Below are 59,424 nucleotides of genomic sequence, written 5' to 3'. Positions count from 1 at the left end.
TGCCATCATTGAACTATGTAGTAGTTCTCTAACAGATAATAAGTCTTCTTTTCTCAAGTGTATTACGAGAAATTTGGGCCCACCAGCAAGCCTCATAGGTCTATGGTTGACTTGGGGACCTCTATTAGCGCATGGGGAAGGTCACACTCTAGATGAAGATGCCTTCTAAGGATCTCGATAAAAGTAATCGAGAGCCTGACTAACTCCAGACATGTGCCCCTAGAGACCCACCCTAATGGACCTCATCTTGAGCCCCTGAACCCGTGAGGTTGTCCTAGCCACTCCCGTCCATCATAATTGGCATGACCAGGGCCCCTAAGGCCTCAGGATCTTTCTATACTTTGAGGCATTCCCAAGCTTCTAGAGTTCTCTCGCTCACCTAGGCCCCATAGAGGCCTCCCTAAATATTTCATGACCTCGACCTTAGAGTTATGACTAATAGCCAGGTCCTAGGGTCCTTCATATGAAAAATAATGCTCCGACTCAGTTGTATGGGAGCACCTACAGAACAAAGAATATGGCAGCCTATCCTTAGAGTAGGGAAGTCCTCAAAGGTATAACACTCGTACTATGTTAAAGTCTACTCCAAACGACTTGTGTTACTAATGGTTTGGAAAGGTATCTCGTTCACCACATTAAATGTGTTGGTTGATATTGTAGTAAAGTATGCGCACTATTCCCACGAGATAGACACTAGACATACTCAAGACCACTATTCGGTACATGACGTAGACATCGGGCATACTTAAGACCACTATTTGATATATGCCATCATTCTTGTAGACATGTCTCCATATGTTAGTGTACCAGCAAGCATTAAAAAATATAGACTGCTACATCTGTTACCAACTACATCATACCCAACAACATGGACTCTGATACCCATCGCTATGACAAGTCATAACTACCTCTATGATACGACTTATCTATAACCGCAATATGACATCCTCAGCATCGTGGCACGATCAAGGCATGCAACCATTTAGTACTCCATGACTACGATGAGATAATTGTTGTTGACCTGTATTGAACTAGGTCATAACCCAGTAGGCATATAAATGGAGGAGTATAGAAACATGGAAGGGAGATGGAATGATCCGGTTGATTCATTCGGGTTCAATTCAGTTAGAACAGCTATGACTCATTCAAAGGTGCTAGAGGGCACGCATAGAGACATAGAGGTAAACTAGAGACCATTAGCCTAGAATTCTCACCAAAACCAATGAGAAGAGTTAAGAGGTTATGAGACTTATTTGATATCTAATTTTGTAATCTTATTCACCTCTATGTTCATTGAGCTACTAAAGTTAAAGAGAGCGTTCACATTACGTATCTTGCGACCTGAACCTTTATACAATGTCAATGTGCTACTAATCAGGATGCACCTAAAATCGGTGTGGCTCTACCCTACGCCCCTCGCTCTGCCCATAATTTTTATCTGTGGTGTCGTACGACGTCTACAACTCACTAGGTACATAGTTGTTGTTATATACCTAGATATACGATATACTGAGCTACAAAATAGAAATATATGTATCGTAAAAAGCCAAACGACCAATAAAATAAGCAAAGAAAAGCCAAAGGGACCTATAAATTTGGACAAAGCGAGTAGTGCACTAGTGTTCCCTCTCTATATCGAATCAACTAATGTATTGCGAAAAATACTTTTATTATTCCACTTATCTTTATATATCCATGTGTCCTACCATTAGCGAGTTAAACAGAGAGTATTAGTCAAGAACATCAATGGCACATCTAGATATTGTATCCTAAAACACTAAGGGGCTGGTTTGGTGACCAGAGAAACAAAAAGAATCTATAGGGGCTCATGGATCCCCTTAATTTCACTGATCACTAAATCAGTTCTAAATTAATTAACAATTACCTATCAATTATTAGTTAGCTAGTTTTTTAGCATATGTATTTTATTTTAGTATGATTTTCTTTCTTTACGCATGTATCTCTCTCTCTCTTCTTCTTGTTTTCTCATTTTCCGTACACTATATACTTTTATTGTTTGTTAATTCTCATGTCCGAACGACCAAACCTAAGTAAGGACCTGTTTGGAACCACCTTTTAAGAAATTGGTTTATGGAAACCGAGATAGTTTTAAACATATCAGTTTATGTCCCAGTTTATAAAAATTGGATTCATGGTTTTTGAAAACAAAAAAACTAGTCTTTTCTAGCTAAAAAAATGATTTCGTAAAAAATGAGTTGATTTTAAACAGGACCTAGATAATGAAAAAAAACAAAAACTTAAACTTTGCGGTTTGAATGACATGACAAATATCGGGCCTGTTTGGTTCAGCTTTTTTCTGACCAGCTTTTCTGAAAATCTGGTTGTGGGGAGAATCTGGCTGTGAGGAAAATCTGAGTATCATTACGATTACGTGTGGAGGAAGATAAAATTGTTTATAGGACTCAGGATCTAGAAAGTGACGGATTCCTACTATTACAACGACTCAACCGATTATGTGTTTATATTGATTTTGAATGGTTTTTGCCCTAACGAATTTTATAGAAGCTGGCTGAAAAGCTGAGCGTTTGGTAGTCCGCAGCAGCTTTTGGTGGCCAGAAGCTGAAACAAACAGGCACATCATCAGCAGCATGACCGATCCGTGTGGAACAAAATCATGCTGCTCTAGGCACACAGCCCTGGCCCATCACGCCAGGCCATGATTGAACCCGGCCCAGGCTCTCATGAAGCCATCATCACGCACGCTCGCTCTCTCTCTTTTTCTCTGCACCCTGCATAGTAACCACTCCTCCGTCCATGAAAAAAAATACAATTATAGTATGATGTTATATTTATTATTTGAAAGTATATGGATACAAATATTAATAATAGTAAAAATACTATTGGATAAATTACGTAATTAATTTTATAATATGTTGATTTGGAGTCATAAACATTAATATTATTTATTAGAAACTTGGTTTACCCATCTTAGACTATCTTGAGCAGCTTATTCATCCTTGATTGCCATTGCAAACTCTACTCCTACCTCTGTTCTAGAAAAAATGTCGTTTGACTTTTTTGAGATCGAATTCGTTTTATTTAAAAAAATTAATATTTATTGTTTATTTTTATTATTATTTAGTTTAGCATACCATTTACTTTAACTATAAACTAAAACTTTCTATATTTTCTTAAATATTTTTAATAAGATAAATCGGTCAAACTTGGTCTAAAAAAAAGTCAAACAACAACCTTTGTGGGAAGGAGGGAGTAGTGTTTTGTATGAGGACTACAGTCATATACACGATCTGCTGGTCATTCTCTTGGTGTGCAGCAGCAGCAGTATTAAAACAAAAACCAAAGCGATGCCACTTTACCAGTGGATTGGCGCAATCATGACGCCATCGTGGCCGCGCTAATCGGCTAATCGCACTGCCGTTGATGGGTTTGCCCATGATTAGCTGGAGGTGACAGAAAACGAACTCGGCAATCATGACCACCACCGGGCGCCGGGCGGGGCGGATCACCTGCGCGTCTTTGCTAGTCACGGCTACGGCGGGCCTACAGGTCGCCGACTCGCTGCCAGTCCGCCCATCACGCTCGAGCTCGGCTTTTTCCTATCGTGACGTGACGTGCCTCGGTCGCGGCACGCGTCCCGAGCAAGCAGGGGCTGGGTGAGGTGAGGGTTAGGTTTACGTTGGCCGAGGACGGAAGCAACCGTGTGTTCCGCTTCGCCCATTTCTGGCGTGCAAGCGTTGGCTTCGTCGGCGGCACTCAGAGGCAGGCGCCCGGCCCGGTGCTCCGTGCGTCGTCCTCCTCCTGTTCCTGGCCACAGGATCGTAGCCTTCTTCCTGCGCGTACGTCTTTGTCATCTGACCAGTGATGATCGGTGCCGTGTATCCAGCTCCTGCATGAGGCCGCAAACAAAACCTGACGTGTCTCGACGGATCTTGCATGTGGTGTTTCCTCTTTCATACAGTACACTGATGCTGTGTGTGTGTGTGACGTGCCATCCCTCCCAAGTCGCAAAGTTCCTGGAACTTCTGCGTACGTGCAGTGTGCAGCCGCTTGGGGTTTTTTCTTCTTCTTTTTCACCACAACTTTTTGACAGCCTTGGTGGCGGCCTGGCCGGCTTCCGAGTTCCCAACGGAAGCGGTCGCAGCACCATGCAGCAAGGCAGCGTGCACTGCTCTGCGGTGCAGACGGGCCGTGTTGTTTGGTCAAGCACGTACGGTACGGGTCGGACTGGTGTTGGCGAGCAAACAGACGAACAGTGCACGCGTCAAGTCGGCGGCGGTCAGTCGCGAAATGATGGCGTAGATCATCTGTGGCTGTTGCGCAGGCCGTGCAGTTGCACAGGTCGTGATCCTGCCCACTCGGTTAGACCCTCCCCGGCCGGGATCACGGCCTGATCCCCGTGGAATACCACCTCCTCGAAACAATCCCGGCCCAAAAAAGAAAGGTGTTCGGTTAAGCCCCTTTTATCCCCGTTCTGAAACTGTGCCCGGTCAAGTTCATGATTTTTTCATTGCCCCTGGTCTGGAACGACGCCCGGTCTCTTAGGGGTGGAACGGCGCCCGCGAAACATCAGATGTGAAGAGTAGGCGACGACGACGGTGTATATGACACGAGATTCCTCTCTCCGGCGTCGATCTCCTCCGACGGCTGCCTTCTCATCGGTATTCTCTTTCCTCTGTTTCTCCTATCACATCTAGGGTCCGATAATTTGTAGTCGACAGGCAGATCTAAGATCCCCAATGCCGCACAAGAACTTTGCCTGGCGCAGCCAACAGCTGCGGAGCTGGAGCCCCATCGCCGGCGAGCGCTGCATGAGAGAGCAGGAGCCCCATCGCTAAGCCGATGTCATCTGCATCTCGGTGGAATCACTAGGCAGCCTAGGAGATATTCGCTTGGAACTTATCTGCAGCGTTTTGGATCAGGCAATTTTTGCGATCAATTCCCTCCCTCCCTCCTATTCTGCAACCTACAGGCATGCATGGCTCCAAAATCTACATTCATATTGCAGGCTGGAGCTTCCCAGCCGGAGGACAAGTAGCAAACACTTGAGCTTTGTCAGCTTTAGACAACAAAAACAAATGCTAGTGATTGCAAGGTGGCCGCTTCTTGGAGTAGTTGAGACTTGATGTGCATGCTTGTTTAGTAACTTATGTTTCTTGTTTTTAGTAACTTATCATGGTAGATTGGATGTCCTCATTGCCTTCATACTAATTTTAAAGAGAGAAGAGGGAATGGTCGGTTGAAGGTGTGAGCTAATTTTGTTCGATATTTGCACAAATAGAGAATATTCTGAATGTTTTAGTCAGCCCTAATTGATATATGCTTGTACATGACCTTTTGCTTATGATATATTCGAAGTCTGTAAATTAATACTTCTTATTTAATGAGCGGCACACTTTGCTGCTTATTTATCATTTCAAAGTTCTATTATGTCATTGGGTTTCTTTAGACGGAGTAGTCGCGGTGTCTTGTGCAGCAACCTGGAGCAAAATAGTCTATTCACCAACACTCATCTATATTTCTTGCCTTCATTTTGTTTAAGTCTTTCACAGAAGCTGCAACTGTTGATTGGAAATTAATTAATATAATGTTGTTCCCTATGGCAATTGTGCAGGTCATGTCTGACCTGTTAGGTGTGGTTGCCACCTTGCCAGAGACTCTCTTCAATTGGTGACATTTTCTTTTGTTGCCAAAGTTCCTCGTCCAAGGCATGACTGGGCATGGCATTTTGACGATGTGAGAAGAACACATGCTGCTAGTCTTGATGTAGATTTTTATAGGCCATATTTGATATTAGAGACACTTAGATGTTCCCCTGCTCGCATGTTTCAGAACACATGTTGATACTTGTTTCAGTTTCAGAAAACTAGGGACACCTTTCAGTTTCAGAATTTAAAGAAGTGTATTTCAGTTTTAGGATTCAAAATGCTGGGGACACTTCACTCAGCATTGAATTCAAGTGGTCGAACTTGCATCTTCTTATTCGTTTGTGATTGAATTCAAGTTTTGCACTTTATTGCATATGGCATGGAGTTGCATCTTGGCTCTTCGTTTGTGCAGTCATATCCGGACTAGCATGTTTCAGAACACATGTTGTGACTTGTTGTTTGTGAATTCTATTGCAAATGGCAGGGATTAACCGAATAAACTTTTTGGGGGCAGGGATTAAACCATAAAGGGATTAAACCCCCAAGGGGATTAAGTGAAAGGGAGGGATCCACTTAATCCCTCCATGGATTGGATCCACTTGGGGATTCAATCCCTTGTAGACGAACATGCCCTAAGGCCCTGTTTGGCACAGCTGCTGCTTGTTGAAAAAACAGCTTATCTGATAAGCTGGTAAAAAGCAGCTTCTGCTTGTTGGCTGCTTTTAGTTCATTTTGAGAAGCTGCTGAACTGATAAGCTGCTGCAGAAGCTGTCTGTTTGGCAGAACTTCTGCTTAAATTTGTGAAGAAGCTGAAAATAAGCTGTGCCAAACAGGGCCTAAATATCAGCTTTATATCATCTGTGGCTGTTGCGCAGGCCGTGCAGTTGCAATAATAGATATTCCCTCCGTTTCATTTTAGTTGTCGCTGGATAGTGCAAAATTGAAATATCCAGCGACAACTAAAAAAACAGAGAGTACTATGACTGACACTCTGGGTCCACCGCCGTTTACCACACGAGCCTTATTGTTAAGAATTAAGCAACAATTATTTAACAACCGTAGCAGAACACAGATAACTGACTAATTTAGATACTAATTAATTAGAGATTAGAAAGATCAAAGACGAATGGCGTTTCTATTTGAGCCACCAGCAACGCAGCAAGCAGCATGCACTCGTTTGTAAAAGGACCTCGGCCATTCGACACGTGAGGGCTACAGAAAACGCACAAACCCACGCGGACGCACATTCCGCTGTCCTGTTCGTTTCTGCTTGTCCTCCTCCCCGGCTCACGTATCCTTCCTAGCCCTAGGCGGCATGAGTACTTGCCGGAAAACGGCCGCTTCTCCGCGGCACGGCTCGCACGGACCAGCCGTGTCTCACTGTCCCCAACCATCTCTGTCGGACGGACCAGGCGTGAGGTAGAAGCCGATGGATCATTCGCTTTTAGATTTAAAGACGCCGTACCTCGTCTTCGTCTTCCCCTTCCGTTGTCACACAAAACTAATGAACCTAGGCCAGGCGTTTCAACCATAGACTAAAGTCTAGTCTGTTGAGTAATGTTGAGTAACTAGATATTTTCATATTAAATTTCGAATATAAATTATGACAACAATAACTAATCTCGTCAAGATGGTATGGTTGCATGACGACCTCCATGACACTGCACATCTACCAATAGTAAAGGCATAACCACTTGTGGCATAAAGCTAATCAACATCAGATATCTAGTTCTCAAATGATCAGTCCCGAGGTTTGAGATGAATCTACTCAATTTGTTCATAGCAAACGAGATGTCGGACCTTGTTGCAGAAGCAAGATACATGATTGTACCAATGATCTGATAATATCTTAACTGGTCTAAACCAATTCTCTTGTTCCTTCGCAGTACACTAGTGTCGTAAGGTGTTGGAAAAGGTTTACAATCAGAAAAGTCAAACCGCCTGCTAAGAGCACGGTATTGTAATTACAGTGTTACGCGGAATATTCATCAGATAGTCGATGAACAGGATAGGACCGTAGTTTGGATTACCTACTTCGGACAGCCCTATAAGTACTTCTATCCTGCGCATAACGAGACCATACAGTTATCACCTAACACCTTACTACAATCTCACATAAGGCTTGTGTAAAGTGTAAACTTATATTTGCGGAATGCGACGAAATCTATCGTGTCAGCTAACGTTGCCGTGGACCTGCACCGAGGATCGTGCAAGTATGCATATAGATATGTTAAAGCCTGTATGCCCGCGACCAAAGACAGCAAGCGAAGCATATGAATATGAATGAGCCTACATCACCGTCTCATACTACACTTTAGGGCTTGATAGTGGCAAGTAAGTACTAATAAAAATAGGGACACTATAGCCTTCGCTTGCAGTGGTAGTCCTTTTTTTTTTTGTCCAGGTCTTGACATCGGGACTCGGCGATTTATCGGTTAATGTATGTACGTACGTAGGCATTGCGGACTCATGAAACAGCGCAGCGCCTTTCGCCGGAGCCCAACGCGGCGAGCATGGCAGCCGTTTTCAGCGCCGCACTGAACCGTCTCCAGTTCCCAAGCCTGGAGCCACCCACCTTCCAGACAGCAAAACACCAACGCGGCGTCATTGCGTGACAGCCCCCATGCAATGTCCGCACGGACACGCATACGGTGCAGGTACGCAGGGAAGCACCCGTACAATCCTCTACTCGGCGTAACACAGCGTACGTGCTTCCTATGCCCATGTTCGTGAGAGTTTTACTTAAAAAATTCGTTCTAAATTTTTCCACCCAAACAGATCTAGCTTCACGAGCACTAGCTTTTAAAAAATTAATTAGAGGTCAAATTAATAAAATTCATCGAGCTCCATAGAAGCTGCTTCAAAAACAATGTTTTTTATCTTCACGTGAAGCTGTACGAAAATTACCTATAATACCACTAGTTAGGCAACATACAACTTCCGTTCTCTATGCGACAACCCACTAATCATCAAAGATAATAAAAAAAAACTCACACAAATTAATTATACAATAGAAGATAGAGTTCATATGTAAGTCAAACGTTCTTGGAATCTATCTTAACTATTTGCTGGAGCTATTTTATGATGAAACTGGAAAACCAAAACTAACCGACCCTATATATTCATACATATCATACATATACATACAAGTAATGTACGGAGCAGCAGGAGACCGCACCTGCCACTGTTTGGTAGTAATTGAATACGAGCATTTGATCTGGGCACATGCGAGCCTGAGCGACCCGGTCAGGGCATGCCGAGCCAAGGCCATGCAGCAGGCAGGACTCTGCACGAGTCACTGTCTGGGTGTGCCAGGGAGGGAGCTCGTTTCGAGTACAAGGCCGCATTCATAAATCATAATCACCGTGATCAGGGCTGGAGGGCCCACGCTAACTTAAAGAGGGACGCATTCGTAATAATATATAAATCTGACACGCGACCAATGGGCCTTTACTCGGACGCCATCATTCGTTCGTCCCCGAGAGATCGCCGGCGGGGCCCGCGAACCAGTCAGTGGTGGGCGGCCACCGTCCGCGGCGAGGCCCGCGCGAGACGTGGTGGAGCTGGAGCGCGGCGTCCGCGTCCCGCCACGCTCCACGCACGCAGAGCGCGGCGGGGTCGAGGCGGTTGGGTTGGGAAGCTGAGCAAGCAAGCGGCCCACCGCCATGGCGATGATGATCCCCTCCTCCCGTCCTAGGGCGACGGAGCGCGCCCGCGCGCGGATGGAACGAAACGGCTGAGGGCACGCGGGCGGCCGCTTCTCCGTTTCCTCCGTCGCCTTGCGCTTGGAGCTTTGCTTCTGGCCATGGGGACCTGGAAACGGCCCGGCCGCCCATCGACAACCGTGGCGTGGAACCGAGGCCAGCCGACCAACCAAACGCATTTTGCTGCTGCCTGCCGTTGTTGATGCGCATGCTCCGAGCGGCCACCGGGGCTCACACACCGCGGGGGGAGCACAGCGGCAGGCCAGCAGCAAAATGCACACGATCCCAATTCTCCACCAAGCGTTCTAAACCGGGCAAACCACCAAGAACAGAACGAATTTGACGGGAGTGAGAGTAGTCTTGTATTGTAACGTCGAATTGGATACAGAAAAACGGGTATACAGTATACTAAGATCGTAACAAAATAGTAGCATGTCCTCGACATGTTCGTCTGTGTTTCAGTCAATGCTACAGCGGCGTCTTACCCGTGTTCATCACATTTCTTGGCCGACCAACACCACATCAGCAAACAGCAGCGTCCCACCCGTGTTCCTTGCCGAATCAACAAGGCGTGTTCGATAAAACGCCACGAGGTTAAGCCTCTCAAACCTAGCGCGTATATAAATCTATGTTAACGAGCCTTTATACCTTATATTGTCCATCTTAGAGGCCCCTTAGCGTTCTTACCAATCAACTCTTCATCATATAATCAACATTGGTCTCATCAATCAGAAACAAAAAAAGGCAACAAAAAAAAAAACAAGCACGCCACATCAAACAAGGAAGAAAAGGGAAAAAGAGAAAGAGAGAAGCAAAAAAAAAAATGATTGAGCCTATTGCGCCAATATCTTACTCCTACACCGCCGCAAGCGGACAGCACGCCTCGGGACAAGCAGATATCAGCTCCCCCACACCGTATCCCGTCATCCGCTCATCCTCGCCTTCGTCGTCTTCCTCCCCGCCCTCGTCGCCGTCCGCCTCCTGCTCCTGCAATGCCATTGCCACCGTCTCCGACACAGCACCAGGCGAGCTACAGGACCTCCAGGCCTAGTACAAGTGTGCAACGGAGTAGAGCAGGAGGAAAGCAAGCGCACGGTGGTTGCGAGAGCACCAGAGACGCGCTCTCCCTCAGCCTGGACCTGGAGCCGCTATTTATCGCACGCTCACACGCAGGATGCCTCGCTCTCCCTCCCAAGGCGGAAGCTTTCTTCTTTCTGAAGCCTTTTCGCTTTGTGCGGCGGGGAAGCTCTGCGCCTTCGCCCTCTCCTCCTCCTCCCGCCTTTATGCTTTCCACACAGCGCTTGACGTGAGAGGGGATCCTCCACCACCACCACCACCACCACCGCTAGCACCACCAGTCCACCACCCTTCCTCGCCGATAGCTGCCTTTCCTCCTCAGCTGGAGGACGGCGGGCCCACGGCGCCGAATCTACTTTTGGCTGGCCTCGCTGCGCAGCCCTGCTCCTCCACCTCCGACGGCTCGCCCGCTCTCTCCTCCATCATCCTCCTCCTCCTCCTCCACCTGCAGCAAGGAGAAGAAGAAAAAAGGCAGGCGTAAGTGCTGCGGTAAGCGACTCCATCGAGCAGCAGCCGGGTAAAGCAAAAGCGAGCAGGCAGGCGAGCTTTTGAACAGTGCAGAGAGCACATGCACAGACAGACAGGCGGGCAGAGGGAGGATCAGAGAAAACGACAGGCGGCTTGTGGCGCGGCGCAGTAAACAAATCCACGCGGGCAACGTTTAGATTGCAGGATGCTGCCGAACTTTTTAGAGCCTGCCTGCCTGATGCAATGCGATGCAATGCAAGGACTGGACGGCCGGCATGCACGCACCGCTTTAGACCGAGAGGAGATGGTACGCGTGCCGGAGCCAGGAGGCGGGAGACGAGGCGAGGTGCGTGAGGGAGGACGACGCAGCGAGGAAGTGGGAGCAGCTAGCTGCAGCAGTGGGTAAGTTTCACTCACCAACTTTTCCACTCCCGCTCGTTCCTTCCTTCCTTCTTTCTTTCCTGTGCAACTGCAACAATGGCTTCCCTTCCTCACTCTCTCTCTCTCTCTATACCTCACTCACTCACTCACACGGAGCTAGCTGAGCCTGCTGCCTTTGCTTTCTCTCTCTAGCTACTTGAGTTTTTGTTCGCTTCTCCCACCCACCCACCCTTCTCTTTTCTCCAGCAGCAGCGGGGGCTGGGGGGGCTTTCTTTGAAGTGTCCAATCCACACGAACTGAAATAGGGCGCCTAGATATGCGCGGCAAGGCAGCGAGCCTGCGCGAATGACTGTCCTGCCCCCGCGCCCCACGCCGCGGCCAGGGCGAGTCGCCAGGGGCAGAACCGGCCGCCGCATCGAAGGGCGCACTCTCCCCCGGGCAGGCAGGCAGGCAGCCGTCCCCTCATCGCCCTCGCCGTCGCGCTGGGGAAATATACTACGTACGTGGGGTGGGGGCCCAGTGTCAGTCCCCCAGCGCGTGCAGCGCAGGTGCAGCCTGCTTGCTGGTACAGTACCAGCAGCAGCAGTGGGGGCGGCAAGCAAGGCAGCTGACCGACCGGCCCGCCAGTAGGCAGCAATACTGACTGCCATTGCCATCCATAGTAGTATTTTTTACCTCGCCGCTGTGGCCGACGGTAACGGTAAAATCTTTGGGTACGACGAGTATTTATATTTACTTACCGCTGTAGTAGCAGACTAGCAGCGCTGGTTAACAGCAGTTCTTGTTGTTTTCACTGCTGTTATCGAATTGAATACAGTGTGTGATGGTAGGTATCACTAGCAACCATTCTCTCCCTTCTTTTTTTTACCTGTCATACTAACTAGTTCTGCGTGCGTGTCTTAGCTGATTTTTGTTTTAATTTGACAATCAAATTTAAATTATGTATGCATATAAGATTTGTACTTTTAGATGAACGACTGACTATAGCCGTAGACAGGGAGACAGTGGATGGGGGCTTGGATCGTCGGCGTATAGGCGTAGTAGATGAACGAGTGGTAGCAGTAGTTGGGACTTGGGAGTCGGCACGGCAGGGGCAGCGCATGCAGTAGAGCAGGCCGCGGTGGTGCGCCCATGTGCCCGCCTGCCCCAGGCGACCGCATCCCAACACCAGGCGCGACCACCAGGAGGATGAGGAGGGAGGGACTACCGACTACGGGGACCAGTGCTCTCGCCCGCCCGCTCTTTCTACTCATCAATCCACTCCCTGCACGGCAGCTCCCACACCCAACGGCCAAAGGGGAATGAAGACTACCGCCGCGGCTACACATACGTCTCGTCTACCACCGCGGCTACACACCTACACGCGTACAGTACGTAGTACATGTGCGGTAGGTACCGCAGGTAGCAGACCGGTCCCCGCCCGGTTGCGGTCCGGGCCAGGCTCCAACTCCGATCCACCCACACCAGCCATGCTACCCAGCCCGCGATCACCCCCAATCTCCGATAAGTATGCGCAGTTAAATACAGACAAGCTAGCCCTGGCGCAGTGCAGTGCTGCAGCCTGGCGGCTTGCACCGGTAAACTGGGCTTACGCAAGCCAGCCATATGGGCATGTCAATGCCATGCTAAACATGATGACATCCCGGCCGGCGCGTGCGACGGAGGCGCAGCAGGCGAGTTGGTAGGAGTAGGACGCGTCGGCGTCGGCGTCCGCTCCGCCGAGCCTCCCCGCCGAAGCCCGAACAGACCTCCATCCATCGTCCCGGGGCCAGCCAGCAGCGTGCGTGTGTGTTACGTACGTACGTACCTCTGGGCCTCGTCGGTCGGACGGAGACTCCACATGGAAGATGCAGCAAACGAGAGCAGCAATAACTCGCGGCCGTGTTCTCCTCCCGGAACACCGATGCAGCAAGCCTCGTGCGTGGTCCTTCTCTCGCCTGCAGCGGCAAGAGAGCCCTAGCTACTACCAGCTGCTACTGTGCTAGATCGAGCTCGGGATGGATGGAGCGACCCAGGATATGATGCATGGATCGGAGCAGTGGAAGTGGTAATGCATGGCAAGCAGCCACCGATCGGTCCATGTCGCTGTGACCACTGACCTCACCGCCCCCCACCTCCGCCTCCGCTGCTCTGCAGTTTGCAACCCCTATGTATATATGGGACGACTGTGGGAGGCAGGCAAGGGGGCATGGAGGTGGCGCCTGGCGAGAACGAGATGCATGGCTCTACCGCCTCTACCCAAAGCCATGGTAAGTAAAAACCTCTCTCTCCCGGTCCCGGGCCCCGTCGCCGTCGCCGTCGCCCATCCGGGGGCCGGCTAATCTAACCATGGCCAGCCACGGCAGCAGCTAGCTGCCGTTGAAAAGGTAAGCTGGCCATGCATGCCCGCCCTCTCACTCACTGCGCGTCCAGAGCGTGCTCCTGCGTGCGCCACCACGGCACGGCACCTCTGAAGCCGCTGCCAACGCGGCACGCTGCGACGGGCCTCGGAGGCCGCAGCGCGGCGGGAAGGGATGGGACGCCTGCCGGCCGGCCGGCCAGTACGGTCCGCTTAAGAAAATACTCACTCCTACTACGGAGTAGGAGTACTGTGCTCCGCTGCAGTGCAGGGGCAGGCCGCAAATGTACTGCGTACGTACTCCGCGCTGGCTATAGGACTTGTTTGGCAGTTTATTTTCAGCTTCTTCACAAATTTAAGCAGAAATTCACCCAAACAGCTAGCTTCTACAGCAGCTTATCAGTTCAGCTGCTTCTCAGAATACACTAAAAGCAGCCAACAAGCAGAAGCTGCTTTTCACCAGCTTATCAGATAAGCTGCTTTTGCAACAAGCAGCAGCTGTGCCAAACAGGACCATAGTTGGGGGCCGAGGCCGACGGGTCACTTTCCTCAGTTATGGCGCTGCTTAGCTTACGTGCTCCGGCCGGCCGGTCGCCTGACAGGTTCACTCTGGGCTTTGGCCGGGCACGCGCGGGCGACGGCGATCGGTCCGGTTGCGGTGGGCGGTGGCGGACGGAGGACGACCGACCGACCGGTCCACGGCTGCATGGGCTGGCCCTGGCCTGGCCCTGGCCTTTGCTGCAGCCTGCCTGCAGCTGCTACTGCATGCGCTGTGCGAGCGCTAGTAGTAGTCCTAGCAGCGGTGGCACACAGTGGCTACTACTGGCTCAGCAGCGCGCACCTGCACTGCTTCTGCATGCTCCGTGCTCTCTTCTCCTCCCCTACTACTAGCGCAGTTTAGCGTCGCTTGGACGACCGGCCCTATATATGCGAGCACTGTACATGGCCACGGCTCCTGATGTTCACTTGCATTGTGCCTTGCCTGACATCCACCCACCAACCTGGACCTCTGCAGTAGTGACTCACTCCCTTGACGGGTCTCTCTCTCGTGGTCCGCGTTTCCTTCCGGTTGAGGCACCCCGGGCCGTTCTTCTCTCTACCCCTTTTCTGCACCCTGCAAGAGCTATGGTATGATTTCCTCTCTCAGTTGTAGCTGCTGCAGCAGCAGTAGCACAGGAGCAATGCTACAGCAAACACGCCACCGCTATATATGTTTTCAGAAAATAAAATAAACCTGCCCGTATTATTGTAGATCGAAACCTCTGCGGTACGTGTGCATGTAACTGTAGCCAGGCTTAGACGTTGGGAGCCCGAAACATGCAGCGAGGCAGCGAGCTCAGCTCTCACGTGGCACACCGAAGCAAAGCGTACGTCGGGGGGCCTGGCCGGCTGGCCTGGCTGGTTGGTTCATGACCCGGGCCGGGCAGCAGAACTAGGCGCGGCGCCCTGCGACTGCGAGCGTACCCGCCGCGGCTACTGGAGCCCTGCACCTGCTGCAACTGTGCGTGCCCTTAATTGGACCGCTCTCGCTCTACTACTACGTAAGATAAAACTTGGGAAGATTAAACTTGACAACTATGCCCCTTTTTTTTTTGTCCTCGGGAGCATCTACCTGACTAGCTTCGTTTTCCTTTACGTTCCGTTTGTTCCTCTACTTTATGTTCTATCACTTATATATATTGTCAGATTGTAATAACTTATTATATGTACATAAAAAATAAATACATTTATATAATAAATGATCGTTTAATAAGGTAATTATTTATTTTTATTATTAACTACTAGATGTATGTCCGTGCTTTGTCACTGAGTCAATAAGTATTGATAACATACATTAATGTAGAAGCACTATTTATCGTTATATGCTCTCGTTATTAAAATGTTCGTATGTTTAGAGTTGTACTCGGATGCTTCGTCTAGCTGACGAAGATGACAGACGGGTCGCAGCAGCACTCGTCGATCAAGCAGTAGCAGCACAGCGCGACCAGGCTATAGATTAATCAATTAGATGACGCATGTATGTGGATGTGAGGCCTTGGACTGTAGGTCACGCCGCCTCCTTCGCCCACGCCGCAGCCTCGTCGTGCGGGGGCAACCATTGTCGTGGCCTCGTCGTGCAGGGGAAGCCTAGTCCACGAGGGGTTAGGGAAGCGTGCGGGCAGGACGGGGGGGGGGGGGGCACAGTATCGGCTCCTATATGGGGCGGAAGGGTGGTTTGTGCGTGCGCAGAGAGCGAGACAAGGGAGGGTGAAGTTATGGTAGTGTCACAGTCTACACTATTGACTTAATATGTAGTAGAGAACTAGAGATAGAGATTACAGGTACGGTGCGGTCAGCGCCGGCCCTGGCGGGGGTCGAGCAGTGCCCCCGACCAGGGCCCCCAGATCAGTGGGGCCTCACCTATGTAATAGATATCGGTATATATTATATATTAATATATAGCATACATTATATAGGTATACATGCTACTTCTATAAAAATTTTAAAGGTCTAATTATAAGTCAAGAACACGACAACAACAAGCAAGTAAAGTTATGCATAACCTATCAATCTTGATTTCGAGACAACTATGTTTGACGTTTCATCTCTATCTCTCGCACAGTTGTAGATAGACAAGCGATCGGTTGATCTGACAATACATTGCATCCATTTAATTGTTGTTCGAAGTAACCTTCTTTTGAGTCATCAGAAAACATATATGTCACATTTTTCTGTGAGATATTAGGCTATATTTTAATACTTTTATTTAATATAAATAACTTTTTCAGATATATATATATAAATATTTTATCGACAATATATATATGTGTATATATACATATTATATTTATGTGTAATAATAATTATTATAAAAGGCCTCTTTTATAAATCTTGTCCTGGGCCTCTAAAATGTCAGGACCGGCACTGGGTGCGGTACCAAGGTACTGGGCCGGATTACCGGGAACAGGAGCGAGCATGCGCGCGGCCTCTTGCCCGTGGCTGGAGGAGGAGGAGGAGCCTGGTCGCGGTCGCTGCTGGTGTTGGGCCGGCCTGGAGTCATCAGATGCAGGTTGCAGGGACAGTAAGTAGCAGTAGACCGAGCGATTAGAGAAAGTCGTACCGTCGGGACGGGGTAATCGGCAAACTACGCTTGGTTCATGGCCATTAGTGGCCAGGCCAAATTTCGGCCACGGTTTGACCAAGCTTGATTTCAAATTAAAATCACAATATACAACAAAAAACTTTATCTTCAACGTGAGAGAATACCAAATTTCCAGCAAAGACAGCCGTCTAACGCTTTGAAAATTTATCTACATACTCCCTCCAATCCATTTTCCTTCAACGTGAGAGAATACCAAATTTCCAGCGATGATCGTCGTCTAACGCAAACGAAAACGCAGTCACGCTCGCGCTGACCGCCAGGCGCACAGCAAAAGCGTGCGTCGTTTCGCACCGTTCCGCCTGCGGCGTGACAGGTGGGAGGCCCGCCCGTCCAGCACACATCTCCACGTAGGTCCCTGTTTCCTAAACCCAATAACTTGAGCTGACAGGTGGATGGTAGATCATCTTTTTTAGGCCCACCTTCCAGGTTGAGAGAGGATGCATGGATTTTAGTTTGCATCTGGGCAGCACAAAAAAAACTTTCCAACTACTGTTGCGCCTAAGAGGAAGTTTAATAATAGAGTCAACTGCTAGTTGTAATCACCTTTGCAGCCTACCATTTAGCTTATTCATGTAGTAGTTAGCTCTTCGATATTAATGCAGAACTTCACTTGTCTCTTCACAAATCTTCTTTGTTCTTGTGTCAAAGATGACTAAAAGTTTACGACCAACATCTCCTCTCTCTCTCCTCTGCCTCAGCATTTAGTCTTATTATACTTTCTCCAAGGAAATGCATGTAACCTTTTAGCTGCATGGAAATGCATGTAAACATTTTTTTTCTTGTTCTTATCCGATCACATGCATGGAAATGCATGTAACCTTTTATCTGCGATACGATACACGAGGGAGAGGAACAGAGCGCATGACAGACGATAGATGAAAAGAGCATAAATTGGTGCTTTATAGGAATAGAGTACCTGAATTTGGATATTGGATACGGTGACAATTTAAGGAGGTAAAATTTACTATCTTTGTTTCCTTATTCATAACCACTGGTTCCGTGGGCCTGCAACTGTGCTTTTTAAAATTTTGGGCCTCACTATGTCGGGCCGCGCTGGCCCAAAAGCCAGGCCGGGTTGGACCCACGCACATGTCATGTCAAGTCCAACAATCCATTGCCGTCTTTTTTGCCCCGGCCCCCGGGAAATAAACGAACACGATTCCATACAGGACCTCACCTCCCTACTCGCGTAGTCATCGTCGTCGTCGTCCTCGTCCTCCCGACGTCTGGTGGTATCGGACTTGCGTGGCGTGGAGGTCCTTCCGAACTTGGGATCGATTTGCTTGTCAGCGCCGAACCCTAGCTTTGCTTCGACGGCACCCACCTACGGTACGCCCGCGGCCCCAAGCAGTCAGGCGACACCGAATAATTTGGTTACAGAGACGAGCGGGTGCGCCGGCGAGAGGGCCCGATTCTCACCGCGCCGGCGATGGCGAGCAGCTCGTCTCCGTCACAGGTCATCTGCGCCTCCTTCAATCAGGACAACAGGTGCGTGCGCTGAGAGTATCTGTCCCGTGGTGACTGGTTGTTACGGTGGCGGGGATGGTGAATTAGGAGCGGGAGGAGCGTTGATTCTAGTTTCTCGGTGTTTGATTATTGCAGCATGTTTTCTGTCGGGACCAAGGATGGGTTCAAGATCTTTGACGCTCGTAATGGGAGGCTCTGCTACGAAAAGAGTGAGATTTTTCTTCAGAGGTTCTTTTTAGATCTTGTGGAAATATCCAATTAGGGTGTATGCAACAATAAAATCAGCACTACGTTGTTACGAGAGTATATGGGATATAAATAGCGTTTTGGAATTCTGAAACGATAATACATTAGGGTCTAGCAGGATCAAGTGAAACAACGCTTACAATTTGTTTCTGAAAGGGCGACAATTGTCATTCTACTGTTCTCGAAAACAAAGAAAGTGGTCATCCTACTGTGGAGAAAGCTATTCTGTAATAGTACTTCTACTATAAGATGCATAGGCTTTATGAACCTCTGCATGTTTGCAGGTCTTGGGGGATTCAACATTGTGGAAATGCTATTTGGCACAAACCTACTTGCCATTGTCGGAACCGGTGAACAGGTACCTCATTATGTAGATTGATTGCCCCTGACTTGTTGAACTTGCATAGGTTAGTCGAGTTAATTTGTTGATTGTCGTGAGCTCAAATTCTTCCCTTTGTTGCAGCCTGCAATGTCTCCTCGTCGTTTGTGCCTGTTCAATACCAAAACAGGAGCATCAAAGAGAGATCTGAACTTTAAGACTTCAATTTTGGCTGTTCGGTTAAGTAGGAAGAGGTTAGCTACTACTTCAATATATTTAGGGAACATATCAGGTGCATATGAGCCTTTGGTGCACATATTATCCACGACTATCAATCTTAGATCTAACGTTTTTCCACACCTCCTTTGTTGTCCTATATATTTTGCAAAGAACATCCTCCATCACTTCCCCTCTACTCCGTGCACGAAGGGGTATGTGTGGGAGGACGTTGGATCTAAAATGGATGGTCACGATTTAATATGTGCATCAGGTGCATCAAAATCACATGTGCACTTGATATGTCAGTTTCTGTTGTGGCTTATACTTATGTTTTGTTAATTGATGCATGCAATCTAGTCCCAGTCAGGATCCACAAATATTGTGCTGTAGTGCTCACTTTAGTTGATGTGTTGATGTGTTCTTTTGAATAGAGTAGTAACCACATTATGTGCAGGCTTGTTGTTGTATTGCAGGATAGGACTTTTGTTTATGATCTAAATAGCACTACTATATTGGACGAAATTGAAACGGTACCCAATACAAAAGGTAAGGATCCTCCTGCTAATATCAAAAGCACTATTGTGTTGTTTTTGCTTGCCATACTTGCTGATAATATTGTAACAATTTAAATTAGGTCTATGCGCATTTGCTCCTAATTCTGAAGAGTGTTATTTGGCTCTCCCAGCAAGCACATCCAAAGGATCTGCTTTAGTATACAAAGCATCAAAACCGGAATTAATATGCCAGGTAATTTGTTGTTCCCTGTGTAATACTTGTATTGACTCCAACAGGTTTAGATCCTTCCCTATTGGCCTATTGTGATTTTCCCACATGCAGCTTGGTAAAGACAACTACTTTATTCTCTAGACTTGTATCTTGGTTGACATGGCTTTGGAAAGCTATTAGAGAGTTCAATGATTATTTAAGATTCCTTGCTCTACTTTCAAACAATAGAAAAAAGCCAATGACTGTGCAAATGATGTCGAGCAATGAGCTTATCTATTTGTGAAGCTAGTAAAATGGTCTGAAGCTTTATTTGACTCTTTTTCATGGTTATTATGGTATGCAATACTTGCAATACACATCTCAGTCACCTTTCAATGTTTAATCTTGCCAATAGTTGGTCATTTTCTTTTTCCTTTTGTCCTCAAAGTAGCAGGAGAGGTGCATACTTTCTTCTAAACAAAAACTCTTTGATTTGGATGGTTGAGAGTTGAGACATCCAGATATAAGCTTACATTCTCAGCATCCCAATTATATGCTCATATCCAATTCCTTCATTAAGAAGTCCTCCAGTGTGAAGTTAATTGTTGATTTCTGGAGTTTGGGTTGCGGCGTAGATTGTATGAGAAGGAGGTGGGTCTGTGGTGAGTTGGAGGCGCCGTCCTGAAGCTGACACCGAGAGTTAGGAAATCGGGGAGCATGAGTGGTTAACTCAATCTCTAGCTTATTATTAATAATAGAGTCTTAATAATAACTGAATGTTAGGATTTTATATCCACAATCCTGACAAACTCAACTCAATCCAATCTAATCCAAACTAGATTCTCCAAAAAGGGCCGGAACCCTCTAATAGACTGGGTGCCTAGCGTGTTCCAGTCCTGAGCCTAGCCACGGGTTCTCTTCCCCCTCCGTTCATATACATTCCCCACCATAACATTCTTCATTCGAAGTTTTCTCACTGTTTTGTGTAATTGACTGACAGATAGATGCTCATCTGGCTCCGTTAGCTGCAATGGTTTTTTCTTTGAACGGCATGTACCTGGCAACGGCTTCTGAAAAGGGTACCATGATTAGGGTGCATCTTGTTGCACAAGCAACCAAGGTGAAACTATACCTTTCTCCTTCAGAACCAATTTGGCTTTGAGCTCTCTACAATTCATCTTATGTCTTTTTGTGTTTTTCCCTTCAACAGTCACATAGCTTTCGGCGAGGAACATACCCATCGACAATCTATTCACTGGCATTTAGTCCCTCTGTTGATCTGCCTGACGTTCTTGTTGCCACAAGTTCATCAGGATCTTTGCACATGTTTTTCCTTGATGCTTCCAGGAACGCAAGGTTCATATCCAGCAAATGCTAGCTATGATTTGCGAGCCATTATTTACAGACATGATTTGATTTGATCACACCCACTTTTTTTCAGGAGACAAGCAAATACATTGTTCAGCTCAGTGATTCCTGGATCTGTAACTGATGCTTTGGATCCAGCTAATCATCATGTTATTCACAATGTTGTCACTGCAGACATCAAGAGGTCCATTCATTATTGGTTGTACTGCCACTCCCTGTACAAACTTCATTATTGTTTTTTTACTAACATCATCCTTTGTCGTGCAGTTGTCTAGCAGTACACAGTGTTGAAAATTCCCAAAATTCTTCCAAATTTCCCTCGCTGAAGTAAGAACAGCAAAACCGTCATCTGTTCATGAGTTTTTTCCTTTTCCTTTTGTTGTGGAAACACCAACTGCTGTACATGTCTAAATTATCCATGCAATGTTTTACAGGACTGTTATTTACATTGTAACACACAATGGATACTTCCGAGAGTATCTGATCGGCACAACCAAGTCAAATGAATCTTCATGGTTGTTGGAGCGTGAATTTAATCTCCTGGATGCTTATTCGGGTAGTCCCAAGCAGAACGAGCTGCACATAGACTGACTTGTAATGCTCGCTCCTCTGACCGGAACCTGAGCATCTCCAACAGAAGTTCTATATTTGAGTCCTTAAAATTAAAATATGACCTGATTTAAAGTGTTTAGGGCTATAAAACTGTTTGTAACTCCAACAATTGAGTTCTATATCATATTATTAGGAAATAAATCATGTTATTTAGGAAATAAAAGATTAAAAATAGTGTAGAAAATGAAGATATGGCTCTAGTAGATGGGGTACTATATTTAAGACCCGGGAGACTGAGCCCTATAACTGTTTGATGAGTTTTTATAAAATAGGACCCCTGTTGGAGTATGTTGGAGTATGTTTCTGGTGTTAGGGTCCTATATTTCAAAATAGGATCCTATTTAGGACTCTTGTTGGAGATGCTCTATAGGTGATTATATCTTGGGCCTTGACTTAACCGGTCATTGGGACTAACTTCAACTGTACATAGTATAGAGGTGTTCATCACTGGTGGGAATCTACATGTTGCGGCTCGTGGCGCGTGTAAATTATCATACAAGTGGACAGCAAGTTTGGTGCAATGCATAAAAAGCTTTCCTAATTTTGAGTACGTTTCACTTTGAGCCAGTTACCCCACCCACCCAGAAAAAAACACCCTTCATCACTTTTGATCATTTTGATCACTTTGAACAAGTGTGTAATTGTTTTACCGTTGTAACAAAAACAAGTCTTGTCTTCTTGCTAATTACGCTTCATCAGATTGTCTTTAGTGAGGACTCCCTTCCATAGGTACCACAAGAAGATTTTATTTTTGAGGGTACTTTTAACTTTTTAACTTTCATAACCGTTTTTTATATTTGGGATCCGTGTCCTTATCATGGTTTCATATAGAGATTTCACCAAGAATTGTTCATTCTAGTTTAAATTCCAATGAAACCTATCTTGCCCATGCGACGAAGAAATATTAGTCAAGCGTGATGAGAGTTCATTCAATACTGCTAATTTGGGACCAAATAAAACTCTTCAATCAAAACTAGGTGGATCAAATTGAAAAGTTTCTGCAGCACTTATGAATTATATAGCCTCGGATACTGATCTTTGAGAGTGCTAATATCCGGTTAGATATCTTCACAAAATCTCACTTTTGATCTGTCTTTAGTAGGGGTGATAACGGGCTCTAAAATTTTCAGTATAAAATTTAAGAATCGGATTGGTTTATAATCAGACTCTATTTCTATTCATTTTTAAACTAAAATTAATTAAAGACTTAAATAAATTGTGAAGAAATATTTAGATCGTGATCTATTACCAATCTAGTCTTTAGTGATAAATATAAGTGTATGTTTAGGCCGGGTTTGATGGGTCGACCCGAAACACGGAAAAAAGCACGGCCTGAGAACAACACAATTCGAAATATTTTAATGCCGGGTCGGGTTTGGGTCGCGGCCCATGAGCGGGCACGAGCACGACCCGTTTAAGGTAGGCACAAAATGGCCCATATAAAGGCACAAAAAAGTTCATATCTATACTTCTATACTATACTTAAAACATCCGTTTCAACGGTCGTTCTGCGTCATTTTTTACAAATAACACCTGACATCTATTTAAAATTAACCTACCGGTCCCCGCATATAGATGACCAAACGACGACCTGGCACGGGCCCGCTAGGCCCGACGCCGCAGGCATGACACACCGGCCTACTGATAGTGCTGGGCCAGCTCGCCGGCCCATTTGGTTAAATCAGCGTAAAATGTTAAAAAATAGTGCAGTATATGGGGTTTGAACCCACACTCTAATAGAAGAAGGGTGAGAGACACTGGACGAAGCTGTCTAACCAGTAAAACATCATGATCAGATGTTTATAATTTTGAATATAAATTGTACATACGTATATATGTTTTTTTAATAAAAAAATAATCGTGTCGGGCTAGCACTACGGGCCGAGGCTACGACCCAAGAACCGCACGACGCTCGTGCCGGGTTGGCCCAGGCACTATTAAATGGGTCGAGCCTCCGACCGACTTGCCAGACACGACCCGTTTGGCCATCTATATCTCCGCACGATAATGATGGTTCTCGCCTCAGTTGCCACCACCTCATTCACCATCCTGCTTATTTTCTCTCTCCCCTTATGCCTCCACCTCCGCACTACCCCATTCTCGGCAGAGAGCACCAGTAACCCCTCACATCTATCTCCCCTCATGCCTCCACCTCCGTACCACCCCATTCTCGACAGAGAGCACCAGTAATCCCTCACATATATTTAAAATTAACCTACTGGTCCCCTCTGCGCAGCCAACCTCGACGTCTCAAACCACACCTGTGCATATAGACGACCAAACGACGACCCGGCACGGGCCCGTTAGGCCATGTTAAAAAGCGGTGCATGAGATGGGGTTTGAACCCTGTCGGCGTTTCGAGACCGGGGGGGTCCCTGGACCGACGAGTAAATTGTCGTCGCGTGCCCCAGCCCAGATGGGTCGGCGCGAGACGGAGCGCGAAGGGGGGAGGCCGCCGGAGGGAGACGAGCGTGAGAGGTGGAAATCCCGCGACCTTCGTGTTTGTCCCGCACCCAGGTCGGGTGCGCTTGCAGTAGGGTGTTACAAGCGTCCACGCGGGAGGGAGCGAGCGGCCTCACGCGAGTGCCGTACCGTCCTTTCCCCGCGCGGCCAACCCTCCGTAAGAGGGCCCTGGTCCTTCCTTTTATAGGCGCAAGGAGAGGATCCAGGTGTACAATGGGGGGTGTAGCAGTGTGCTAACGTGTCTAGCGGAGGAGAGCTAGCGCCCAAAGTACATGCCATCGTGGCAGCCGGAGAGGTTTTGGCACCCGGTTCGTGTGGTGTCGTGGCCGTCGGAGGAGCGCTGGAGCCTGGCGGAAGGACAGCTGTCGGGGCTGTCGAGTCCTCGCTGACGTCCTCTTGCTTCCGTAAGGGGGCTGAGAGCCGCCGTCGTCATAGAGCGTGCGGGGCGCCATCATTACTTGTCTGGCGGAGCGAGCCAGATGGGACGCCGGTCTTGTTCCCCGTAGCCTGAGTCAGCTTGGGGTAGGGTAATGATGGCGCCTCCTGTTGACGTGGTCGGTCCGTGCCCTAGGTTGGGCGATGTGGAGGCTCCTCCGAGGTCGAGGTCGAGTCTGTCTTCCGAGGCCGAGGTCGAGTCCGAGCCCCTGGGTCGGGCGAGGCGGAGACCGTCGGCTGAGGCCAGGGTTGAGTCCGAGCCCTGGGGTCGGGCAAAGCAGAGTTCGTCGTCTTTCGGGGCTGAGCCCGAGTCCGAGCCCTGGGGTCGGGCGAAGCGGAGTTCGTCGTCTTCCGGGGCTGAGCCCGAGTCCGAGCCCTGGGGTCGGGCGAAGCGGAGTTCGTCGTCTTCCGGGGCTGAGCCCGAGTCCGAGCCCTGGGGTCGGGCGAAGCGGAGTTCGTCGTCTTCCGGGGCTGAGCCCGAGTCCGAGCCCTGGGGTCGGGCGAAGCGGAGTTCATCGTCTTCCGGGGCTGAGCCCGAGTCCGAGCCCTGGGGTCGGGCGAAGCGGAGTTTCCTATGGCGCCTGAGGTCGGGCCTGGCTGCTGTCAGCCTCACTCTGTCGAGTGGCACAGCAGTCGGAGCGGCGCAGGCGGCGCTGTCCTCTTGTCAGACCAGTCAGTGGAGCGGCGAAGTGACTGCGATCACTTCGGCTCTGTCGACTGGAGGGCGTGCGTCAGAATAAAGGTGTCAGACCACCTTTGCATTAAATGCTCCTGCGATTTGGTCGGTTAGCGTGGCGATTTGGCCTAGGTTGCTTCTTGGCGAAGACTGGGCCTCGGGCGAGCCGAAGGTGTGCCCGTTGCTGGAGGGGGGCCTCGGGCGAGACGTAGATCCTCCGGGGTCGGCTGCCCTTGCTCGAGGCTGGGCTCGGGCGAGGCGTGATCGCGTCCCTCGAATGGACCGATCCTTGACTTAGTCGCACCCATCAGGCCTTTGCAGCTTTGTGCTGATGGGGGTTACCAGCTGAGAATTAAGAGCCTTGAGGGTACCCCTAATTATGGTCCCCGACAGTAGCCCCCGAGCCTCGAAGGGAGTGTTAATACTCGCTTGGAGGCTTTTGTCGCACTTTTTGCAAGGGGACCAGCCTTTCTCGGTTGCATTTTGTTCCGGTGGGTGCGCGCGAGCGCACCCGCCGGGTGTAGCCCCCGAGGCCTCGGAGGGGTGGTTTGACTCCTCCGAGGTCTTAATGCCTTGCGCAATGCTTCGGCTGGTCTGGTCGTTCCCTCATGCGAGCTGGCCGTAGCCCGGGTGCACGGTCGGGTCCCAAGTTCTCGGGCTGGTATGTTGACGCTGTCAACGGTTTGGCCGGAGCCGGGTTTGCGAGAGCAGTCCCCGAGCCTCTGCACAGGGCGAGAGGACGGTCAAGGACAGACTCGACTTTTTTACATACGCCCCTGCGTCGCCTTTCCGCAAGGAGGAGGGGGGAAAGTGCCATGTTGCCCTCGGAGGGCGCCGAACATGGTGTCTCCGGTGAGCTGCTGGCGGGTAATCCGAGTGGACGCCCGTGCCCCATTTGTTAGGGGTCGGCTAGAGGCCCGGAGGCGCGCTCCAAAAGTATATGCGGGTGATCTGCCGGACCTGGTCCCCTTTCGACGGGGTCCGAGGGCTCGATGCCTCCCTCTGATGGGATTCCGTTACAAGATCGTTCCCGCTGGTCTCGGAAATGTCCTAGGGTACCTCGGGAGCGTAGCCCGAGCCTTGGTTATGTATCGAACGTACCTAGGGTCATCCCTCGCTCTGTGTCTGAGGCGGCTGTGAACCCTTCGAGGGCCAGCCTACGAACCCCTGATCAGTAGTGGGCGCGGAGCCCGAGTGGCCTGAGGCGACCGTTGAACCCTTCTGAGGGGCCGGCCTTCGAACCTCTGACCAATAGTGGGTGCGGAGCCCACGCGCTCTGAGGCGGCTGTTAAACCCCTCCGAGGGGCCAGCCTTTGAACCTCTGATCAGTAGGGAGGCTCGGGGCCTGTTTCCTTCATGGAGAAGGATCCTTTTCGGGGTATCCCCCTTTCCCGGTCCCTGTTGTAAGAGAGAGAAAGAGGAAAAGGAAAAGGATACGAAATCGAATGACGTGGCGTACCTTTTTTGACGCGGTCATTATGGCGAAGGCGAAGCGTCGCTCGCTTCCCCTGCCAGATGCGCCGCCTGCCCCGTCGCGGAGTTAATGCGACGGGGCGAGTGGTTCGCGAGGTGGCCGTTGCACGTGCGTGAGCCGTTCGAGGAACGGAACACGGGTGCGCCGTCTTCACGCCGTGAGAGAGGGTTCTCTTGCTGCCCCTGGATGGGACGTAAGCTTGGCTGACGACGTGACCGCTGCTCCTGCCCGCCTGCCACCGCCATTACTGCCGGCCCATTTTTGGCCGTATTGACCGTCGCGCCTGGCTGGCACTGCTGGGTCGTACGCAGGGTTGCCTCGAGTCGAGGTACTGGTTCCGCAGTCGAGGAGCGTGGTAGTGGTGCGAGCGGTGGTGCAGTTGCTCGCACGTAGCAACCGGCGCGCCGGTTGCATGACGCGTGGGCCTAGGCCTCCATGCTGGGTGCGTTGGAAGTCGGAGGGGCGCGCCCACTTGGCGCGGTTGCATGCTGCCTGCACGGCTGTCCGCCCTTTCACCCGCTGGTCTGGGCGAAAGTGGAGGGACGCTTGTAACCGCTGGGCGGTTGCATGTACCGCGCGCGGCGGTTTGGCTTCTTCTGCCCTGGGCCAGTTTGCATGACGCGTGGGACCCAGCCCCCGCGCCATAGGGGGAGGATCTTGGAGCGTGTTGGAGAAGACTCAGCCCACGACGGCTGGGGACGCAAGTAGGGAGAGTCGCCTTTAAAAGGAGGGTGACCCCCTTGAAAGGCGACCATGTCTTCGCGCTCCCTTATGCATCGTGTCTTTCCACCTTCCGAGCCCCCGGATGGGGGACACCCGCAATCCTTCCGCCTTGTTGTCGGAGGAACGCAACTCCGTGGAAGTTGGTACCTTTTAGCCATCGTTCGGCTTCAAGGATTTTCATCATGCAGCCCGGCTGCACCCCCTCGTCGGCGGTCACCCAAGACGGTGACCTCCAGTTTGATGGCGGGGTAAAGCAAGCCGGGCTGCATCCTCTGCCCCTCCCTCGGCTTCAAGGATTTTCATCATCAGTGCTGGGGAGGGGAGTGTGCCGAGTTGGGGTCGGTCCCTGTGCGGGCGGCGGCCCGCTCCTTCCCTCAGTGATCGGGGGGAAGGGCGTTCGCCGTTCGTGGCGCTGGCAGCTGCCGCGTGCCTGGCTTTCTGACCCGAGTGGCTTCGGAGCCGCTCTTGGCGCCGCCTTCCGCCACGGCAGCTGGAAGAGGTTCTTCCGCCGACGAGATAGCCGGTGCCGCCCACGGACTGACCTCCAACTTCTACGGCCTTCTGCCCGTCCTTGCCTCTCGAGTGAGGGCATGGGCGAGGGCCTCATGGCAGCAGCATCCACCCTGAGGTCATCGCTGCTGCTATTCGGCCCCCCGGAGCAGAAGTCGTCGTCGTCGCTGCTGGAGCGGGCGACGACGAGCCGTTCGTCGGTCTTCTGTTGCTCCGCAGGCCCCCCAATCGTGTGGGGTTGTTCGTACGTGCGGAGGTGGAACCGGAGTTCCATTTGTAATGGAATCTTGAATGCCGGTGTTTTGTTCATTGTGGCTGTCGGGGCCTGAACATGTATGTATTTTCGGCACGGAGCCGTGTTTTTTCCTCATTTCGAGCACTAAGACTCGTCTGTCGGCTAACAGAACCGCTTCACCAAGCGTGAGTCGCCCCGTGCAAAGGTGACGAGTGAGGTATCTGAAAGTCGCCTAGAGGGGGGGTGAATAGGGCGAAACTGAAATTCTCAAAAATAATCACAAGTACAAGCCGGGTTAGCGTTAGAAATATAAACGAGTCCGCGAGAGAGGGTGCAAAACAAATCCTAAGCGAATAAGGAGTGAGACACGTGGATTTGTTTTACCGAGGTTCGGTTCTCGCAAACCTACTCCCCGTTGAGGTGGTCACAAAGACCGGGTCTCTTTCAACCCTTTCCCTCTCTCAAACGGTCCCTCGGACCGAGTGAGCTTTTCTTCTCAATCACTTGGAACACAAAGTTCCCACAAGGACCACCACAAGATTGGTGTCTCTTGCCTCAATTACAAGTGAGTTTGATTGCAAGAAAGAATGAGAAAGAAAGCAAGCAATCCAAGTGCAAGAGCTCAAAAGAACACGACAAATCACTCTCACTAGTCACTAATGTTTTTGTGGATGTGGGAGAGGATTTGATCACTTGGATGTGTCTTGTATTGAATGCCTAGCTCTTGTAAGTGGTTGGAAGTGTGAAAACTTGGATGACTTGAATGTGGGGTGGTTGGGGGTATTTATAGCCCCAACCACCAAACTAGCCGTTTGGTGGGGCTGTCTGTCGCATGGTGCACCGGACAGTCCGGTGCACACTGGACATGTCCGGTGCGCCAGCCACGTCACCAAAGCCGTTGGGTTCCGACCGTTGGAGCACTGTCTTCTGGGCCCGCCTGGATGTCCGGTGGCACACCGGACATGTACTGTAGAGTGTCCGGTGCGCCAGCATGGGCGTGCCTGACTTCTGCGCGCGCTGGCGCGCATTCAATGCGCTGCAGGTAGCCGTTGGCGCCGAAGTATCCGTTGCTTCGATGTCACACCGGACAGTCCGGTGTACACCGGACATGTCCGGTGAATTATAGCGGACTAGCCGTTGCGAATTCCCGAAGCTGGCGAGTTCTAGAGCCGCTCTTCCTTGGAGCACCGGACACTGTCCGGTGTACACCAGACAGTCCGGTGAATTATAGCGAAGCGCCTCTGGATTTTCCTGAAGGTGACGAGTTCGACTTGGAGTCCTCTGGTGCATCGGACACTGTCCGGTGGTGCACCGGACACTGTCCGGTGCGCCAGACCAAAGGTGCCTTCGGTTGTCCCTTTGCTCTTTTGTTGAACCCAATACTTGGTCTTTTTATTGGCTAAGTGTGAACCTTTGACACCTGTATAACTTATATACTCGAGCAAACTAGTTAGTCCAATTATTTGTGTTGGGCAATTCAACCACCAAAATCATTTAGGAAATAGGTGTAAGCCTAATTCCCTTTCAATCTCCCCCTTTTTGGTGATTGATGACAACACAAACCAAAGCAAATATAGAAGTGCATAATTGAACTAGTTTGCATAATGTAAGTGCAACGGTTGCTTGGAATTGAGCCAATATAAATACTTATAATGCATGGATTGTTTCTTCATTTTTAACATTTTGGACCACGCTTTGCACCACATGTTTTGTTTTTGCAAATTCTTTTGTAAATCCTTTTCAAAGTTCTTTTGCAAATAGTCAAAGGTAAATGAATAAGATTTTGCAAAGCATCTTCAAAATTTTCTCCCCCTGTTTCAAATGCTTTTCCTTTGACTAAACAAAACTCCCCCTTAATGAAATCCTCCTCTTAGTGTTCAAGAGGGTTTTGATATTAATTTTGAAGAATTTGAAATTATATCACAAGTAAGATACCGATTTGAAAATACTCTTTGAAAAACTAAAATTTGAGAAATTGGTGGTGGCGCGGTCCTTTTGCTTTGGGCTCATACTCTCTCCCCCTTTGGCATGAATCGCCAAAAACGGAATCATTAGAGCCCTTGAATTACTTTCTTCCCCTTTGGTCATAAATAAATGAGTGAGGATTGTACCAAAGACGAAGTCCTTTTGCTTTGAACTCTCCCCCAAAAGATGGAGAGATGCGCGGAGCATCGGCGAGGAATGAGTTACGGAGCATATGAAAGAGACATGATCAAAGGTATATAGAAGAGCTATGTGTGCAAATCAACAAAAGAAGTTCCTAGAATCAAGAATATTTAGCTCATGCCTAAGTTTGTTAAAAGTTTGTTCATCAAGAGGCTTGGTAAAGATATCGGCTAATTGATCTTTAGTATTAATGTAAGAAATCTCGATATCTCCCTTTTGTTGGTGATCCCTTAAAAAGTGATACCGAATGGCTATGTGTTTAGTGCGGCTATGCTCAACGGGATTATCCGCCATGCGGATTGCACTCTCATTATCACATAGAAGAGGAACTTTGGTTAGTTTGTAACCGTAGTCCCTAAGGGTTTGCCTCATCCAAAGTAGTTGCGCGCAACAATGTCCTGCAACAATGTACTCGACCTCGGCGGTAGAAAGAGCTACGAAATTTTGCTTCTTTGAAGCCCAAGACACCAAGGATCTTCCCAAGAACCGGCAAGTCCCCGATGTGCTCTTTCTATCAATTTTACAACCCGCCCAATCGGCATCCAAATAACCAATCAAATCAAATGTGGACCCCCTAGGATACCAAAGCCCAAACTTAGGAGTATAAACTAAATATCTCAAGATTCGTTTTACGGCCGTAAGGTGAGCTTCCTTAGGGTCGGCTTGGAATCTTGCACACATGCATACAGAAAGCATAATATCCGGTCGAGATGCACATAAATATAGCAAAGAGCCTATCATCGACCAGTATACCTTTTGATCGACGGATTTACCTCCCTCGTCGAGGCCGAGATGCCCATTGGTTCCCATGGGTGTCTTGATGGGTTTGGCATCCTTCATCCCAAACTTGCTTAGAATATCTTGAGTATACTTTGTTTGGCTTAGGAAGGTGCCCTCTTGGAGTTGCTTTACTTGAAATCCTAAGAAGTACTTCAACTCCCCCATCATAGACATCTCAAATTTTTGTGTCATGATCCTACTAAATTCTTCACATGTAGACTCGTTAGTAGACCCAAATATAATATCATCAACATAAATTTGGCATACAAACAAGTCATTTCCAAGAGTTTTAGTGAATAAAGTAGGATCGACCTTTCCGACTTTGAAGCCATTAGTGAGAAGGAAATCTCTAAGGCATTCATACCATGCTCTTGGGGCTTGCTTGAGCCCATAAAGTGCCTTAGAGAGTTTATAAACATGGTTAGGGTACTCACTATCTTCAAAGCCGGGAGGTTGCTCAACATAGACCTCTTCCTTGATTGGTCCATTGAGGAAGGCACTCTTCACGTCCATTTGGTAAAGCTTGAAGCCATGGTAAGTAGCATAGGCTAATAATATTCGAATTGACTCAAGCCTAGCTACGGGTGCATAGGTTTCACCGAAATCCAAACCTTCGACTTGGGAGTATCCTTTGGCCACAAGTCGAGCTTTATTCCTTGTCACCACACCATGCTCATCTTGCTTGTTGCGGAAGACCCATTTGGTTCCTACAACATTTTGATTAGGACGTGGAACTAAATGCCATACCTCATTCCGAGTGAAGTTGTTGAGCTCCTCTTGCATCGCCACCACCCAATCCGAATCTTGAAGTGCTTCCTCTATCCTGTGTGGCTCAATAGATGAAACAAAAGAGTAATGCTCACACAAATGTGCAACACGAGATCTAGTGGTTACCCCCTTATGAATGTCGCCGAGGATGGTGTCGACGGGGTGATCTCGTTGGATTCCTTGGTGGACTCTTGGGTGTGGCGGCCTTTGTTCTTCATCCTCCTTGTCTTGATCATTTGCATCTCCCCCTTGATCATTGCCGTCATCTTGAGGTGGCTCATTTGCTTGATCTTCTACTTCATCGACTTGAGCTTCATCCTCATTTTGAGTCAGTGGAGATGCTTGCGTGGAGGAGGATGGTTGATCTTGTGCATTTGGAGGCTCTTCGGATTCCTTAGGACACACATCCCCAATGGACATGTTCCTTAGCGCGATGCACTGAGCCTCTTCAATACCTATCTCATCAAGATCAACTTGCTCTACTTGAGAGCCGTTAGTCTCATCAAACACAACGTCACAAGAAACTTCAACTTGTCCGGAGGACTTGTTAAAGACTCTATATGCCCTTGTGTTTGAATCATATCCTAGTAAAAAGCCTTTTACAGTCTTAGGTGCAAATTTAGATTTTCTACCTCTTTTAATAAGTATAAAACATTTGCTACCAAAGACTCTAAAATATAAAATGTTGGGCTTTTTACCGGTTAGGAGTTCATAAGATGTCTTCTTGAGGATTCGGTGTAGATATAACCGGTTGATGGCGTAGCAGGCGGTGTTGACCGCCTCGGCCCAAAACCGATCCGAAGTCTTGTATTCATCAAGCATGGTTCTTGCCATGTCCAATAGAGTTCTATTCTTCCTCTCCACTACACCATTTTGTTGTGACGTGTAGGGAGAAGAGAACTCATGCTTGATGCCCTCCTCCTCAAGAAAGCCTTCAATTTGTGAGTTCTTGAACTCTGTCCCGTTGTCGCTTCTAATTTTCTTGATCCTTAAGCCGAACTCGTTTTGAGCCCGTCTCAAGAATCCCTTTAAGGTCTCTTGGGTATGAGATTTTTCCTGCAAAAAGAACACCCAAGTGAAGCGAGAATAATCATCCACAATAACTAGACAGTACTTACTCCCGCCGACGCTTATGTAAGCAATCGGGCCGAATAGGTCCATGTGTAGGAGCTCCAGCGGCCTGTCAGTCGTCATGATGTTCTTATGTGGATGATGGGCACCAACTTGCTTCCCTGCTTGGCATGCGCTACAAATCCTGTCTTTCTCAAAATGAACATTTGTTAGTCCTAAAATGTGCTCTCCCTTTAGAAGCTTGTGAAGATTCTTCATCCCAACATGGGCTAGTCGGCGGTGCCAGAGGCAACCCATGTTAGTCTTAGCAATTAAGCATGTGTCGAGTTCAGCTCTATCAAAATCTACCGAGTATAGCTGACCCTCTAACACACCCTTAAATGCTATTGAATCATCACTTCTTCTAAAGACAGTGACACCTACATCAGTAAATAGACAGTTGTAGCCCATTTGACATAATTGAGAAACAGAAAGCAAATTGTAATCTAAAGAATCTATAAGAAAACATTGGAAATGGAATGGTCAGGTGATATAGCAATTTTACCCAATCCTTTGACCAAACCTTGATTTCCATCCCCGAATGTGATAGCTCGTTGCGGATCTTGGTTTTTCTCGTAGGAGGAGAACATCTTCTTCTCCCCTGTCATGTGGTTTGTGCACCCGCTGTCGATAATCCAACTTGATCCCCCGGATGCATAAACCTACAAAACAAGTTTAGTTCTTGACTTTAGATACCCAAATGGTTTTGGGTCCTTTGGCATTAGAAACAAGAACTTTGGGTACCCAAACACAAGTCTTTGACCCCTTGTGCTTGCCCCCAACATATTTGGCAACTACCTTGCCGGATTTGTTAGTCAAAACATAAGATGCATCAAAAGTTTTAAATGAAAAGTTATGTTCATTTGATGCACTAGGAGTTTTCTTCTTAGGCAACTTGGCACGGGTTGGTTGCCTAGAGCTAGATGTCTCACCCTTATACATGAAAGCATGGTTAGGGCCAGAGTGAGACTTCCTAGAGTGAATTCTCCTAATTTTGTCCTCGGGATAACCGACAGGGTATAAAATGTAACCCTCGTTATCCTGAGGCATGGGAGCCTTGCCCTTAACAAAGTTGGACAATTTCTTAGGAGGGGCACTAAGTTTGACATTGCCTCCCTGTTGGAAGCCAATGCCATCCTTGATGCCAGGGCGTCTCCCACTATAGAGCATACTTCTAGCAAATTTAAATTTTTCATTTTCTAAGTTATGCTCGGCAATTTTAGCATCTAATTTTGCTATATGATCATTTTGTTGTTTAATTAAAGCCATGTGATCATGTATATCATCAATGTTAATATCTCTACATCTAGTACAAATAGAAGTGTGCTCAACGGTAGATGTAGAGGGTTTGCAAGATTTTAATTCTACAACCTTAGCATGCAATATATCATTATTAGTTCTAAGGTCGGAAATAGTAGCATTGCAAACATCAAAATCTTTAGCCTTAGCAATTAATTTTTCATTTTCATTCCTAAGGCTAACAAGAGATAAGTTCAATTCTTCAATCTTAGCAAGCAAATTATCATTATCATTCCTAAGATTGGGAATTGAAACATCACAAGCAATAGAATCAACCTTAGCTAACAAATTAGAATTCTCATTTCTAAGGTTGTCTATAGTCTCATGGCAAGTGCTTAGCTCACTAGATAATTTTTCACATTTTTCTACTTCTAGAGCATAAGCATTTTTAACCTTAACATGCTTCTTATTTTCTTTAATAAGGAAGTCCTCTTGGGTGTCCAAGAGATCATCCTTTTCATGAATGGCACTAATCAATTCATTAAGTTTCTCTTTTTGTTGCATGTTGAGGTTGGCAAAAAGAGTGCGCAAGTTATCTTCCTCATCACTAGCATTTTCATCACTAGAGGATTCATATCTAGTGGAGGTTTTAGATTTAACCTTCTTCTTTTTGCCGTCCTTTGCCATGAGGCACTTGTGGCCGACGTTGGGGGAAGAGAAGTCCCTTGGTGACGGCGATGTTGGCGGCATCCTCGTCGGAGGAGGAGTCGCTAGAGCTTTCGTCGGAGTCCCACTCCCGACAAACATGGGCATCGCCGCCCTTCTTCTTATAGTACCTCTTCTTCTCCTTTCTTCTCCCCTTCTTGTCATCGCCCCTGTCACTGTCACTAGAAATAGGACATTTAGCTATAAAGTGACCGGGCTCACCACACTTGTAGCAAACCTTCTTGGAGCGGGGCTTGTAATCCTTCCCCCTCCTTTGTTTGAGGATTTGGCGAAAGCTTTTGATGACAAGCGCCATCTCCTCGTTGTCGAGCTTGGAGGCGTCGATTGGTTGTCTACTTGGTGTAGACTCCTCCTTCTTCTCCTCTGTTGCCTTGAATGCAACCGGTTGAGCTTCGGACGTGGAGGGGCCGTCAAGCTCGTTGATCTTCCGTGAGCCCTTGATCATAAATTCAAAGCTCACAAAATTCCCGATTACTTCCTCGGGAGTCATTAGTGTATATCTTGGGTTGCCACGAATTAATTGAACTTGAGTAGGTTTAAGGAAAATAAGAGATCTTAGAATAACCTTAACCACCTCGTGGTCATCCCACTTCTTGCTCCCGAGGTTGCGCACTTGATTCACCAAGGTCTTGAGCCGGTTGTACATATCTTGTGGCTCCTCCCCTTGGTGTAGACGGAAGCGACCGAGCTCCCCCTCGACCGTTTCCCGCTTGGTGATCTTGGTGAGTTCATCACCCTCGTGCGCGGTTTTGAGCACGTCCCAAACTTCCTTGGCGCTCTTCAATCCTTGCACCTTGTTGTACTCCTCCCTACTTAGAGAGGCGAGGAGTATTGTTGTGGCTTGGGAGTTGAAGTGCTCGATTTGGGCCACCTCGTCCTCATCATAATCCTCATCCCCTACGGATGGTACATGTGCTCCAAACTCAACAACATTCCATATACTTTTGTGGAGTGAGGTTAGATGAAATTTCATTAAATCACTCCACCTAGCATAATCTTCACCGTCAAAGGTTGGCGGTTTGCCTAATGGAACGGAAAGTAATGGAGTATGTCTAGAGGTACGAGGATAATGTAAGGGGATCTTACTAAACTTCTTGCGCTCATGGCGCTTAGAAGTTATGGAGGGCGCGTCGAAGCCAGAGGTAGATGGCGATGAAGTGTCGGTCTCGTAGTAGACCACCTTCCTCATCTTCTTTATCTTGTCGCCACTCCGATGCGACTTGTGAGAAGAAGTCTTCTTCTCCTTCTTCTTCTCCCTCTTCTTTTCCTTGTTGCGGGACTCTTCCGATGAAGCCTTCCTGTGGCTTGTAGTGGGCTTGTCGTCGGTCTCCATCTCCTTCTTGGCGAGTTCTCCCGACATCACTTCGAGCGGTTAGGCTCTAATGAAGCACCGGGCTCTGATACCAATTGAAAGTCGCCTAGAGGGGGGGTGAATAGGGCGAAACTGAAATTCTCAAAAATAATCACAACTACAAGCCGGGTTAGCGTTAGAAATATAAACGAGTCCGCGAGAGAGGGTGCAAAACAAATCGTAAGCGAATAAGGAGTGAGACACGTGGATTTGTTTTACCGAGGTTCGGTTCTCGCAAACCTACTCCCCGTTGAGGTGGTCACAAAGACCGGGTCTCTTTCAACCCTTTCCCTCTCTCAAACGGTCCCTCGGACCGAGTGAGCTTTTCTTCTCAATCACTTGGAACACAAAGTTCCCACAAGGACCACCACAAGATTGGTGTCTCTTGCCTCAATTACAAGTGAGTTTGATTGCAAGAAAGAATGAGAAAGAAAGCAAGCGATCCAAGCGCAAGAGCTCAAAAGAACACAGCAAATCACTCTCACTAGTCGCTAATGTTTTTGTGGATGTGGGAGAGGATTTGATCACTTGGATGTGTCTTGTATTGAATGCCTAGCTCTTGTAAGTGGTTGGAAGTGTGAAAACTTGGATGACTTGAATGTGGGGTGGTTGGGGGTATTTATAGCCCCAACCACCAAACTAGCCGTTTGGTGGGGCTGTCTGTCGCATGGTGCACCGGACAGTCCGGTGCACACCGGACATGCCCGGTGCGCCAGCCACGTCACCAAAGCCGTTGGGTTCCGACCGTTGGAGCACTGTCTTCTGGGCCCGCCTGGATGTCCGGTGGCGCACCGGACATGCAGGTAGCCGTTGGAGCCGAAGTATCCGTTGCTTCGATGTCACACCGGACAGTTCGGTGTACACCGGACATGTCCGGTGAATTATAGCGGATTAGCCGTTGCGAATTCCCGAAGCTGGCGAGTTCCAGAGCCGCTCTTCCTTGGAGCACCGGACACTGTCCGGTGTACACCGGACAGTCCGGTGAATTATAGCGAAGCGCCTCTGGATTTTCCCTAAGGTGACGAGTTCGACTTGGAGTCCTCTGGTGCACTGGACACTGTCCGGTGGCACACCGGACAGTCCGGTGCGCCAGACCAGAGGTGCCTTCGGTTGTCCCTTTGCTCTTTTGTTGAACCAAATACTTGGTCTTTTTATTGGCTAAGTGTGAACCTTTGACACCTGTATAACTTATATACTCGAGCAAACTAGTTAGTCCAATTATTTGTGTTGGGCAATTCAACCACCAAAATCATTTAGGAAATAGGTGTAAGCCTAATTCCCTTTCAGTATCCGTATCCCGGAGGCGTAGGAGTCCCTCGGCTCGGTCGGCCTTGCTGTCCGAGGCTTCTCTTGCTTAGTTAAAGGAACCCCTCGGCCGCTCTTCGATGAGCCGAAGCCGGGGGTAGCGGTGTCAGCTCGAACAGAGGCAGAGTTGGCTCGAAAAGAAGACTTGGTCGGCCAGAGCCTGGCCGGGTCGTCCACTGACGGGACTGACGCCAGAATTGAGTTGCCGAGGCCTCGGGCCGGGCTGATGTCTTCGGGGGACAGCTGGCCGAGGCCTCGGGGTGACCGGCCGAGCCGTCTGCTCGAGCCGGATTCCTGGAGAAGACCCTGGCGGTGATGGCCTGGGAGTGGTGATGATGTCGTCCTTCAGAGTGGAGATCCTCGGACCGCGTCGCCGTCCGAGGCTAGGTCGGACCTCGTCGAAGGTGTAGTTGACGCCGAGGGTGCTGCTGCTCCCTTCAACTGTCAAGATCCGAGCCTGTAGGGTCGGATTATCTTGTAGTGTGTGTTTTCTGCGGCCGCCGAGGCCCAAACACACCATCGTCGTGTTGTAAAGCTGCGTTTCTTTTCCCCTTGTTTCGAGTATCTGGACTTTTTCGTCGGTAACAGAATTGTCTGTGCGAGCGAGAGTTGCTTTTCACGGAAGGCGATGAGTGAGGTATCCGTATCCCGGAGGCGTAGGAATCCCTCGGCTCGGTCGGCCTTGCTGCTTACGCGCACTCTTGCCCGTTCATAGGGTTCTGTCACCGACGCAGTCAAGAAGGCCCGAAGAATCGCTTCGGCAGAGGAGCTTTCGAGCGCGAAGACTTGTTCGGTTCGCGGAATCACTTATCCGAACGTGAGTTACTTATCGTAGAAGGAGATGAGTGAGGTATCCGTATCCCGGAGGCGTAGGAGTCCCTCGGCTCGGTCAGCCTTGGCTGCTTACGTGTACTCCGTCGTTTTCAGGATCCACTTTCGAAGTAGTCGAAAAGCACGAAAGACATTCTGGCAGAAAGGACCTTTTTTCGAGGAAAATTTCGACGCAGAGGGGGTTCCCTCCTTTTAGCCCCCGAGGGAGGGTCGGGCTTTGCCGAGGCAAGGCTGACCCTTCCTTGATGACTAAACTTTGCGTGGGAACGAGGTATACGAACAACTTGAAAGCATCTTAAGAGTAGAAGCGACGTAGCTGTTGGATGTTCCAAGCGTTGCTGTAGACCTCGCCCTGACTGTTGGCCAGCTTGTATGTTCCGGGCTTCAGAACTTTGGCGATGACGAACGGCCCTTCCCAGGGAGGCGTGAGCTTATGCCGCCCTCGGGCGTCTTGTCGCAACCGAAGCACCAGGTCGCCCACCTGGAGGTCTCGGGACCGAACCCCTCGGGCGTGGTAGCGCCGCAGGGACTGCTGGTACCGCACCGAGTGTAGTAAGGCCATGTCCCGAGCCTCTTCCAGCTGGTCCAATGAGTCTTCTCGACTAGCTTGATTGCTTTGGTGGGCGTAGGCCCTCGTCCTCGGGGAACCGTATTCTAAGTCTGTGGGCAAGATGGCCTCGGCCCCATAGACTAGAAAGAACAGCGTGAAGCCCGTGGCTCGGCTCGGCGTTGTCCTCAGACTCCAGACCACCGAGGGGAGTTCCTTCATCCATTGCTTGCCGAACTTGTTGAGGTCGTTGTAGATCCGAGGCTTGAGTCCTTGTAGAATCATGTCGTTGGCACGCTCTACTTGCCCATTCGTCATGGGGTGAGCCACGGCGGCCCAGTCCACCCGGATGTGGTGATCCTCGCAGAAGTCCAGGAACTTTCTGCCAGTGAACTGGGTGCCGTTGTCGGTGATGATGGAGTTCGGGACCCCAAAGCGATGGATGATGTTGGTGAAGAACGCCACCGCCTGTTCGGACCTGATGCTGTTTAGGGGTCGGACCTCGATCCACTTGGAGAATTTGTCGATGGCGACCAACAGGTGCGTATAGCCCCCGGGTGCCTTCTGCAAGGGGACGACGAGGTCCAGACCCCACACAGCAAAAGGCCAGGTGATGGGTATCGTCTGCAGGGCCTGAGCGGGCAGGTGGGTCTGCCTTGCGTAGAACTGACACCCTTCACAGGTGCGGACAATTCTAGTGGCGTCGGCCACCGCCGTCGGCCAGTAGAAACCTTGTCAGAAGGCGTTTCCGACAAGGGCTCGAGGTGCTGCGTGATGGCCACAAGCCCCCGAGTGTATCTCTTGTAGGAGCTCCTGGCCGGCGATGGAAATGCATCGCTGGAGGATGCCTGAGGGGCTGCGGTGGTAGAGTTCCTTCCCGTCCCCCAGCAAGACAAACGACTTGGCGCGCTACGCCAACCACCGAGCTTCGGCTCGGTCGAGGGGTAGCTCTCCTCGGTGGAGATATTGCAGGTACGGGGTCTGCCAGTTTCGATTAGGCGTGACCCCGCTTCGCTCCTCCTCGATGCGTAGTGCCTCACCCTCGGGGGCCGAGGGTACCTCGGGTCGAACCGAGGGTGCCTCGGGCTGGGCCGAGGGTGCCTCGGGCTGAGCCGAGGGTACCTCAGACTGAGCCGAGGGTGCCTCAGGTTGGGCCGAGGGTGCCTTGGGTCGAGCCGAGGGTACCTCGGACTGAGCCGAGGGTGCCTCAGGCTCGGCCGAGGCCTTCTCGGGCTCGGGCGTGTCGTCGGTCTTGACGGAGGGTTGATGCAGGTCTCGAGAGAAGACGTCCGGGGGAACCGTTGTTCGCCCCGAGGCTATTTTAGCCAGCTCGCCCGCAGTCTCGTTGTAGCGTCGGGCGATGTGGTTGAGCTCGAGCCCGTAGAACTTGTCTTCCAGGCGCCGAACCTCATCGCAGTAGGCTTCCATCTTCGGGTCGCGGCAGTGGGAGTTCTTCATGACTTGGTCGATGACAAGTTGCGAGTCACCGCGAGCGTCGAGGCGTCGGACCCCTAGCTCGATGGCGATGCGCAACCCGTTGACCAGAGCCTCGTACTCAGCCACATTGTTGGACGCCGGGAAGTGGAGGCGTAGCACGTAGCGTAGGTGCTTCCCGAGGGGCGAGATGAAGAGCAGGCCTACGCCTGCTCCTGTCTTCATCAGCGACCCGTCGAAGAACATGGTCTAGAGTTCCGGTTGGATCGGAACTGTTGGGAGCTGGGTGTCGACCCATTCAGCCACGAAGTCCGCTAAGACCTGGGACTTGATGGCCTTCCGAGGGGCGAACGAGATTGCTTCGCCCATGATTTCCACCGCCCACTTTGCAATTCTACCCGAGGCCTCTCGGCACTGGATGATCTCCCCCAGGGGGAAGGATGACACCACAGTTACCGGATGAGACTCGAAGTAGTGTCGCAACTTCCGTCGCGTCAGGATCACCGCGTATAGCAGCTTCTGAATTTGTGGGTAGCGGATCTTGGTCTCGGACAGTACCTCGCTGATGAAGTAGACTGGCCTCTGGACGGGCAATGCATACCCCTCTTCTCGTCTCTCAACCACAATCGCGGCGCTAACCACCTGAGTGGTCGCGGCGACGTAGATCAAGAGGGCTTCTCCGGCAGCGGGAGGCACCAAGATGGGCGCGTTTGTAAGGAGCGCCTTCAGGTTCCAGAGGGCTTCCTCGGCCTCAGGGGTCCAAGTGAAGCACTCGGCCTTCCTTAAGAGGCGGTACAGAGGCAGGCCTCTTTCGCCGAGGCGCGAGATGAAGCGGCTCAGAGCCGCAAGGCATCCCGTGACTCTCTGTACGCCTTTCAAGTCCTTGATGGGCCCCATGCTGGTGATGGCCGCGATCTTCTCCGGGATGGCCTCGATGCCCCGCTCGGAGACGATGAACCCCAAGAGCATGCCTCGGGGAACCCCGAAGACACACTTCTCGGGATTAAGCTTCACGCCTTTCGCCTTGAGACATCGGAATGTCACTTCAAGGTCGGAAAGGAGGTCGGAGGTTTTCCTCGTCTTGACTACGATGTCATCGACGTAGGCCTCGACCGTCTGGCCAATGTGTTCGCCGAACACATGGTTCATGCACCGCTGGTACGTCGCACCCGCATTCCTCAAGCCGAACGGCATGGTGACATAGCAGTACATGCCGAAGGGTGTGATGAAAGAAGTCGCGAGCTGGTCGGACTCTTTCATCTTGATTTGGTGATACCCTGAGTAGGCATCGAGGAATGACAGGGTTTCGCACCCAGCAGTGGAGTCCACAATTTGGTCGATGCGAGGCAGAGGGTAGGGAACCTTCGGACATGCTTTGTTTAGACCAGTGTAGTCTACACACATCCGTCATTTCCCTCCTTTCTTTCTCACAAGCACAGGGTTGACAAGCCATTCGGGATGGAATACCTCTTTGATGAACCCTGCCGCCATTAGCTTGTGGATCTCCTCGCCTATGGCTCTGCGCTTTTCTTCGTCGAATCGGCGCAGAGGCTGCTTCACGGGTCAGGCTCTAGCTCGGATATCCAGCGAGTGCTCGGCGACATCCCTCGGTATGCTGGGCATGTCCGAGGGACTCCACGCGAAAACGTCGGCGTTCGCGCGGAGAAAGTCAACGAGCACTGCTTCCTATTTGGGATCGAGCTCGGAGCCGATCCGGATTTGCTTGGAGGCATCGCTGCTGGGGTCGAGGGGGACGGACTTAACCGTCTCCGCTGGCTCGAAGTTGCCGGCGTGGCGCTTCACGTCTGGCACCTCCTTAGAGAGGCTCTCCAGGTCGGCGATGAGGGCCTCGGCGTACTCCACGCACTCCACGTCGCATTCGAACGCGTGTCGGTACGTGGGGCCGACGGTGATGACCCCGTTGGGGCCCGTCATCTTGAGCTTGAGGTAGGTGTGGTTGGGGACGGCCATGAACTTCGCGTAGCATGGCCTCCCTAGTACCGCGTGGTAGGTTCCTCGGAACCCGACCACCTCGAACGTGAGGGTCTCCCTTCGGAAGTTGGAGGGCGTCCCAAAGCAGACGGGAAGATCGAGTTGTCCGAGGGGCTGGACGCGCTTCCCGGGGATGATCCCGTGGAAGGGCGCAGCGCCTGCCCGGACCAAGGACAGATCAACACGCAGGAGCCCGTGGGTCTCGGCGTAGATGATGTTGAGGCTGCTGCCTCCGTCCATGAGGACCTCGGTGAGCCTGACGTCGCCGATGACGGGGTCGACAACGAGCGGTTATTTCCCCGGGCTCGGCACGCGGTCGGGGTGGTCGGCTTGGTCGAAGGTGATAGGCTTGTCGGACCAGTCTAGGTAGACTGGCGCCGCCACCTTTACAGAACAGACCTCCCGACGCTCTTGCTTGTGGTGCCGAGCCGAGGCGTTCGCCGCTTGCCCACCGTAGATCATGAAGCAGTCGCGGACCTCGGGGAACTCTCCTGCCTGGTGATCTTCCTTCTTATCGTCGTTGTGAGCCCTGCCACCCTCCGCGGGCGGCCCGGCCTTGTGAAAGTGGCGCCGAAGCATGGCGCACTCCTCAAGGGTGTGCTTGACGGGCCCCTGATGATAGGGGCACGACTCCTTGAGCATCTTGTCTAAGAGGTTGGCACCTCCGGGAGGTTTCCGAGGGTTCTTGTACTCGGCAGCGGCGACAAGGTCTACGTCGGCGGCGTCGCGTTTCGCTTGCGACTTCTTCTTGCCTTTCTTCTTGGCGTCGCGCTGAGTTGACACCTCAGGGGCATCTTCCGGTGGGCGGCCCTGGGGCTACTTGTCCTTCCGGAAGATAGCCTCAACCGCCTCCTGGCCAGAGGCGAACTTGGTGGCGATGTCCATCAGCTCGCTCGCCCTGGTGGGGGTCTTGCGACCCAGCTTTCTCACCAGGTCGCGGCAGGTGGTGCCGGCGAGGAACGCGCCGATGACATCTGAATCGGTGATGTTGGGCAGCTCGGTGCGCTGCTTCGAGAATCGCCGGATGTAGTCCCGGAGAGACTCTCCCGGCTGCTGTCGGCAGCTTCGGAGGTCCCAGGAGTTTCTAGGGCGCACGTACGTGCCCTGGAAATTGCCGGCGAAGGCTTGGACCAGGTCGTCCCAGTTGGAGGTCTGCCCCGGAGGCAGATGCTCCAACCAGGCGCGAGCAGTGTCGGAGAGGAACAGGGGGAGGTTGCGGATGATGAGGTTGTCATCGTCCGTTCCACACAGTTGGCAGGCCAGTCGGTAGTCCGCGAGCCACAATTCTGGTCTCGTCTCCCCCGAGTACTTTGTGATAGTAGTCGGGGTTCGGAACCGGGTCGGGAACGGCGCCCGTCGTATGGCGCGGCTGAAAGCCTGCGGACCGGGTGGTTCGGGCGAGGGACTCCGATCCTCCCCGCTGTCATAGCGTCCCCCACGCCTGGGGTGGTAGCCTCGGCGCACCCTCTCGTCGAGGTGGGCCCGACGGTTGCGGTGATGGTGCTCGTTGCCGAGGCGACCCGGGGCCGTAGGCGCTGTGTTGCGCGTGCGCCCGGTGTGGACCGAGGCTTCTGAAAGGGAAATGTGCCCTTGGGCCATTTCTAAGTATTTTGGTGATTGAGTGCCAACACAAAGTGCTTAAATGTGAATTTATGCCCATGGATGAACAAAGTGCAAATCATGAGTAAAGGTATGTTTCTAAGCCTTAGTACATTGGTTTTGTGTACTAATATATTTGTCTAAGTGTTAGAAACAGAAAGAAAAAGAAAAGAAGAAAGGTGCAAAGACTTGGCTGCGTACAGTCAAGACTCAGCTCGGTCTGGCACACCGGACTGTCCGGTGGTGCACCGGACAGTGTCCGGTGCGCCAGGCTGACACGGCGCGAAGTGGCCGCTCTCGGGAATTCGCCGACGGCGTTCGGCTATAATTCACTGGACTGTCCGGTGTGCACCGGACTGTCCGGTGAGCCAACGGTCGGCCGAGCCAACGGTCGGCCGCGGAATCTGCGCGCGACACGTGGCCTGGCCAACGGTCGGAAGGGGGCATCGGACTGTCCGGTGTGCACCGGACATGTCCGGTGCGCCAACGGCTCCCAGATCTGCAACGGTCGGCTGCGCTGTTTAAGGAAGGAAATCGGGCACCGGACAGTGTCCGGTGTGCACCGGACTGTCCGGTGCGCCCGACGACAGAAGGCAAGGATGGCCTTCCAGAATTGTTCTCAACGGCTCCTAGCTGCCTTGGGGCTATAAAAGGGACCCCTAGGCGCATGGAGGAGAACACCAAGCATTCCTACAACATTCCTAAGCACCAAGACATCGATTCCGCGCATTTGGTTCATTATGATAGCATCTAGAGCTCTTGTTGAGTTGTGAACTCATTGAGTTGTGTTGCGAGCTCTTGTTGCAACTTGTGTGCGTGTTGTTGCTCTGATCTTTTGAAGTCTTGTGTGCGTTGCTCATTTCCCCCCCTTACTCCGTATTTCTTTGTGAATCTCAAGTGTAAGGGTGAGAGACTCCAAGTTGTGGACATTCCTCGCAAACGGGATATTGAAAGGCAAAGCAAAACACCGTGGTATTCAAGTTGGTCTTTGGACCGCTTGAGAGGGGTTGATTGCAACCCTCGTCCGTTGGGACGCCACAACGTGGAGTAGGCAAGCGTTGGTCTTGGCCGAACCACGGGATAAACCACTGTGTCATCTCTGTGTTTGATCTCTTGTGGTATTGTGTTTTGTTGAGACTCCTCTCTAGCCACTTGGCAATTGTTGTGCTAACACTTAACAAGTTTTTGTGGCTATAAGTTTAAGTTTCACAGGATCACCTATTCACCCCCCCTCTAGGTGCTCTCAATTGGTATCAGAGCCGTTCTCTTCAAGAAAGGGACTAACCGCCCGAAGAGATGGATCCTAAGGGAAAGGGGATGGTGATCAACGACAAGGAGAAGGAGACCTTCGTCAACGAGCTCAATAATGACAAGCCCACCGACTCAGGCTCGGGCCACAAAAGAAAAGACGGGAGGAAGAAGAAGACAAGGCGCATCAAGGAAATTGTCTACTACGACAGCGACGAATCTTCCTCCTCCCAAAAGGACGACGACAACGACTACAGGAAGACGGTCAATTCGAATTTTTCATTTGATTATTCTCGTATTCCACATAGTTCGAATTCGCATTTGCTTTCCATTCCTCTTGGCAAACCTCCACACTTTGATGGGGAGGACTACGGATTTTGGAGTCACAAAATGCGTAGTCATCTATTCTCTCTCCATCCAAGCATATGGGAGATTGTAGAGAATGGAATGAAGTTTGATAGCTCGGATAGCCCTATGTTTATTAATGAACAGATTCATAAAAATGCACAAGCTACTACTGTGTTGCTAGCCTCTTTGTGCAGGGACGAGTACAACATGGTGAGTGGCTTGGACAACGCCAAGCAAATATGGGACACCCTCAAGATTTCTCACGAGGGAAACGACATCACCATGCTCACTAAAATGGAGTTGGTGGAGGGCGAACTTGGAAGGTTTGCAATGATAAGGGGCGAGGAGCCAACCCAAACATACAACCGGCTCAAGACCCTCATCAACAAAATAAGGAGCTATGGAAGCACGCGATGGACGGACCATGACGTCGTCCGACTATTACTAAGGTCCTTTACCATTCTTGATCCTCATTTGGTGAATAATATTCGTGAGAATCCCAGGTACACCAAAATGTCGCCCGAAGAAGTCCTAGGAAAATTCGTCAGCGGGCGAATGATGATTAAGGAAGCAAGGTACGTGGACGACGCCTTGAATGGACCGATCAATGAGCCGCAACCTCTCGCTCTCAAAGCAACAAGAAGCAAGGAGGCGCTACCTAGCAAGGTGGCACAAATTGAGGCGGCCGGACTTAATGATGAAGAGATGGCTCTCATCATCAAACGCTTCAAGTCGGTGCTTAAGGGTCACAAGGGGCAGCCAAGCAAGACCAAAGCCAAAGGGAAGCGCTCATGCTTCAAATGCGGTAAGATTGGTCATTTTATTGCTACCTGTCCCGATAATGAAAGTGACCAGGAACACGGGAGCAAGAGGGAAAAGAAGAAAAATTACAAGAAGGCCAAGGGCGAGGCACATCTAGGAAAGGAGTGGGACTCGGATTGCTCCTCTTCCGACTCCGACAATGAAGGACTCGCCGCCACCGCCTTCAACAAGTCATCCCTCTTCCCCAACGAGCGTCACACATGCCTTATGGCAAGGGAGAAGAAGGTGAGTACTCGAGACTCCACTTATGCTTCTTCTAGTGATAATGAGTCTAGTGATGATGATGACATAGATTATTCATGCTTATTCAAGGGTTTAGATAGATCTAAGATAGATAAAATTAATGAATTGATTGATGCCTTGAATGATAAGAATAGGCTTTTAGAAAAGCAAGAGGATTTGTTGTATGAAGAACATGACAAATTTGTAGAAGCACAAAAATCACTGGCATTAGAGATTAAGAGAAATGAAATGCTTTCTTTTGAACTATCTACTTGTCATGAAACCATTTCTACTTTAAAAGGTGTCATCAATGATTTAAATGCTAAATTAGAAGTTGCTAGTAAATCTATCTCTTGTGTAGAAAATGTTGTAACGTGCACTAGGTGTAAAGATATTAACATTGATGCTTATAGTGAACACCTAGCTTGCATTTCTAAATTGAATGAAGAGGTAGCTAGTCTTAATGCCCAACTTGAGACTAGCAAAAGTGATTTTGATAAGCTAAAATTTGCAAGGGATGCCTACACAATTGGTAGACACCCCTCAATTAAGGATGGACTTGGCTACAAGAGGGAAGCCAAGGACTTGACAAGCCATAAAGCTCCTATCTCCGCCAAGGAGAAAGGGAAGGCTCCTATGGCTGGTAGTGCTAAAAAGAACCATGCTTTTATGTACCATAATAGGAGACATACTAGAAATGCAAATAGAAGTTATAATGTTTTTGATTCATATGGTTATGATTCTCATGACATGTGTGCTTCTAGTTCCTTCTATGTGCATGATAGGAATGTTGGTAGAAGAAATGTTGTTCATAATATGCCTAGGAGAAATGTTGGTAATATTCCTAGGAAAGTGAATGAACCTTCTACAATATATCGCGCTTTGAATACTTCCTTTGCTATTTGTAGAAAGGATAGGAAAATAGTTGCTAGGAAGTTAGGGGCAAAATGCAAGGGAGACAAAACTTGCATTTGGGTCCCTAAAGAAATTGTGACTAACCTTGTAGGACCCAACAAGAGTTGGGTACCTAAGTCCCAAGCCTAAATTTGCCTTGCAGGTTTATGCATCCGGGGGTTCAAGCTGGATTATTGACAGCGGATGCACAAACCATATGACGGGGGAGAAGAAGATGTTCACCTCCTACGTCAAGAATAAGGATTCCCAAGATTCAATTATATTCGGTGATGGAAATCAAGGCAAGGTAAAAGGGTTAGGTAAAATTGCAATTTCTAATGAGCACTCTATCTCTAATGTGTTTTTAGTAGAGTCTCTTGGATATAATTTGCTATCAGTTAGCCAATTATGCAATATGGGATATAACTGTCTATTCACAAATGTAGATGTGTCTGTCTTTAGAAGAAGTGATGGTTCACTAGCTTTTAAGGGCCTGATTGGTTGCCCGCATATAGGCCAACCAGGCTCACGGTATGCGGCCGTAGTGTGTTTGGTTGTAGGTTGCATCCACGTAACCAGGCGCGTGCTACTTTGCCGCTTGTTTGGTTTGCCGCATATGCATCAGCGCCTGTGTCTCGCGATGCAAAAAAGGAGCTCGGGCCAGGCTCTGGAGATGCGACCAAAATCTGCGCATCTGTGGAGCCAGGCTCACGCGATGCACAGCCAGGCTGCCGCGGACCTGGCTCGCTCGACCATGCTGCCTAGATACGGCAACCAATCAGGCCCTAAGGGTGTATTAGACGGCAAACTTTATTTAGTTGATTTTGCAAAAGAGGAGGCCGGTCTAGATGCATGCTTAATAGCTAAGATTAGCATGGGCTGGCTGTGGCATCGCCGCTTAGCACATGTGGGGATGAAGAACCTTCACAAGCTTCTAAAGGGAGAACACGTGATAGGTTTGACTAATGTGCAATTCGAAAAAGATAGACCTTGTGCAGCATGTCAAGCAGGTAAACAGGTGGGAGGAACACATCACAGCAAGAATGTGATGACCACATCAAGGCCCCTGGAGCTGCTACATATGGATCTCTTCGGACCCGTCGCCTATCTAAGCATAGGAGGAAGTAAGTATGGTTTAGTTATTGTTGATGACTTTTCCCGCTTCACTTGGGTGTTCTTTTTGCAGGATAAGTCTGAAACCCAAGGGACCCTCAAGCGCTTCCTCAGGAGAGCTCAAAATGAGTTTGAGCTCAAGGTGAAGAAGATAAGGAGCGGCAACGGGTCCGAATTCAAGAACCTTCAAGTGGAGGAGTTCCTTGAGGAAGAAGGAATCAAGCACGAGTTCTCCGCTCCCTACACACCACAACAAAATGGTGTGGTAGAAAGGAAGAACAGGACGCTCATCGATATGGCGAGGACGATGCTAGGAGAGTTCAAGACCCCCGAGTGCTTTTGGACAGAAGCCGTGAACACGGCTTGCCACGCCATCAACAGGGTCTACCTTCATCGCCTCCTCAAGAAGACCTCATATGAGCTACTAACCGGTAACAAACCCAATGTATCTTACTTTCGTGTATTTGGGAGCAAGTGCTACATTCTAGTGAAGAAGGGTAGAAATTCTAAGTTCGCTCCCAAAGCTGTAGAAGGGTTTTTGTTAGGTTATGACTCAAATACAAAGGCGTATAGAGTCTTCAACAAATCATCGGGTCTAGTTGAAGTCTCTAGCGACGTCGTATTTGATGAGACTAATGGCTCTCCAAGAGAGCAAGTTGTTGATTGTGATGATGTAGATGAAGAAGATGTTCCGACAGCCGCTATAAGAACCATGGCGATTGGAGAAGTGCGGCCACAGGAACAAGATGAACGAGATCAACCTTCTTCCTCAACAATGGTGCATCCCCCAACTCAAGACGATGAACAGGTTCATCAACAGGAGGCGTGTGATCAAGGGGGAGCACAAGATGATCATGTGATGGAGGAAGAAGCGGAACCGGCACCTCAAATCCAAGTTCGAGCGATGATTCAAAGGGATCATCCCGTCGACCAAATTCTGGGTGACATTAGCAAGGGAGTAACTACTCGGTCTCGATTAGTTAATTTTTGTGAACACTACTCCTTTGTCTCTTCTATTGAGCCTTTCAGGGTAGAAGAGGCCTTGCTAGATCCAGACTGGGTGTTGGCCATGCAAGAGGAGCTCAACAACTTCAAGAGGAATGAAGTTTGGACGCTGGTGCCTCGTCCCAAGCAGAATGTTGTGGGAACCAAGTGGGTGTTCCGCAACAAACAAGACGAGCACGGAGTGGTGACAAGGAACAAGGCTCGACTTGTGGCAAAAGGTTATGCCCAAGTCACAGGTTTGGACTTTGAGGAGACTTTTGCTCCTGTGGCTAGGCTAGAGTCCATTCGTATCTTGCTAGCATATGCCGCTCACCATTCTTTCAGGTTGTTCCAAATGGATGTGAAGAGCGCTTTCCTCAACGGGCCAATCAAGGAGGAGGTGTACATGGAGCAACCCCCTGGCTTCGAGGATGAACGGTACCCCGACCACGTGTGTAAGCTCTCTAAGGCGCTCTATGGACTTAAGCAAGCTCCAAGAGCATGGTATGAATGCCTTAGAGACTTTCTAATTGTTAATGCTTTCAAGGTTGGGAAAGCCGATCCAACTCTGTTTACTAAGACATGTGATGGTGATTTGTTTGTGTGCCAAATTTATGTCGATGACATAATATTTGGTTCTACTAACCAAAAGTCTTGTGAAGAGTTTAGCAGGGTGATGACGCAGAAATTCGAGATGTCGATGATGGGCGAGTTGAACTACTTCCTTGGGTTCCAAGTGAAGCAACTCAAGGACGACACCTTCATCTCCCAAACGAAGTACACACAAGACTTGCTGAAGCGGTTTGGGATGAAGGACGCCAAGCCCGCAAAGACTCCGATGGGGACCGACGGACACACCGACCTCAACAAAGGAGGTAAGTCCGTTGATCAAAAGGCATATCGGTCAATGATAGGGTCTTTACTTTATTTATGTGCTAGTAGACCGGATATTATGCTTAGCGTATGCATGTGTGCTAGATTTCAATCCGATCCTAAGGAGTGTCACTTAGTGGCGGTGAAGCGAATTCTTAGATATTTGGTTGCTACGCCTTGCTTCGGGCTCTGGTATCCAAAGGGGTCTACCTTTGACTTGGTTGGATACTCAGATTCCGACTATGCTGGATGTAAGGTCGATAGGAAGAGTACATCGGGGATGTGCCAATTCTTAGGAAGGTCCCTGGTGTCGTGGAACTCTAAGAAACAAACTTCCGTTGCCCTATCCACCGCTGAGGCCGAGTATGTTGCCGCAGGACAGTGTTGCGCGCAACTACTTTGGATGAGGCAAACCCTCCGGGACTTTGGCTACAATCTGAGCAAAGTCCCACTCCTATGTGATAATGAGAGTGCTATCCGCATGGCGGAGAATCCTGTTGAGCACAGCCGCACAAAGCACATTGACATCCGGCATCACTTTTTGAGAGACCACCAGCAAAAGGGAGATATTGAAGTGTTTCATGTTAGCACTGAGAACCAGCTAGCCGATATCTTTACCAAGCCTCTAGATGAGAAGACCTTTTGCAGGCTGCGTAGTGAGCTAAATGTCTTAGATTCGCGGAACTTGGATTGAAGTGTAGCATACATGTGTTTATGCCTTATGATCATGTTCCTTTTTGCATTTTTGTTGCTTATTGTGGTGCTCAAGTTGTACAAACACTCCCTGGACCTCACAAGTCCGTTGCAAAGTGATGCACATGTTTAGGGGGAGATGTATTACAACTTGACCCTTTGAGACTAACCATATGCTTGAGTTTGCTTGATTTAGTCTCGAAGGAGAAGTAAAAGGGAAAAGGTGGACTTGGACCATGAAAGACTTCCACTGCACTCCGATGAGAGGGTAACTTATTCCAAGTCCATCTCATGAACTCTTATTGCCATTTGCTCTTAATTGAAGATTTTGGTGAGGCAATGGGGTTAAAGGGCCAAGATTAATCCCGTTTTGGTGCTTGATGCCAAAGGGGGAGAAAATGAAGGCCAAAGCAATAAATGGATCAGCTACCACTTGAAAGATTTGAAAATAGTAGAGTAGAGCTTTTGGTTTGTCAAAACACTCTTTTATTGTCACTCTTGTCAAAAGTTGGCTTCTTGTGGGGAGAAGTAGTGATTATGGGAAAAAGGGGGAGTTTTTGAAATCTTTGATCAATCTCTTTTGGAATGACTCTCTTTATGCTTCAACATGTGTGTTTGACTTAGAGATAGAGATTTGAGTTTGATTTGCAAAAACAAACCAAGTGGTGGCAAAGGATGATCCATATATGCCAAAATAGAATCAAAATAAATTTGAGTTTTATTTGAAGTGATTTTGCACTTGTTTTAGTTGCTTTATGTTGTGTTGGCATGAATCACCAAAAAGGGGGAGATTGAAAGGGAAATGTGCCCTTGGGCCATTTCTAAGTATTTTGGTGATTGAGTGCTAACACAAAGTGCTTAAATGTGAATTTATGCCCATGGATGAACAAAGTGCAAATCATGAGTAAAGGTATGTTTCTAAGCCTTAGTACATTGGTTTTGTGTACTAATATATTTGTCTAAGTGTTAGAAACAGAAAGAAAAAGAAAAGAAGAAAGGTGCAAAGACTTGGCTGCGTACAGCCAAGACTCAGCTCGGTCTGGCACACCGGACTGTCCGGTGGTGCACCGGACAGTGTCCGGTGCGCCAGGCTGACACGGCGTGAAGTGGCCGCTCTCGGGAATTCGCCGACGGCGTTCGGCTATAATTCACCGGACTGTCCGGTGTGCACCGGACTGTCCGGTGAGCCAACGGTCGGCCGAGCCAACGGTCGGCCGCGGAATCTGCGCGCGACACGTGGCCTGGCCAACGGTCGGAAGGGGGCACCGGACTGTCCGGTGTGCACCGGACATGTCCGGTGCGCCAACGGCTCCCAGATCTGCAACGGTCGGCTGCGCTGTTTAAGGAAGGAAATCGGGCACCGGACAGTGTCCGGTGTGCACCGGACTGTCCGGTGCGCCCGACGACAGAAGGCAAGGATGGCCTTCCAGAATTGTTCTCAACGGCTCCTAGCTGCCTTGGGGCTATAAAAGGGACCCCTAGGCGCATGGAGGAGAACACCAAGCATTCCTACAACATTCCTAAGCACCAAGACATCGATTCCGCGCATTTGGTTCATTGTGATAGCATCTAGAGCTCTTGTTGAGTTGTGAACTCATTGAGTTGTGTTGCGAGCTCTTGTTGCAACTTGTGTGCGTGTTGTTGCTCTGATCTTTTGAAGTCTTGTGTGCGTTGCTCATTTCCCCCCCTTACTCCGTATTTCTTTGTGAATCTCAAGTGTAAGGGTGAGAGACTCCAAGTTGTGGAGATTCCTCGCAAATGGGATATTGAAAGGCAAAGCAAAACATCGTGGTATTCAAGTTGGTCTTTGGACCGCTTGAGAGGGGTTGATTGCAACCCTCATCCGTTGGGACGCCACAACGTGGAGTAGGCAAGCGTTGGTCTTGGCCGAACCACGGGATAAACCACTGTGTCATCTCTGTGTTTGATCTCTTGTGGTATTGTGTTTTGTTGAGACTCCTCTCTAGCCACTTGGCAATTGTTGTGCTAACACTTAACAAGTTTTTGTGGCTATAAGTTTAAGTTTCACAGGATCACCTATTCACCCCCCCTCTAGGTGCTCTCAGCTTCCCGCATGAATCGGGAAGTCGCGGCGCGATGTTCCGAGGGGTACCCCTGCCTTCGGGAGGCGGAGCTTTCGGCCCGTCGGACCGCGGCGTCCTCCAAGAGATTCTTGAGCTCTCCCTGAATTCGCCGCCCCTCGGTAGTTGATGGCTCCGACATCACGCGGAGGAGCATTGCCGCTGCAGCCAGGTTCTGGCCGACTCCACTGGAAGTGGGTGGCGGCCTCACCCTGATATCGTCGGCGATGCGGTGCTGGATACCCTGGGGTAGATGACGCACTTCTCCGGCCGGAGGTTGGCCCGCCCATTCCTGCCCGACGTCCCGGCGGATCGGCTCAAGTGTTCCTGCTCCCTCGTTGAGCCTGGCCTGCACCCCGCGGATTTGCTCGAGCTGTGGGTCATGACCCCCCGCCGGAACGGGGACCACTGCTAGCTCCCGTAGGATGTCAACGCGAGGCACAGGCCTAGGGAGATCACCGTTCTCCGGCATACCGAGATGGTTGCCTTCGGAGGGACCCCTAGATCGACGTGGAAACATTCACGACTTGGGCCACAGTCCTCATCGCCGAGGCTGCGGCTACCGTCGGAACAGTCGGAAAGGCAGTAGCCACACGCGGTCATAAAGTCCCGCATGGCACTGGGGTTACCAAGTCCGGAGAAATCCCAACAGAAGTCGGGCTCGTCATCTTCCTCGGACCCCGAGGGCCCGTAGGTCGAGACGTCCATCAGCCGGTCCCAGGGTGACCGCATACGATACCCCGGAGGGTTTGGACTCGCCTCTACGAGAGCGCCCACCAAAGCGAAGTCGCTTGGCGGGTTGAGGCTGAATCCAAAAGGCATGAGATGGGAATCGGTTGGTACCTCTTGGTCGACGGGCGGTGACGAAGTCATGTCAGAGACTGACTGCACCATCGTCTCAGGTACGAGGGTGACGCCCAACAAGTCCTTTGCGAGCGTGCTGGCGTCATCCGTTTGCTTGGGATTGGCGTGTTGCGGGGAGACGACGCTCGTCTTCGTCTTAGGCGCGAGGTCGATGCCCGACGTGCCCCCCGTTGGGGCGCCGGCGCCGTCGACTCGCTCGACAGCCGACGAGGTGCCGCCTCCTGCTTGGCCTTGGTTGCCCCGCCTCCTCCTCCGTCGGCGGGGGAGGGGACGGGGTGAGCTCGAATGTTGTTCTTCCGCCACGCGGGGAAGACGTCGTCGATTCCGCCGCCGGTGGGCGGGCTGTCGGCCGCCATTGTCGTTGTCGCACGGCGGGGGAAGGAGTTTCATGTCGTAGCTGCCGTCGAGGGACATGAACTCAAGACTCCCGAAACGAAGCACCGTCCTGGGCTGGAAAGGTTGCTGGAGACTGCTCATCTGGAGCTTGACAGGAAGCTGTTCGTCAACACGCAGCAGGCCCCTACCTAGCGCGCCAACTGTCGGCGTTTCGAGACCAGGGGGTCCCTGGACCGACGAGTAAATTGTCGCCGCGTGCCCCAGCCCAGATGGGTCGGCGCGAGACGGAGCGCGAAGGGGGGAGGCAGCCGGAGGGAGACGGGCGTGAGAGGTGGAAATCCCGCGGCCTTCGTGTTTGTCCCGCGCCCAGGTCGGGTGCGCTTGCAGTAGGGGGTTACAAGTGTCCACGCGGGAGGGAGCGAGCGGCCTCACGCGAGCGCCGTCCCGTCCTTTCCCCGCGCGGCCAACCCTCCGTAAGAGGGCCCTGGTCCTTCCTTTTATAGGCGCAAGGAGAGGATCCAGGTGTACAATGGGGGGTGTAGAAGTGTGCTAACGTGTCTAGCGGAGGAGAGCTAGCGCCCTAAGTACATGCCATCGTGGCAGCCGGAGAGGTTTTGGCACCCGGTTCGTGTGGTGTCGTGGCCGTCGGAGGAGCGCTGGAGCCTGGTGGAAGGACAACTGTCGGGGCTGTCGAGTCCTTGCTGACGTCCTCTTGCTTCCGTAAGGGGGCTGAGAGCCGCCGTCGTCATAGAGCGTGGGGGCGCCATCATTACTTGTCTGGCGGAGCGAGCCAGATGGGACGCCGGTCTTGTTCCCCGTAGCCTGAGTCAGCTTGGGGTAGGGTAATGATGGCGCCTCCTGTTGACGTGGTCGGTCCGTGCCCTAGGTTGGGCGATGTGGAGGCTCCTCCGAGGTCGAGGTCGAGTATGTCTTCCGAGGCCGAGGTCGAGTCTGAGCCCCTGGGTCGGGCGAGGCGGAGACCGTCGGCTAAGGCCAGGGCTGAGTTCGAGCCCTGGGGTCGGGCGAAGCGGAGTTCGTCGTCTTTCGGGGCTGAGCCCGAGTCCGAGCCCTGGGGTCGGGCGAAGCGGAGTTCGTCGTCTTCCGGGGCTGAGCCCGAGTCCGAGCCCTGGGGTCGGGCGAAGCGGAGTTCGTCGTCTTCCGGGGCTGAGCCCGAGTCCGAGCCCTGGGGTCGGGCGAAGCAGAGTTTCCTATGGCGCCTGAGGCCGGGCCTGGCTGCTGTCAGCCTCACTCTGTCGAGTGGCACAGCAGTCGGAGCGGCACAGGCGGCGCTGTCCTCTTGTCAGACCGGTCAGTGGATCGGCGAAGTGACTGCGGTCACTTCGTCTCTGTCGACTGAAGGGCGTGCGTCAGGATAAAGGTGTCAGGCCACCTTTGCATTAAATGCTCCTGCGATTTGGTCGGTTGACGTGGCGATTTGGCCTAGATTGCTTCTTGGCGAAGACTGGGCCTCGGGCGAGCCGAAGGTGTGCCCGTTGCTGGAGGGGGGCCTCGGGCGAGACGTAGATCCTCCGGGGTCGGCTGCCCTTGCCCGAGGCTGGGCTCGGGCGAGGCGTGATCGCGTCCCTCGAATGGACCGATCCTTGACTTAGTCGCACCCATCAGGCCTTTGCAGCTTTGTGCTGATGGGGGTTACCAGCTGAGAATTAGGAGCCTTGAGGGTACCCCTAATTATGGTCCCCGACAAACCCACGCCCTGATAGAAGAAGGGTCGGAGACACTGGACAAAGCTGTCTATCCAATAGAACATCATGTTCAGGTGTTTATAATATTGAATATAAAATGTACATATGTATATATGATTTTTTGTAAAAGAAAAAAATCGTGCCGGGCCAGCACTACGCCCCAAACACCGCACGACGCTCGTGCCGGGTTGGCCCAGGCACTATTAAATGGGTCGTGCCTCGGGCCGGCTCGCTACACACAGCCCATTTGGCCATCTATACCTCCGCACGATAATGATAGTCCTCGCCTCAGTTGCCACCACCTCGTTCATCATCCTGCTTCTTTTCTCTCTCCCCTCATGCCTCCACCTCCGCACCACCCCATTCTCGGCAGATGGCGTAGGAGTAGGCATCTCCTCCCTGTATTCATCCGACACCAGCCCCGACACCGACCAGCGCAATGGCTATTGCATGTCCACGAGAACGTTTCACATTATGCGCGCACCATCGTTTTCGCCACGTCGGACGTCCCGTTCGTCTTCCCGACCTTCAACCTATTCTTCCTCCCCAACCTGCTGTCCTCGCCCACGATCGCAGCCGCGAGCCGACCGACGCTCGTCGACGCGGGTACGGGGCGAGTCGTTCATGCTCCTAGCCTTTCTCTGTGCGTGCCATCGAGGACATGGTGGCGCCTGCCACGCTTAGGTTATCTTGGCGATGAGGAGTCCAGGTCTGAGATATTGGACAACCAAGACTCGTAGCGTGGCAGCAGTCGGTATATGCTATGGAGTTGGTGGTGGTGTTGTGTCGCTTCGGCGGGTTCAGGGTTGGGAAGACACTCACATTCTCTCGCCCTTCTCGGACTGACGCCTGGTGTGGGTGCCTCTCGGTTTGGAGCTGCTCCGGCTGGGCTTCTTTCCCTGCTTGCATGCTCTCTCCTTATATGTATCTAGCGGTATACTACCTATGTCGCCTCCAAATGTCCAGGTCTTCGTCGTGTCCTTCTCCGACAACGAACATGTATGCCCGCCTCTTCCCTTCCCCTCCTGCTCTACGAAACCTTGGAAGTGGGGGAGGCGAGGGATGTGGTCTCTGATTTGCTGCCTATGGTACCCGCACGTTCATAAAAAATATTATACGAAGAGCGGAGACAATCAATAAAAAACCTTGAGATTTTTTGGTGGATATTTTATGTGGGTATTATTGTGAGCCGTCGCAACACACGGGCAACTGACTAGTATTTATTAAAACCACACTTCATTCCACACTTTTGTAGCCAGAGATAATGCTAGTTAGATGTTTTTTGTAGCTTTGAATTAGAGTATGTGACATAAATTTACTTTTGTTATGAACGTTAGATAATTAATTGAACTTTGTATTAAGCTGATTATACTCTTTTTCCTTCTAACAAAATGATTTGTAAATGAGGTAGTCATTGCATAGCTCTGGTAACTTAATACAAATATTAAGTTTGCTTTTGGTCAAATTTATTTGTCTTATATTTTATTTGTTTTATTAAATTTGTTTTGAATTTAGGGCTCTGATGCCCTGATGTGAATTTTGGACAAAAAACTGAATTTCGGACCAAAAATTGAATTTCGGGCCCTGATGTGAATTTCGGGCTTTTATAATTTCGAGTCGCTTGAAATGAGCCCGGCACGTTTAAGCAATTACGTGTCGGTCCGTGGGCCGAGGGCTAGGTCTGTGGGCCGGTCCAGCACGCCCCGAAATTCAAACGGGCCGGCCCGGTCCAAAATTCAAACAATACGGGCCTTTTCGGGCTTAGACCGTGCCGGGCCGGGCGGCCCGAATGTACACCTATAGTGATAGAGGATCTAAAGTGAAGAAAAGATCTGCTTTGCTTTCATTGGAGTAGACCAGAAGTGCAGAAGTGACAAATAGTTTCCAATGAACCTGCACAAGCAGTTTAGAAGTCTAGTATTTATCATAGATAAGTTGTTGCTAAGTATTGGTTGCTGTGAGAAGCTTAAAAAGCCATTTGCCTAACAAAGAAATATTTTAAAATTAAGTTCATGAATCCTAAGCCCTTCTTGTTTCTTAGGTTGAGCTTTGATGCTCCACCTGGCAAGACGAGATATTTTTTATTATTTTTATTGCCATGCCATAAGAATCTAGACCTAAAATAGTCAAGCTTCTTAATGCCTCGTTTGGTATAATAAAGAACTACATCTTATACATTGGAAGACTACTGAAAACTAAGTTAATCAGTGTCAGTCTTCCTCCAATAAAGAGGTGTTTGCCCTTCTAATTACTGAGTCATCCCTTGCAATGCTCCTCGACCTTTTTTGAGACTGCATTTTGGAGTTTCTTATAGTGGATGAGTATCCCAAGATAGCACAAGAGAAAATCAACGGTTTTGCATCCAAAAATATTGTTGCACCAGTTAATAGCATCCCATGCTCGCCCAAAACAAAAAAAAATCTCGTTTTTATGAAAATTTATCTTTAGCCCAGATATTTGCTCCAAGGCATATAGATAAACTTAAGATTTCGAGCACATTTCATATTGTAGTATAGAAATATAACTTATCATTTGTGTATTGAAGGATGGATAAACTAAAAGGAAAATGTGCCTTTGGGCAATTTCTATTATGTTTTGGTGATTAAGTGTCCAACACATTTAAATAAGCTCTCATGTGCTAAACAAAGAGAGAAGTGATAATCAAGGCAAAGGTATGGTTCTAGACTTAGTACATTGGTTTTTGTGTGTACTAATATATTTGTCTAAGTGCTAGAATCAGAGAAAAGAGAAGAAGAAAGGACTTGGCTGGAGCAGCCAAGACTCAGCTCGGTCTGGCACATCGGACTGTCCGGTGGTGCACCGGACAGTGTCCGGTGCGCCAAGCTGGCTTCCGGCGAATTGGACGCTCTCGGGAGTTTTTGGCGGCGTACGGCTATAATTCACCGGACTGTCCGGTGGTGCACCAGACTGTCCGGTGAGCCAACGGCCGCCAGCGCAACGGTCGGCCGCGCAATCCGCGCGCGACGCGTGGCCCGCGCCAATGGTCGGCTGGAGGCACCGCAATGTCCGGTGTGCACCAGACAGTGTCCGGTGCGCCAACCAGCCCGAAGTTGCAACGGTCGGCTGCGCTAGGAATGGAAGGAAATCGCGCACCGGACACGAATAGTAGCTGTCCGGTGGCACACCGGACTGTCCGGTGCGCCACCCGACAGAAGGCAAGATTAGCCTTCCATGAATGCCTCCAA

The 59,424-nt window shown here is 50.1% G+C and overlaps 1 protein-coding gene and 1 long non-coding RNA gene across 5 annotated transcripts; one reads left to right on the top strand and one right to left on the bottom strand.

Annotated features, from left to right (window-relative positions):
* Positions 1 to 10,011: 10,011 nt before the first annotated feature.
* LOC103627849 (uncharacterized) lies at positions 10,012 to 11,536 on the bottom strand. The gene is made up of 2 exons (XR_553856.2): positions 11,162 to 11,536; positions 10,012 to 10,853 (listed from the first exon to the last, which is right to left on the bottom strand). It is a non-coding gene; the product is annotated as an uncharacterized lncRNA (long non-coding RNA).
* A 6,334-nt stretch (positions 11,537 to 17,870) lies between these two features.
* Positions 17,871 to 22,454, top strand: LOC100279118 (uncharacterized). 4 transcript variants are annotated; one of them, XM_020553263.3, is made up of 11 exons: positions 17,871 to 18,225; positions 18,340 to 18,413; positions 18,735 to 18,808; positions 18,914 to 19,023; positions 19,443 to 19,534; positions 19,623 to 19,735; positions 20,694 to 20,813; positions 20,904 to 21,049; positions 21,135 to 21,260; positions 21,329 to 21,388; positions 21,496 to 22,382. In XM_020553263.3, exons 1-11 carry the CDS (start codon positions 18,167 to 18,169, stop codon positions 21,650 to 21,652), a joined length of 1,131 nt encoding a protein of 376 aa, XP_020408852.1. In that variant the 5' UTR covers positions 17,871 to 18,166; the 3' UTR covers positions 21,653 to 22,382.
* The last annotated feature ends 36,970 nt before the right edge of the window (positions 22,455 to 59,424 follow it).

The sequence above is a fragment of the Zea mays genome, chromosome 5 (assembly GCF_902167145.1).
Source record: "Zea mays cultivar B73 chromosome 5, Zm-B73-REFERENCE-NAM-5.0, whole genome shotgun sequence".
NCBI classification, from domain to species: Eukaryota; Viridiplantae; Streptophyta; class Magnoliopsida; order Poales; family Poaceae; genus Zea; species Zea mays.
The sequence above is the reverse complement of the archived record's forward strand: the minus strand, read 5'-3'. Positions and strand labels throughout refer to the sequence as shown.

Excerpts from the sequence above, each read along its gene's own strand:
- LOC100279118 (XM_020553263.3), top strand. The coding sequence starts at position 18,167 with ATGGCGAGCAGCTCGTCTCCGTCACAGGTCATCTGCGCCTCCTTCAAT. Across the intron at positions 20,814-20,903 it reads TTGTTGCACAAGCAACCAAG|TCACATAGCTTTCGGCGAGG; the intron begins GTGAAACTATAC and ends TCCCTTCAACAG. Across the intron at positions 21,389-21,495 it reads TCCAAATTTCCCTCGCTGAA|GACTGTTATTTACATTGTAA; the intron begins GTAAGAACAGCA and ends AATGTTTTACAG.